Below are 72,089 nucleotides of genomic sequence, written 5' to 3'. Positions count from 1 at the left end.
ATAATAAATGTTTTATAGTATAAATGTTAAAATATGTCATCAGTCATTGTACTCTTCACAAATTTCAAATTTAGTCTCTGTACTTTTATTTTCAAGAATTTAGTTCCTCTACTTTTCAAATTTGAAAATCAAGTTCAATTGTTGACATTGTTAAAATTTTTTAAATAAAAAATACTCACTTAATAGTAATGTAACTAAAAAATGACGTTGTAATGAACTTGAATTTAATAAAATATTTTTAATATATATAAAAACAATATACAATATAAATTTGGTACAATTGTGAATGACTACTTTGCTTTGAAAAATATTAGTTTCCTTCTAATGGACCCAATGAAGTGCTAATAAAGTGGCTCAATTTTTTTATTAGAGTAGCTTGTAATATAATTAAATTATGTTTCTTTTTTTTCTTTTTTCTTTTTTTTTTGGTTTCGGTTAAGATCTTATAGCCTCATCAACAAATAGTTGAACGGAGTAGAAGTAAACTTCTTTTTCAGATATTTAAACTAAATTCAAATCTTAAAATTATCGTAATTGAAAAGATTTTATCTGAATATTATATCAACTCGAACAAAGCTTGCCTTAAACCATAAAATGGATGAAAACACTGCAATTATGTATACAAAAAAAATCCCATAGCCTTGACTAAAAGTTAAATAACAAGTTCATTATAAAAACATGCTTAACTTAAGCAGATCGGACCCCATGATTTTATCACCCGTTATTTGCAAAGTTGGGCCCAAAAACAACTGCAAATAAGTAAGGAACCCACATATTTTAGGTTCTTTTCTTTTCTTTTATAATTGGTTCAACTTTCGGCCCAAATAAAACTTTCATTTAAAGCTCAATATATCATTTGATATTTAAATTTGACATTTTTTAATGTGATGTTTTTGTTGTTTTTTTTACCTAATTTGGATATGTACTTGCTAAAAGTTATATGTTTTGGTACCCAAAAATAATAATGTTGACTTTTTAGTGTTTAATTCAAGTTTTAGAGTCAATTTGATTAATGTTAATTTCTAATACTACTATATTTGAATTTTTTATAATTTTGTTAATAGAATAAATGTAGCATTAATTATGAATTTGGTAAATGTTGCATTTAATTTGTTTGTAATCTTAAAAGGATTGAGTCAATCCCTTAAAGAATCTCAATTGTAGATAGGTTTTAATCTCGACCGTTGATGTAACTCAATCTGTACCGTTAGTTTTTGGGGAACTCAACTATAAATAGAGACTTTTCCCCTCGTTTATAATCATCCTAGGATCCTCAATTGTAATCTTTCAAAGTAATAGAGATACTTTGAGAGTATTTACTCAAACACCTTGTGTGCGTTATTTTATTGTGTCATATTTTTGTTTTTCGTTACTATTTCATTTTGAGTTGCTTCCACTTTATTTTTAAATTTCCATGGAAAATTCTCACTTTGCAAGAGTTAGACTAACTTAGGACGATTTGAACCTAAAGCCGCATGGATTACAAGACTAAAGTTTTAACTCCGTGACAATTACAATACGACGGATGTGATTTAATTCATGTTTAGTGTAGATTTAGTTAAAGTTAATTGCTAATATTATTAGTTAATTATGAATTTTAATCAGATCAACTCTAAAGCCCAAATTAAACACTAAAAAGTTAAGGCTGTTACCTTCAAGTACCAAAATGTATAACTTTTGCCAAATCCATACATCACATTGGACTAAAAAAATAAAAATACCACATTAAAAAAAGTGTCAGACTCAAGTATCAAATCATATATTAAGGCTTAAATTAGAAAAAAAAAATTACCATCCTTGTATTTTGGTGAAATTGAATATGGAATATTTATATTTAAATAGATTATTATTTAAAAAAATTTAATCTATTCATTAACACCACTAATATTTGCTGCCATTTTTTTTTATCAAGTATGCTTACTAGTTTGTAATAATCTGTTTAATATCAGATCATTGTGATCATATAAACCCTAAGTAGTAATAATAATAATAAAATTAATACATAAAAATAATTTAATTTCAATGGAGTATAGGAAATGGCAAAATCCCACTCACCTAAAAAAAGGGGAAGAAAGACAAAACTAACAAATAACCCCAAAATGGGGGTCTTGGCAAGAATTTGGGCCAATTAAAGCCCATACTATTTTCAATTCTTAAGAGTCCAATTTCACCTTTGCTTATGCTGTTCATATTATTTTTAAGTTAATCAAAATTGTAATTACAAATATTATATCGAACTAATAATCAGAATATATCTAAAATTAAACTATAAATTGGAATGTATCTTGACCTATGCCATAATAATTCAGGAAACGGTCTACACACGGTGCAATTTAAACTAAAATAAATTTGAACCAAAAATTTACACATAATTTACACAAAATAGGACTTAAAACTAAGTCACAAAAATGTCAAAATATCAACCTTACCATTAAACCAAGATTTCATTCCCATTTTATTATTATTATCCAAAATTATTAATAATAATATTGATAGATTTTTCCTTAATTTTTATCTTAAATTTAAAAGTACTTTTTTGAATTTATTTAATTCAACAAACTAATACACATGCATAATATTTTTTGATACAATATTTAAAATTATCTATAGTCTATCTTCAATCCTTAAATAAGATAATAATGTGTTTCAACACTTTCGAATCTACGTCCTCCTGTACTGATAATAATATCGATGTCAATTGAATTAAGACTCAATTAACAATATATACATAATTTTTATGTAATGAAACTCAAACTTATTGATTAAATTTAAAATACTTTTCATTAATAAATTATGAGACATAATAATCAAAAGATAAGGTTTGAATTAAGGGTCTACATGGATGAAAAACTTCAAAATCAAATCAATGATCTTATAATAAACAAGTAATATATACATAAAAGTAAAAATATAGAGTCAATGAGGCAAAGATAAGAGCTATGATTTGTAAGGATAATCTCTTTCACAATAATGATGTGATGGCCAATTGAACATGCCCAAGTACATTATATTTTAGTCCTCTTTTCTTCTTTTTTTTTTATTTCCATTTTTTCCCCAATTGGATTTTATTTATTTATTATTATTATTGAAAATCTTTTGCTTAAAGAAAAAATGGGTCATGGCTTATTGGCCCTTTCATTGCTAATCTTCCTAACAACATAGCAAATGTTAATGTCCCTACCAAATTTGATTAGATTGTTGGGATTTTAAAAGATGGATCTTTATTCAAAGTATTAAAAGAATGACCACATGTTTTCCACTGGTTCTTTTAAATTTACTTTTAATACTTTGCATTCAACAATAAATTTAATACATCAACTTTGATTTATTGATTAAGTGTAATTATACGTATAAAATATTGATTGTGGCTTAGATGTATACATGAAATTTTGATTTTAATTCAATTATATATATATCTAAAGAAATCAATACTTTAATTTATTTTTACATTGAACAATATAATTATTTGTATATGCAATATATAAACGTAAAACAACATTACAGTGACAAGGGTGTTGATGATTTATAAAAATTGAACCAAATCGAAATTTTATATATAAAATTATAAAAAATCAAAATTTATACATAACATTACACGTCAATATTAATATAATTATAAATATTATTAATTACTTAATATTAATAAAATATTAATTGATAATAACTTGTAATTTGATTTATTGCTAAGCATTTGAATTGTTATATAATTTCGATTGCTAATTGGTTTAGTAGTTTAGTAGTGGAATTTGATAAAATCGCCCTAAACTGAAGAAAATATCTGTCCTAGCTCTAATCAAATATTCTTTTCTATCAAGAATCGAGAATGAAAATACTGATATAGTTGAATGGTAAAATTTCTCTTTCCTTTGCCAAGGAGAAGACGCGGGTTCGATTTCCGTGTTCACCATGTATCTTTTTCTCAATCTCATAAAACAATGAAATCAATACACAAATGGTTATGTGTAATATAAGTAATGACCTCCATTAATCATATATTAGTTCATACATTTTTTTTTTGAATCTTTATAGATTCTGATCATATCTGTTTTTTTTATACAATGTTTAAAACTACTCATACCCCCTTTTTAACCTATAAATAGAAGGATAATGCGCTTCAGCACACTTAAACCCGAGTCCTCCTATATTAGAAATAATACTCATACCAAACGAGGTAAAACTCAATCGACAGTTCATACATACTTTTAAACTTTATTAAGAACGAAAAGAAAAAGAAAAAAAGATTGAGTTTGAGCTGGTGGAACCAACTTTTTTTTTTCTCTCTCTGTTTTACTTTGAGTTTCCTTGTTCCAAGCATATTTCTCAATAGATGCCTCAATGCATCTATTTCCCTTTTTCTCTTTTAGGGCATACAAATTCTCCAAACGATATAACTAGCTGGTGCAACTTTCTTTTTAAGTATATTTACATCGAAGCAAGTGGATTTGGTATCTATATGATCACTTACCCACTACGAGATAGAATATATTAAAAGAAATTTTGCTTGGTGTTATGAAGGGGATGATTATAACTTTGGGGTGCACATGTTTTTGTGCTGTCCAAATATTGAATGATCGAGCTGTAAAGGTATGATGAATGCTTTGAGCTTTGTAAATAGTTAATGAGTTCGAGACAAAGACACATGTTGCATGGTGAATGGGAAGAGCAACTTTTAAGGTTAAAAACATTTTTCAATAATGGTGGGTTTTCGAGAGGAGATGAATATGATGATATTATGTGTGTATTCAGAGGAGCACTCTCAGCTATGATTGTCCTATGGGAAAATGGGGAATCCCTTTTTTTTTCAAATTCACTAATGAATTTAGATTTTGTTAAAGGATTTTGTTAAAGTGAGATGATGTGGAATTCTAAAATTGTATCATATTAATATAAAAATATTTTTGTTGAGGGGAGGTCGGTCTCGAATCCTCAAACAATGAAGGTATTATGTTTGGGATGTTTATGCCCTGAGTTTTTTTTTTGCCTCTAATGACAGCCCAATTGAGTTCACGGAGTTTAGAGATCGTCTTGCCATCAAAGAAATGTGAGTATTTGGCCTTGGTAAGGGTTCAGACTCATGATCTTACATGGTATTAATGGGTAAGAACAGTACAACACTCGGGGATAAAATCGAGTATAGACACTTCAGACACAATATCTCCACTGCTTAAAAGTCCAAAACTGATCTCCCCTTAATAATTTTTAAAAATTTAAAATGATGAAGTAGCGTAATATTAGAATATTTATTATCACACCTTAATTAAAAAATTAAGTTTAAAAACTAAATTAAATAAAACTATCAAATTTCGAAGTTAATATGAAAAAAAATTTAAATACGAAAATAACCTTAATCTCCAAGTTCAGGCTAACCATTAATTTTAACCTAAAACGCATATCATAGTTTTAGAGATACGACGAGGGGGAGGATGACTGATGATTAATCAAAGCTTGAGGTACTAAAATAACTTTTTTTTTTCTATTTTAGTGTTGGTGGAGAATTAGTCAAACAAGAAGAGACAGAAAAAAAAATGGCTGATGAATAATCAGATCAAAAGGTGTGTGTGCATGTGAGAAAAGGCCCACAATTGCCAGGGATTAAAGCAGAAATTAAATGAAATTTAAAGCAAATAAATAAAATTCATGAGAAAGAAGAAAAATGGAATAATGAATGACAAAGTTGTCTACTGAAAATCCATTAGGAGTACCGAAATAAAATTGGTTTTATTCTAGTTTTAATACCTCTATTTTGCTGAATTTTAAGATTTAATTTTTTATTATTTTATATTGTTATAAAATGACAAAGTTGTTGATCTTTAAGTACCCAGATCCGAGTCTTATCGTGCACAATTGCAATATGTGCCAATTTATATATTTTGCCTAGTAAACTTAAGCAGGCAACGACACGATACGATCAGCAAGCAATAAATCTTGTACCGAAATCGGAGGTTCTTTAAATAGTTGAAAAATTAAATTACCAACTACAACATATTTAGCGATATGATTTGCAACCCCATTATACTCCCTTGGGATGTGGCACACTCTTACATCTCACCTCCTATGCAAAAGTTGATGCAAAAGCTTTAACTCCACCATCTGCTAATAGTAATTCTACGTACAAAGCATTATCACATTCTACCTCAATCTTCTTAACCCTTTCCCCAAGCAATAAAAAGGCCTTCCACCATTGCTCTAGCCTCAACTTTGAATACGGATTTCTTACCCAATGACATCGAATAACCACACAACCATTTAGTATTTGAGTCTCGAATTACACCTCCAATGGACACATGAAGTCCATTATGTGACACTACCCCATCCATATTAAGCCTTATCCAATTCCTCCCCGAATAAGACTAATTTCAAATTCATCTCTGCATAACTCTTTGTCCATGTATAACCTGTATTCATAAAGACTTGAACACAACTATTACTTTAAGAATTACAACTTCAATCCCAACGAACACAATAAAAACCCAAATTCATCTACCATCTAAAACATCTATCAATGGGATATTCATTTGAACCAAAAGGTGATTAGCCTCTTAACATTAACTTTCAAGTAATTGCAAAAATATCAAATCAAATTGGGTTTTAACTTGTAGTAAAGGCATTCAAAAAAAACCCCATGGTTGCTTAAACCACTTTTGTTTATTTTTTACTTCAAAAAGTTTGAGCCAAATAAAAACAAAAATAGTGCAATAAAACTTATCCAGCTACCTAATTAGTAATTACCAAGTTTTTAATTAAAGCCCTGTTATATTTGACCAATTATTCCAGTAAAAGCCATTTTATATCATTTCAAGTCTAATCCAATAGGAACATATATAATATATATTCTCCCTTTTTCTTGGTTCACTATATATATATATTTATCATAAACTTACAAAATATATTGATTTTTTTTAAAACTTTTCTTCTAAAATGTTGTGTAGCTAAATGGTAAAATCTAGAATTTTGTTTTTATTTTTCAGGGCAATGATTTACATTGGTTCCCCATCATTATTTCAAATTTTCACATTGAGTACTCCGAGGCTTTTGCTTCAAAATCAATAATTTCTTCATTGAAAAAAAAAAAGTCAAATTCTATGGGATATCCCTTTACTATGTTTTTTTAGTATGAATTATATTTCAGTTAAATTTAAGATATAATCTTTCAGTTTGTTTTGTTTTGTTTATTTGTTTTAATCGAATTTAGGCTCTTTAACAAATATTAGAACTCATAATATTTTTGGAGAATTTTGTGTTTACGTTTTAAGGGTTCTTTATTTTCGAGTTTCGAGGTCTAGTTTTTATCTGTATCTTTTATACTATTCTTTTTTTGCCATTATAGTAAAATTATATTTACCTGTGATTTTTTTAGAGGGGTTTTTTCCATATTAAATTTGTGTTTTCAAATTTTCAATTTTTTCCACTATTTTTACTTGCTCGTTACTTAACGGGTTGATCCCTAATATTTTTTTAATTTAGTTTCTTTATATCACTAAATATCTTTTTAGTATCTATTTTTCCTTTAATTTTGTTAAACGATTTTACATTTAAAAAAAACCATGTGATGATATGGTGTATTTTTTTGTTTTTTTTATAATTTGACAAATATTATACTTTTTATTATTTTTAAATATGTTATGTTATCACATGATAAAAATCAAGAAACATCAAATTATTTGGCAAAACTAATGGAGAAAAAATAAACTCAAAACTAAAAATACTCATTCAAAATTTAAAAATTAAAAATATCAAATTATAATAGAAAGACTAAATCACATTCTATAAAAATTTAATCAAAATAAAAACATTTTCTTCAATTTGATGAATCATTATCCACAAAACCCTAAAAATCTTGTTTTTAGATATTGATAGTGAATCAACAACTATCATTGAACAAATATTGTGTTGCGGAAAGGATCGATTCGAGAACTCCGATATGACTACAAGTAAATAGACCGGAACGAAAAATAAAGTGAACACAAGGATTTACGTGGTTCGGCTTTAATGCCTACGTCCACGGGCAGAGGCGAAAAGAAATTTCACTATAACAAGATGAAGATTACAAGTGTTTTACACTCAAGACACAACCCGAGAACCTCACAACTCTCAACCCCTATAGAAAACCCGAAAGCTAAAATCCTAGCTTTCAAAGAACAAGCTTTGCTCTCTCTTGGTTTGGGATGATCAATATGGCTAATGAACCTCTCTATTTATAAGAGAGTTCAAGGACATAATTGTCCAAAACTTTGGCAAAGATTTGTGGTTGAAAATGGACACCAACAACCATCCACTAATCCACTACCACCAACAACCCACTACCAACAACAACAATCCACTACCAATTTTAAGCCATTTCTTAACAAATCTCCACCTTGGCTTGAAATTTACCAAGCTGAACATCATAGTGAATTCCTCGAACTGGATCACCTCTTCCAAACGCCTCTCTGGCGCTAATCAATCCCGAATACCTATCAAGTCCAAGCAATGCTTGAACTTATATGCAGGGATCACCTTAGTTAACATATCTGCAGGATTCTTCTCGGTAGCAACCTTGCTGATAACAATGTCACCTTGCGTAACATGTTCCCGAACAAAATGATATCTGACATCAATGTGTTTGGTCCGTTCATGAAACATCTGATTTTTAGTCAGATGTATGGCACTCTGGCTATCGCAAAATACAACAGTGAAATCCTGTTGTAAACCCAAACTGCTTACTAGACCTTTCATCCACAATGCTTCTTTCACTGCTTCTGCTAACGCCATATATTCCGCCTCAGTCGTAGATAAGGCTACGGTAGACTGTAACACAGCTTTCCAACTAATGGCTCCTCCAGAATAAGTGAAAACATAACCCGTCAGAGATCTTCTTTTGTCCAGATCTCCAGCATAATCAGAGTCCACATAGCCCGTGACACTGCTAGTGCAGTCACTCTGATCATATACCAAGCATAAATCTGCAGAACCTCTCAAGTACCTGAGAATCCATTTCACGGCCTGCCAGTGTTCCTTGCCAGGACAACTCATGTATCTGCTGACCACACTAACTGCATGTGAAATGTCTGGACGAGTGCAAACCATTGCATACATCACGCTTCCAACTGCACTCGAGTATGGAATGTGAGACATTTGCTGCTTTTCTTCATCAGATTGTGGTGACAACTCTGCAGAGAGTTTGAAATGTGGTGCCAACGGAGTACTCACAGTTTTCGCTTTATCCATGCCGAAGCGTTGAAGAACCTTTTCAATGTAGTTCTTCTGCGACACACGAAGCTTGCCCGCCTTGCGATCTCTGTGAATATCCATGCCCAAAATTTTCTTGGCAGCACCCAGATCCTTCATCTCGAACTCACCACTCAACTGCGACTTTAACTTGTTGATTTCCGACATGTTTTTGGAAGCAATTAACATGTCATCAACATACAGCAACAAATAAATGTGCGAACCATCTGAGAGCTTCCGATGATAGACACAAGCATCATAGTCACATCTTGTGTAACCATGCTGAATCATGAAGCTATCAAACCGCTTGTACCACTGCCTTGGGGATTGTTTCAATCCATATAAAGACTTCTTTAATAGACAGACATGGTCTTCTTTACCAGGAACTGTAAAACCCTCTGGTTGACGCATGTAGATTGTTTCCTCGAGCTCACCATGCAAGAACGCCGTTTTTACGTCAAGCTGCTCAAGTTCTAGATCAGACTTGGCCACCATGGCAAGTAATACACGAATGGAAGAATGCTTTACGACTGGGGAGAAAACTTCATTGTAGTCAATCCCCTCTTTCTGAGTGAAGCCTTTAGCAACCAATCGTGCCTTGAATCTAGTTGCTTCAACCCCTAGGATGCCTTCCTTTTTCTTGAAGACCCATTTGCAACCAACTATCTTCTGGTTACTTGGCGGCTTAACCAACTCCCAAGTATGGTTCTTGTGAAGAGATTCTATCTCCTCACTCATAGCAATTGCCCACTGTGCCGACTCATCACACGTGACAGCCTCATTATAACTGGAAGGTTCTATACCAATGGACTCCGCCACACTGAGCGCGAAAGACACCAGATTAGCGTAACGCGGATTTGGTTTGATTTGTCTCTTCGTTCTTCCAGTGGCAATGCTATATGGTTTTTCTTGAGGTGACTCATCTTCATCGGAATCTTGCACCTCAACTTGATCATCCTGGACTGAAGTACCTTCCGTAGGAATTGGAGCGTCCACCTGACACTCCACCTGCTTCTCAACACCGTGATCTCCCATTCTATCTGACTCCTCCTTTTCCCGGGAATTTGTGGTGGATCGAAGCATGGATGACTCATCAAAAGTCACATCTCTGCTGATGATGAACTTGGACGAAACCGGATCAGGACACCACAACCTGTATCCTTTCACCCCTTGGCCGTATCCAAGAAATATGCATTTATTCGCCCTCGGTTTGAGTTTTCCCTCATTTACATGAGCATACGCAGGGCAGCCAAACACTCTTAAACCAGAGTAATCAGCAGGAGAACCAGACCATACTTCCTCAGGAGTCTTCAGCTCAATAGCTGTTGACGGAGATCTGTTAACCAAATAACAAGCAGTATTAACAGCTTCAGCCCAAAATTCTTCACCGAGCCCAGCATTTGATCGCATGCAACGAGCTCGCTCCAAGAGAGTTCTATTCATGCGTTCTGCAACTCCATTTTGTTGTGGTGTTCGACGAACAGTGCGGTGTCTCACTATTCCTTCATTTTTGCAGAACTCATTGAATTCACCTGAGCAAAACTCCAAGCCATTATCCGTCCGGAATCGCTTGATCTTCTTTCCTGTTTGATTTTCGATCAAAGCTTTAAATTGCTTGAAGTTGATGAGAACCTCATACTTGCTCTTCAGAAAATACACCCAAACCTTTCTCGAGTAATCATCGATAAAGGTAAGCAGATATCTGTAACCACCTTTAGAAATTGTCGGAGAAGGCCCCCAAAGGTCAGAATGGAAGTAATCCACTGTGCCTTTTGTCTTGTGAATCCCAGTGCTGAACTTTACCCGAGTCTGCTTACCGAAGACGCAGTGCTCACAGAAATTCAACTTTCCTGTACACTGCCCAGACAATAATCCTCGTTTGCTTAGCACCGATAAGCCTCTCTCGCTCATATGCCCGAGCCGCATATGCCATAACTTCGTGGTGTCAGAATCTAGATCATCTGATGATGACACTCCCGCAACACCTGTAACCGAGGAACCATCGAGGAAGTAAAGGCCCCGCTCCAAATTACCACGTATCACAGTCAAAGCACCCGAGAATACCTTGAGAACTCCACCTTCAGCAGAGTACCGAAAGCCTTTCTTGTCCAACGTACTCAAAGAGATCAAATTTTTCTTCATTTCTGGAATGTGCCGAACATCAGTTAGAGTTCTAACAATACCGTCAAACATCTTTATACGAACTGTGCCAATCCCCATGACTTGACATGCGTGGTCATTTCCCATTAGTACTGAACCAGAATGCTTCTCGTATGTTGAGAATGCATCTTTCGAAGTACTTATATGAAATGTAGCTCCCGTATCAAGAATCCATCTCCCACCAGCGTAAGAGTCGGATACTGCAAGAACGATCTCGGCATCACTTGAAGAATCTGCATCAGCTACATTCGCACGATCATTTTGTTGCTCCTGTGATTCTGATTTCTCCTTCCTTTTCGGACAATCTACCTTTATGTGCCCGTACTTCTTACAGTAGTAGCACTGTATTCTCTTCTTGGACTGCGATCTAGGATGGCTTTTACTTGAACTTCCACCCTTTGCCTTGGATCTTCCTCGAGCAACCAAGCCTTCGCCTTCATTGTTTTCGACCACCTTACCAGTGATTTTCTTCCTCAACTCACTGGAACTTAAGGCATTTTTCACCTCCTCTAGAGTCAGGTCATCACGACCGTACATCATTGTATCAACAAAATTCTCATACGAGGGAGGCAAAGAACACAAAACAATTATTGCTTGGTCCTCATCATCGATTTTGTTATCGATATTATTCAAATCCATGATAATGGAATTGAATTTATCCAGGTGCTGGGAAACAGGTGTACCTTCCTCCATCTTCAGGGCATAGAGTCTTTGCTTGAGGTAGAGCCGGTTCGTCAATGACTTCGTCATGTACTTGCTCTCTAACCGGAGCCACAAACCGGACGCGGTTTTCTCATCCGCTACTTCTCGTAGCACTTCATCTCCTAGACATAGCAGAATAGCACTATGTGCTCTTTCTAGCATGTCATCCTTTTGCTCTTCCGAAAGCGTGCTTGGTAATTTATCTTTACCAGACAATGCTTTTAGCAATCCTTGTTGAACCAGCACTGCCCGCATCTTGATGCGCCATAAACTGAAACTATTTTTCCCGGTAAATTTCTCGACATCATACTTAGTCGATGAAACACTTGTAGCCATAATTTGGAACCTTTGAATGAATGATAATATTTTCTTCCTGATGTGAAAGATCAGACAAAGCTGCAGTCACAGGGCAATTCAGAAAATATTATCACTCCTTCAACTACGCTCTGATACCAATTTGTTGCGGAAAGGATCGATTCGAGAACTCCGATATGACTACAAGTAAATAGACCGGAACGAAAAATAAAGTGAACACAAGGATTTACGTGGTTCGGCTTTAATGCCTACGTCCACGGGCAGAGGCGAAAAGAAATTTCACTATAACAAGATGAAGATTACAAGTGTTTTACACTCAAGACACAACCCGAGAACCTCACAACTCTCAACCCCTATAGAAAACCCGAAAGCTAAAATCCTAGCTTTCAAAGAACAAGCTTTGCTCTCTCTTGGTTTGGGATGATCAATATGGCTAATGAACCTCTCTATTTATAAGAGAGTTCAAGGACATAATTGTCCAAAACTTTGGCAAAGATTTGTGGTTGAAAATGGACACCAACAACCATCCACTAATCCACTACCACCAACAACCCACTACCAACAACAACAATCCACTACCAATTTTAAGCCATTTCTTAACATATTGTTATTCATTTTACGGTTTGAGCGTAATCATATTCGAATCAATGACAGTATTTAAAAAAAACCCGTCCAACAATATTTATTCTAAACCATGAACTTACTCTAAATTGATCTAAATGCCTAAGAAAAAAATTACTTTCACTCCTTCAAATTAATTATTAATTATATCATTAAAATTTGAATATATACTAAGAGTTAATTATCTAAAACCCAATACTATGATGTTTAAGCTTTACCTAAATTAAAACTCTATAGCCCATTTTTTTAATTGCCCACTATCCAACACTTGTCATTTAGCTAATGACTTCTCAACTTTCATGAAAATTACAAGTTCTTTTTTTTTTCTTATAGTTCTTATGATTTCATCTTGAAAAAAATTTAATCATGATTTTCTTAGAACAAACCCACTTAGATTAATGTTTATTGTTTAATGTCATCATCCATCAAATCAATAAAACTAACAAATGTGAAAGGAAATTGATTGGGTGAAAGGGCATGGATTTTCTAGGTTACTTGGATAACATTCAAGCTTAACGGTTGAATTTTATTGTAATTAGGGGAAATCCAATGAATAATAGGTTAGGTGTTAGAAAGGGAAAACTTTGAGGTTGGGATTTTTCTTTCTTTCTTTATTTAAAAAAAAAATCATTTCTTTGGGTCAAAGATATTAAAATTTTAGAATAATATTTAATATAATCCAAGTATTTTCTTTTTAGGTGTGTGGAGAGGTGAAGGTATGTAGAAAATTTATTTAGTGAGGTCAAAATTAAATTTTAATTTTTACGATGAAAAAAATTGTTTCATCATTTGAATAGTCCATATCTTTAAAATTTTTAAAGAATTAAATCGAATTTTTATCATTTTAATGGGGACCAAAGTGTAATTTTACCTTTACTAATTTGAATTTTTTAAAAATTAAAAGGTCTAAATGGAAAATTTTTTATTTTGGCCCTTTAGAAATTTTAAAATTTTAAATTAATAAAGGTAAAATTGCACTCATCCCCCTAAAAATGATAAAGATATATGCTATTAAAAATTACAATTTAATTTCAGCCCCTCCTAAAAAAATTCGTTGGTTTTGCCCTTATTTTCACCATATTATTCATGGTCTTTTTTCAATTATTTAATAACATTTTAACAATTTTTTCTATATCATTGATATGTAATTTTGATAATTTTTTACCTTGAACCTCAAATTTAAAACTTTGAGTATGGGTTTGGGACTCAAAAAATTTAGAGTTTAAAGTTTGTAGTTCAAGATCTAGGGTTTTGATTCAAGGTTTAACGCAAAAAAATTACTAAATTATATGTTAATGATATAAAAAAATTGTTAAAATATCATTAAATTATTAGAAAGGACCATAAATGATGTGATGAAGAAGGTCTATAAAATAATTTCTCATATTTTAACATTTCTATGCATAATTTTCCTTCACAAATTGTTACCTAACAAACATAAAAGAGAAACTCTTAGAAATAAATTACAATTTATTTATTAATTTATTATTACATAAAAAATCGAGAAGATTTATTATTTTTAGAAAAATAAAAATAAAAAAGTAATCTTTGTGGACCCATCTAAAAATAAATAAATAAAATAGCATGTGAGGGATGGGCCCGAAGGAAGCCAAAAAAGCTGCTCATTGCTTAATGCTGATATTATTATTATTATTATTATTATTATTATTTTAATTTAATTATTAATTTAATTATGTTTTATTTGGGACATCGTTTTCGCTCCTTTTTCTTTCTACTACTCCCGCCAACTTCTTTTACCGTCCACGCTTTCCGCCATTCTTTTTTTTTTTTAATTCTTTTTGTAAATTTTATAATTACCCCCCAACCTTTAGCCTTTTTCCTAGTTGGCATCTCTTTGATTAACCAGCTCAATAATCTATAAAATAATTAAAAGAAAAAGTTAGGTCCAAATTTCAACCTAAGATCTGCTAATATAAAATGTTTTACTTGAATTTAATCCTTATATTTTTATTTTATCATTTTTAATTTCTCTATCTTTAAAATTTTAAAATTTTAATTCTCACCAAACAATAATTGTTAAATTCATTAAGTAAAATTTTGTTATTTTCGAAATTTAACACGTCAAACATATTATCATATGCGTGCTGTCATGTCAGCTTATTATTTCTACATATTAACGTTTGTCATTTTGTGTTAAGATAAAAAATTTAAAAGTCGAAAAGTATAAAGATTTAGAATGATCCAATTGAAGAATATTGATTAAATCTACAACTTATGTACTAGTAAGTGAATTTAACTACTACTGTTTGGGTTAGGACTAAATTTCAAAATTTGAAAAGTATAAAAACTAAAATTGACTAGTTCAAAAAAACATGGCAACTAAATTCGATCAAACAAGAGTAAAGAAATTAAATCTACGACTTTCACAAAGTACAAGAACTAATAGTAGAATTTAACCAATTGCTGGAGTTCAATTGAAAATTTACTTTTAAAAAAGCCTAAATAAACTTTTGAAAAAATCAAATGAAATTATGAATTTGTCTTTTATACCACAAGACATCATATATTAAAAAGATAAAATTATTTTTTAATAATTTTAAAAGTTATTCATTAAATTATAGGAGATGTGTTTGAATATGATTTATTAACAATGTATAGATTTATACATGACCGATAATTCGAAGTTAGAAATGTAGTTCATGTAGCGATAAACCTTTGATGTAAGGATTAAAAGGGCCGATTGAACTTTAAACTAGTTTAATTGTTTGAACTAATTTATAAATTATTTATCGATGATTTAATCGATTGAATTGAAAATTTATTGTCTAGTTTTAAACTTTGGGGATATAATTTAAAAATCTAATAGCAAACATTGGACAATATTTATTAGTGTTTCATTAATTTCTCCATAAAATTATATCACATGACATCTTTTTAAGTCTAGAAACCCAATTAAATGATGTACTAGTTTCATTAATCTTAGAACTACCAACTAATTATTTGATTTATTTGAATAAATTTTTTTTATTTTGTATATTTCATCCAGTTTTTTCTTTTTAATAATTCATCCAACAACACTATTTTAAGGATAAGTTTGGATGGGTAGTGTGTTTACTTGCTGTTAGTACGATAAAATTAGATGCTATAACGATATTATAACGTGAGATAAAAAGTAAGCTGAATATATCGTACCGCACCTTATCGCCCATCTAAACCCACCCTAAATAAATAATCATCTTAGACATTATTATCACATTAATAAAATTGTTATTGATTTCAAAATTTTTTTAAAACGCATTAAATGTAAATTTTAATTTATATGATGCAAATATTATGAATTTTTTTTTATGTGGTGAGGATTTGTCACTAAAACTAAAAGTTCAGCACCTATCAATGCTGAGTATATTTTTTAGTACAATTAATGCATTCTTTATGTCCATTTTATAATTTGAGAATATTAATTTATTCGGAGTATATAAAAAAAAAGTTTACCCTTTAAAATATATAAAATTAGTAATGATAAAATTATACATTGATTCATCGAAAATGAAAAAAATTAATTTAATCATTTAAAAATTATAAAATTATTAATTAATACAACAATGAAATTACATTGGCTCATCGCCCCTAAAAAATTTTCTGACTTTACCTTTATGGCTTCTCTTCCACCTTACTATTTCCACACTTATTAATAGAATCGAGTATATTATTAAGGCTTAATGATAAATTTCACCACTAACATTTGCATGTTTGTTAAAAAACTAGATTAAAAAAAACAAAAATTAATGATAAAAAAATACTCAAAAATACAATTAAAATTATTTTAAGAAAACATATAAACATTAATAGCGAAATTTATGATTAATTTAGCTTTAGTATTGTAGGTGCTTCAATTTTGATCCAAGTAAATGAGCCTCACCAATGTCATATACTCACAAATGTAAGCAATCTATTGTGTATGTGATCGAGGTGCAATCCTTCTTTGCACTTATTAATTAATGCAACTTCAATAAATTTATTTAAATAAAAATAATATTTTTTTGTGATTGAAAATAATTCACACGTAATTTTTAGGCATTAATTTTAGTTAGTTACTAAAGCTGCCTTTTTCATTAATTAATTAATATAATAATTGTATTTCAACGTTACATTATCATTTAACCAAAAATAGGATAAATAAATATTGAGAATAGAAAAAAAATTATAGTTAAATTTGGACATTATTAATTATTAGAGTTTCACACTTATTATCCATAAAAACACATCACATGGCATCTTTTAAATTTAGAGTCCCAATTAATCAATGTACTTAGGTGTTTATTATCTTTAAATGTAATTTCTTTAATCATTAATTCTCATTTTATTCATATAATTTTTTTTAAACAATATTATTATAAGTTCTGATTATATCTACTTTTTGTAACATAATGTCTAGAACTACCTATAGATAGAAGGATAATGTGCTTCAGCACATTTGAATTTACATCATTCTACATTAGCAACAATACTCGTACCAATCAAGCTAAGACTCAATCGGCTTTATTCATATAAAATTTGAATGGTAAGAATTTGCAAGAAAAAAAAAGGGATAAATCTTAAAACTATACATGAAATTTTAATTTGATCAAATTTTTATAAATTATTAATACAGTTATTGATATAATATCATTTTATATTTATATATTGTATACATAAATAATTATATTTATCTAATATTATTTATTTTTAAATGTGTATAATTAAATTAAAATTAAAATTTTAATTTAAAACACTCATGTATAATTATTTTTTATAATAAAGAATTGTAAGAGGCTAATTACCAAAAAAAAACACCAAAAGGCGAAAAAAACTGTATTTTGGTATTTTTCGCTTTTTCGCGGTATAAAAAGGGAACAAGAGCATGCTGGGGTCGAAAGGCCAATTTGGTAACAAAGAAAAAAAAAACATTTCGTTAAATTTAAATTAAACCAAACGAACGAGCGAACACTCACCGGTGGGAAAAAAGTTTAGAAGCAGTGAAGAAGAAGAAAGATCCATTCAGCAGTTGTTACTGTCTATATCTTTCATATAACCTCTTCCTTTCCGTTACTCTTTCCCTTTTTATATATACCAAATTCGTTATAACCTTCGCCACCACTCCAACCACCGCCACTTCCACCACCATCCCCGCCACTTTCTTTTCTTTTTCTTTTTTCAAAATCGTAATCTGAGCTTATTAAGCTTACGGTTGAGATCACTCTGTTTTCAGAGAGATTATTTTTCAAAGAAAAAAAAAGGGAATCTGAGGCTTTAATATTCAGTTTCTGCGTTTTTGCTTCGGATTCTTTTTATTTGTTGTTGTTTTCATAAATGGAAGTAACGGAGAATTGTTCGGTGAAAGTCGCCGTTCATATAAGGCCGTTAATCGCAGATGAACGAACTCAAGGTTGTAAAGAATGTGTTACTGTCACTAAAGGAAAGCCTCAGGTACTCTGTTTATTAGCTAATTTGGAGCATTATTTATTTTTCTTTTTCTTTTTTTCTAGTTTTCGGCTTTAGTGATTACTTTTCTTTAATTATAACAGTTTTGTTTATTTCAACGATTTTTGTTTAGGATACTGTTTTCTTCATATTTGCATGCAGAGCTTGAATAAAATTTCTTTAGATTTTTTTTTTGGATACCGACGTAAGTGAAGATTGATCGATGAAATTTGTCAGATTACTAAAACATATCATGAAACTGTAGTTATTTAAGTGTAGAAGGCTTTGGTAAAGAACAGGTTTATTTTGAGTAGTATTATATATTTATGTATAGTTGGCTCCACTGTATTTAATAAAAAAAAATTCAGCTGGAAAAACACAGTAAAAGTTAAAGGTGGTAATGCTTAATTGATTTATGATTTAATTATTTTTTAGTTTATTACTTATTACCTGGAATGATTTTTCTTATGTCCTTAGATTTGATGAAAGATAATTGATTTTGAGAAGCAAAGAATAATTTATTATTTTTGGCTCTGGCTGTAGGTGCAAATCGGGACGCATTCCTTTACATATGATCATGTTTATGGACATGGTGCTTCTCCATCGAGTTCCATGTTCGAAGAATGCGTTGCTCCTCTTGTTGATGGTTTGTTCCAAGGGTACAATGCTACTGTACTTGCTTATGGCCAGGTAATAATTTGTTCAATTGATATATGTGACCTACTTTAAGTTAAATAAGCTTTTTTGTATGCCTTGGTATTAATGTTCATGATTGATTTATGCAAATTTTGCAGACAGGATCTGGGAAAACATATACCATGGGGACAGCCATCAAAGATGATTCTGGTACAGGATTGATTCCTCAGGTTATGAATGCACTGTTCAAGAAAATTGAAACACTGAAGCATCAAACAGAATTCCAGCTACATGTTTCCTTCATAGAGGTAAAATTATTTCTTACCAGCTTGAGAATTCAATTGGAATATTTATGGAGTCACTCTAGAATATCTTTAATGAATCGAAAATATAGTTGGGCTATTGGTTTCATTTCTACATATTGCACATAATTTCCGAGGATTAACCTAATTTGTTGATGGTTTGAATATGAAGATCCTGAAAGAAGAAGTGAGGGATTTACTGGATTCTGAACCTCTAAGCAAACCTGTAACTCCTAATGGAAATGCCGCGAAAGTTACAGTTCCAGGAAGGCCACCCATACAAATTCGTGAATCGTCAAATGGAGTTATAACACTAGCTGGGTCCACTGAAGTTGCAGTCAGTATACTGCAAGAAATGGCTGCTTGCTTGGAACAAGGATCAATAAATAGGGCAACCGGGAGCACAAATATGAATAACCAGTCCAGGTAAACCTCTACCTGATTTTTTCCCCCATCACTCTCAAAAGGAATCTTTTATTTTTATTGATCAAAGTTGTTATAAGAAACATGAAGCATTTTGTTTTTTTCCCACTATTGAGCCGTTATATATTTGTGAGGCTAATAGTGAGTTTTATGTCACTGACGAGTTCAAAGAAATTATGGGTAGCGCTGAGGATGGTACCTTTGTGCAATTAGTACCTACACTATAATGCATAATAATTGCACTTCTTCCAAATTTCTAAGCAATCATACTAGAATAAAACAAGATTGTCCTTGCAGGCATTAATCAAATGGGCGGTACAATTTAGTTAAAATACTAAGTAACTAGTAAAGGAAGTACTGGTATCCTTACAAATTTGACATTTACAGTGTTCTTCTGATAATTAAATTATAATTTCTGATTCCTGAATAGTTATATGGTTCTGTGAGTGTGATTTCTATAACTTTTAGTTGCGAAAAAATTACTGTTCTTTTCCAAAAATTTTTAAGATAAAGTGGTTGATTGACATACCCTAGTCACTCGAGTAGAATTATTCATTTTGTAACCTACCTGCAAATGTTCATAATGTAATGACATGGGCTTCTATTCTGCATGATTTTAATAGTCGGTCCCATGCCATCTTCACAATCACGTTAGAACAAATGCACAAAATCCAATCAGTTTCTGCTGTTAATGACACTTCGGATGAAGATATGCGGGAAGAGTATTTATGTGCAAAGCTCCATTTGGTGGACCTTGCTGGATCTGAGCGAGCTAAAAGAACAGGTTCTGATGGTCTTCGGTTGAAAGAAGGTTTGTAAATATATTATAAACTTAAATACATGCTTCCTGAGTGTGATGCTGATTTTAAATGTTCATTTTTATTTTCATGAACAGGTATCCATATTAACAGAGGACTTCTTGCACTTGGCAATGTAATCAGTGCCCTTGGGGATGAAAAAAAGCGTAAAGAAGGTGTGCATGTTCCTTACCGAGACAGTAAACTGACTCGACTCTTGCAGGTAAGATTTATTTTGGGTTGATTCATGCAGCGGTAGTTTGAACGAGTGACATTTAGATAACCAAAAAGTGGACAGATTCCAAAGTTAATTTTATGGTAATATCTACTGTCTCAATTATCTCTTACTTTTACGAGGACGTCCTAAACTAAGAACAGTTTCCAACACAATTTAGCGTGATCATTCTGCCATATAGAATTTAGTATGTCAGATGCTTTTTTTAACTCATATGACATTGTTCTCGGTGGACAGTGTACATCATATTGTAACAATTTTTTTGCAAAGCTTTAGAGCTATGCTATCCAATCATCTTATTTTCCTTTTGCAACTATATTTATTAAATTGTGGCTGAATATATTCCTGTGATTTTTTTTTTTGAGGAAATTTATTCCTGTGAGTTGATACAGAAGTATCTTGGCTTTTGGTCCATGATATTAAATTAGGAATGTTATATGAACTATAAAAGTTATATTTAACTTCTTTCTCATTTTTATTTCTTTTTCAGGATTCACTTGGTGGAAACAGCAAAACGGTTATGATAGGTAAATCCCTAAACCTAAAGCATACTATATAACCTTGTTTTTAGAATATATTCTGTATGGATTTACATATATGAAGTCCTGTACACATCTTGATCATGCTATTTCTTACTTAAGATTGCCTTGTCTGCTTGCTTGTTAGGCCAATTATCATTGTTTACTATTTGTCAACCTTACTACCGCTATTAAAATCTAAAATGCAATGATCATATTCATATATTTTATGGGTTATGAATCTTTTCCCTTCCATTGTGTCGATTATATACTCTTGAAAAACCCGTATGTTTCTATTCCGCTTCAGGGTTCCTATTATCATGTTTTTTCATTCTTGATCTCTCTATTCTGTATCTTGCTTTTGGTAACATGTTAGTGATTATTCCTCAAAATCTTGATTTTGGTTGCTTATATTCTTTTATTCTCCGACTATGTATCATTGTAAATTTTTTATTTCTTTTCCAGCTTGTGTAAGTCCTGCAGACATCAATGCAGAGGAAAGTCTTAATACTCTGAAATATGCTAATCGTGCTCGCAATATCCAGAATAAGCCTGTTGTAAGTTTTCTAGGCTGTTTCTTCTGACTACTTTTGTTGTAATTCTATCCTATATGTGCTACTTCAGAAAACTGTTCAGGTTTTGAGTTCTGTATATTCTGATATGAAAAGTATTATTGCCCCTTCTCCCCTTACCTTTTCATTAAGGTTTTGGGTTGTATAATTTTTGTTAGATCATAGACGACCAGCTTAGGTAACCCGACAGGTTTGCATTTTTATTGTACAGGTGAATAGAGATTTAGTATCCAATGAGATGCAAAAAATGCGTCAGCAGCTACAGTACTTACAAGCAGAACTTTGTGCTCGAGGAGGGCCTACTTTAGACATACAGGTATTACCGTTACCTATGAAAGTACTGGATTATTAATCAATTTTTTCCCTGTGGAGATTTTACAATGACTGCATAAAATATCTCTTAAACAGACTCTCAAAGAAAGGATTACTTGGCTGGAGGCTACTAATGAGGATCTTCGTCGAGAACTTCATGAATACCGCAGCTTACGTGCTGTTGCAGAGTGTTGTGAAACCGGTGCTCAAGTATGTTGATGAATATGTAGTTGCTTTCTATCCCCCTTTTGTTTTTCTCATTCTTTGCAAATTGGTTAGAGTATGCTTTTAACTGGATCATATTCCTTGATAATAATTGAATATGTTAATTCGTATTTGTTTCATACTAAACTAACTTTCTTACATCAGAATTCTAGCTTGGTTGTTATATAACCATACTTTTATTCTACATCTCAGGAAAGCCGTTCATGTTTTGTAAAAATTGATGGACATAAGAGGGCCATTCAAAGTATGGACTTACCTGATTATCAAATGGATGAAGATCTTTCAGGTAGGCACTTATTCACTATTTGGTTGAATTGCATAATGTTGGAACTAAAAGGAATTGTCCTTTCACATGAACTTTTCATTTTCAATCTCATCTTGTGTTAATGCATTAGCACTAGACTATATTACTCTATAACATGAAAAATTCCTCTGGATCCTATGCTTCTTCAAAAAATACAGGTGCAATGTTACTAATGGGTAATTACTGATTTCTGCAGATGACAATCCTGGAGAAATTGATGAAGTAGCTAAAGAATTGGAGCACGCACTTCGAAGAAATAACATGGATAGAGAATTGAATGAGTTGAACAAGCGCTTGGAGCAGAAAGAGGTTTCCTTTATGCTTCTTGTTTTTTCTTGCAGACATATAAATTACCAATAAATGGACTGTAGTCTTGAAAGAGCATGTTTATTATTCCAATTGAGGTTCATGGTTGACAAGGAAATAAATGTTGATATCTCCTAGGTAGATTTCTTTTTCATGTTCTAGGCCTCGTGCAAGAGTTCAAAAGAGATCTTCATATTCTGTCTTTTGAATAATTTTTTAAGAAGCATTTGTCCTGCTCAAGAAGCTTTGGAAAGGCACTAGCATGCGTTTCTAACAAACATTTTCCTATCTTCTAAATAGACTTACATGTTTCTGGTAGATTACTGGCGGGAACTACATTGATCTTCTCGTGAACTAATTCAGTGAATTACTTCCTGTGCAGTCTGAGATGAAACTTGTTGGAGGAACTGATACTGAAGCACTAAAGCAGCACTTTCAGAAGAAAATCACGGAACTTGAGGAGGAAAAAAGAATTGTGCAGGTAATACGATCTTCAGTTTCTGTAGATTTATATGCCTTCTGCTCCAATGCTTAATTTTATATGACACAACCCCAGCAAGAAAGAGATTGTTTGTTAGCTGCAGTCGAGAACCGTGCTGCTAATTCTGACTCACAAATTCAAAAGGCGCAAGAGATCAATGTGCAGAAACTAAAAGCGCTTGAGGCACAGGTGGCATTATGATATCCAATCACTGTACTTCTATGAGAAAATATTGTTTTTAACTTCTAACATTTTATTCTATTACTTTTTTGTTTTTTTTTCCTCTTTCCAATTTCAGATTTCTGATCTCAAGAAGAAACAGGAAAACCAGGTTGAGCTCTTAAAGCAGAAACAGAGAAGTGATGAAGCAGCAAAACGGTTGCAAGCAGAAATACAGTACATTAAGGCTCAAAAAGTTCGTTTTTACCTGAGTGATATTTCTATGTGTACATCCATGCATTGTAGAATAAAATATCTTATTATTTTTTGAAACATGCCTCCTCTTTTTTGCAGGTTCAGTTACAGCACAAGATAAAACAAGAGGCAGAACAATTTCGACAATGGAAGGCCTATCGTGAAAAAGAGTTGTTGCAGGTGATTCACTTTTCATGAACAAAATATTCTAGTTCCAGCTTCCTTTCTCCTTTCTTTTCATGTATCTTAAATGCAGAAAGGGTTCATACCTCAAAAACAGATGTGTTTCACTACGAAATATGGTGAATCAAAAACTTGAGTTAGAAAGCAACTGAGCATGCATTAATTTGACTATTATTATCTAGATTTTATTGAAGTTTATGGTGAACAGGGTGCTTCCTTCCAATTCCAATAAAATGTTGCACAACTGTAACAAAGTTAACATCCTCCACTTCAAAACATTATGTTTCTCAATGAAGTACTTTATTATTAGGACCTTCACTAGGGACATCTTATTAGAATCTTTCTTGTCCACAAATGTTTCCAGCTTATCTAATCTTGCATTGTAATAGACACAGAACTATTTTTGTTGGTAAACTTTTCCTTCCAATGCTCTCAAAATTTTGGAAGGTAACTTCTTGCCAGTCATGCTTGCGTTTTGTATCCTATGTTTTATTTTGACATTTTACTTTTCTTGAACAGCTTAAAAAAGAGGGAAGGAGGAATGAGTATGAAAGGCATAAGCTTGAAGCCCTGAATCAACGCCAAAAGCAGGTAAAAGATCATGACAGAAATGATTAATGTTTGATGTTTTATTATTTCTTCGGTGTTTAAAAATGTTGGAATTCTGAGGTGTGATGAGTCAAGTTCCCAAGGGATTTCTCCCCTATATGTGAAACATTGTGACATTCTTTTTAGGCTACTTACACACCACTTAGTTGTCAAGGTTTTATCTGTTCAGTGACCAACCATCAAACTTCCTATTCCAGGTTCTTCAAAGGAAAACAGAAGAGGCGGCAATGGCTACCAAAAGGCTGAAAGAGTTGTTAGAGGCACGGAAATATTCTATACGTGACAACTCAGGTAAATTTACTTTGTGAAATTAATCTATTATTAATTCTTTATGTGATATTCTAATTGTTTGTTACCCCTTTCAGTTAATCACAATGGACATACACCAAATGGACAGGTAAATGATGTATGATTAAGCATTTTGTAAGCAAATTTGTTTATCTGGGTCAATAATACCTGATGAAATCTAGTAGCATGTTTATAATCCTGATTCAAAGTGACAGGAGTTCAAACCGTCGTTTAAAAAGATATTTTGGTTTTAAAGTTAAAGTAAATAAATTAAAATTATGCTTAGTGGTTAGTTTGTATTTTATTTTGCATCTGATCACAAAGGAACGGACTTTTTTAAGTTATCCTTGAGCTAGGGTTGATTTTGAGTTACTTTAGTTTCATAGCTAATATTGGCTGCTTTTCATTTCGATTTTTGTATCTTTAGAGCAATGAAAAATCTATGCAAAAGTGGCTTGATCATGAGCTAGAAGTAATGGTGAATGTACGTGAAGTTCGTTTTGCGTATGAGAAACAGATCCAAGTGTAAGTATCTATCGGTTTGCTTCTCTTACGTTCACTTATCCATTATAACCTTTCTTACAGTCTGATATTTAAATCATTATTTAGGCAAACTGCTCTGACAGAGGAGTTAACCTTATTGAAACAAGTGGATCAGTTGTCTTCAAATGGTGAAATTCCTCACAGAGTAAACAAAGGACATTCTAGGTAACTTATTCTGTATATTCTCTCAAAATATTTTCTGCAAGTATAGTGTAATAGGTAACTATGATGAGCTAATTATGGTTTCCAAAAAATAGATTGTTATCTATGTCACCAAATGCGAGAAAGGAAAGAATAGCCTCCCTTGAGAACATGCTCAGCATGTCTTCAAATGCACTCACAGCAATGGCTTCACAACTCTCGGAGGCAGAAGAAAGGGAACGTGGGTCGGTTGGTCGTGGGCGGTGGAATCAAGTACGCTCAATAAATGATGCAAAGAACTTGCTTCAATACTTGTTTAACACTACTGCAGAATCAAGGTGCACTTAGTGAAGTCCCAAATCTTTTCCATTTCATTTTTCTGGTTGAGGTCGCTGCGAGAAACATAAAATTGTGTTTTCTATTTTAGAGGTCATGAAGATTATGTCAAGTTTGAATGTTAATTTCCGTGGTAAACTGTATGACCAGGTGCCACTTGCGGGAGAAAGATTTGGAAATTAAGGACCTCAAACAGCAATTAAAGGATCTCACAGCTCTATTATGGCAAAGTGAGGCACAGAAAAAAGAGCTTGTGAAGGAGCAAATGATGAGGGAGCAAGCTGTTGCTATTGCCTTAGCTACATCAGCTTCGGTGAGATTATCATCTCTGCTGTCACCCATTTTTTTTTTATGTTTAATGCATTTTTATATTCTATTCCCATTTTTTAATAAATGGATTTCCACAGGGGAACTCTCGCAGTTCGTCTAAACACTTAGCCGATGATTTGAGTGGTCCGCTTTCACCAGTGTCACTGCCAGCCCCTAAGCAACTAAAATTTACACCTGGGTTTGTTAATGTATCTGTTAGAGACTCAGCAGCATTTCTAGATCAAACACGAAAGGTAAATTATCTCTGCTCGATTCAGTCTCGAGATTATTGTCTTTCTGCTTGATCATGAAATTAAAAATATTATCCATACAGATGGTACCAGTTGGACATTTATCAATGATGAAATTGACAACCAAGGGACAAACCGGAAAACTCTGGAGGTGGAAGAGAAGTCATCACCAATGGCTACTTCAATTTAGATGGAAATGGCAGAAACCATGGAAACTATCAGAATGGATCAAACACAGCGACGAAACCATCATGAGATCAAAGCCTCGTGCACTTGCTCTAACTGACCGGATATGATAAAAGCTTACGTTCACCATCTTCTTCATCATGTATATATACATCTTGACTGGCATAATGGATCTCCACGGCTTACCAAGAAAATAAACCCAGGTAATCCCCTTTTGTTGTTTAATTCTCTGTTCACACAATAATAAACATCGAAACTTTTCGTTGCTTTTCCGACCACCGAGTGTAAACACCCAACAAAACCATGCAATTGAAAATTATCGGATTTCGTATATAATTCTTTGATCTTCCGTCAATGCAGGCATGTTGTAAATAGGGAAGAGGCTGGTCTTCCTGGATGTGTCTAAACAATGAAGCTTATGCAACCGTAGTGTGATGGTAAAGGTCTTTTGTGATTTCATTCATATATTTTTCCATTGTTTGTAGTTTTCTCTGCTTTATTTGTTTATTCTTTATCATGAAAAATGGAATGTCTTTTTTGTACGATTGATCGAATTTTTATTTTTTCTGTGTATAATAGTTACAGCATTTTTATTATGTGCCCAAGTGTTAAAAGGTTTATAGAAGTTTAACACTTTGACATGTACGATTATTTGTGTATAATTACTATTCCTTTTTCAGTGTTTAGTTGTTTTCCAAATGTCGTGTAATTGTGTTGTATCTAAGTGTTATTAGATCAAAGAACCAGATTGTTGCTGATTTCAGTAATTCTGGATTACAAAGCACCTTATTAATGACACCTTTTTCTAGCATATAAATCTTATTACCATTTAATTTATTTTTTTGCAACTAAATTGCTCGCTTACGATAATAAAAGAAACTAGTCCAATCAAGTATTTTTAACTAAGGTTTTCAAAATTAGATTAGGAATTGAATTAGTCTCAATTTCAATCGGTCTATTAGCTTTCTCTAGATTACTATTTTGATGATAACTGTAAAAAAAAGTCAGTATTTAAAAAAATTTAAAACACATTAATTATGCAAGTAAAAATAATGTAATAAAATTATAAAAAAAATTGACATAAAATCGTATTTAAAAAAAAAACTAGATTATGACATGTTTATGATGCAAGTAAAAAAATTAATGAAACAAATACATAAAAAAAATTACATGACAACCTATGTGAATTTGAATGATATAATAACAATTTAATTTGTTTTTCTAAGGCAAAGGCGTAAAAAGGGTATTTCCTTTTATATAATCAAGGGATCATTTAAAATTAAATTCAAACTCTTATTCTTCACAAATTAATGCTACTTTAAGTTCACATATTTTTTTGAATTTATAAAAGGCAAAAACATATAAATATTCTTAAAATAACATTTCTTATTTTGTAAAATAAAAAATTAGTAATTAATAATTAAATTGAGATGAAATTAACTCAATTAACCCTAGTATAGATATGAAAAATTGCTAATGCAGCCTTTCGTAAACATGGTATATAACCTTACCTCACGTATAATAATAGATAACATTGGATCGTCATATACAAAAACCTTGAATACCAACCACACAATAAAATCCCAATTTGCTTCCCTTCTTTGAAACATGCATAATCTTTTATGCATTTGCTATGAATGTCCAAAAGATGCCCTATCCTCCATCATTGCACTCTCCTTTATCTCTTGTATCATCTTCAACGCTTGCCACATCGCCGGCCTCTGCTCCGGCGACGTTAAGCTACAAACACTAGCAACTTCAGTCAACATCCCAAGCCAACGATATTCCCCTACATCATCTTCTCGTATCGTTCTAACCCATTCCAACAAGTCATGGGGCACGAGCACCGGATGTTGCGAGGGATGTTTACCTGTCAATAGCTCGAGTAAGAAGACGCCGAAAGCGTAAACATCGGATTTGGGAGTGAGCTTGCGGTTGGATTTTCGAATCTCGGGAGCTTTATAGGCTAAAGAATCGGGATCTTCGGTTGAAGAAGAATCTGCAAGGACAGCGAGGCAATAGTCGGTAAGGCAGGCTTCGAAATCAGTCCCGAGGAGCACGTTGGTGGATTTCAAGTTGCCGTGGACGAGCCTTGATGCTTGGTGGATGTAAGCAAGGCCTTGTGCTACATCTTCAGCTATCTTTAAACATGATGTCCAATGAAGTGGCTTTGCCCTTGTGGATCTTGAACCTGTTCATATTATAATCCCACATTAGTTACAAGCAATGAAAGTAAGTTAATAGCATCCAATAATCCCAAATTCAACTTTTCTTTTCGGAACTAAAGTATCCTTCATGTCCGTCCATGGAGATTAATTCTTTCAAGTGTACGTAACTACTCCTCCTAACAATATTATCTCTAAGGTTCGAACTTAAATTCTCAACTTCAACTTTCGAACTTTCTAATAATTCAATGTAGTAAGTAAGCAACTTTGGGTCATTCAGGGCATAGAGTTTAGAGTAGATTCAGGTCTAACTCAAAATTGAATTGTCGACTTTCTATGATCAAATTAAAAAAAGAGTTAGACTTAATTATCTAAACTAAATTTGATCATAAAAAATTGAAAACTCAAACTAGAGTTAGCACAAACCTAACCTAACTTGAATTCAAAACTATTCAAACCCAAAATGAATTCAATAAACGACCTGAATTGACCCTAACTTGAGGAGATAAAAATCTGAAATCATATAACTCTAAAACCTGAATCACTCAACCCAAACTTAGAAATTGGATCAAACAAAAATAACTTAAAAGTTTTAGTATTTAAATTGATGCCATCCAAATTAATCCAACAAGATTTGCCCAATTGAGATGTCTAGTTTGAGGACAATAATGTTCTAAAAGCTGCCAAGTTTTTTTTCTCAATATTTCCACTACTTTTTCCTCAATTCATTCAGAATCCAATGTGTATAAGTCCATAACATTACCCCACCATTAATCAAAACATCAACGTGTAAACAAAGGCCCCATTTTGATTATCATATTAACCCCCCAATAGAAAACCCTACACCATCAACATTAACTCAATGGGAAACTCGGCCATAACTCACTGAGTAAACCCCAAGTCCTAAAACTTACAAACAAAAAAGAAAAACAGTGAAATAAAATCTTACCATGAACAAGATTGAAAACACTTCCATTGGGTTGATAATCATAGATCACAAGTCTTTCACCTTTGGCTTGAAAATAAGCTCTAAGGGGCACTAAATTGGGATGTACCAACCCACCAACAGCCTCCATATGTTGTTCAAAAGCTTCACCGCCGGTCACCGCTGTTCTGCCAGCGTCCAATCTCTTCACCGTCAAAATCAATTGCCGATCAACCACTGCCTTATACGTAGTTGCCATTGTACCTCTCCCTAATAACTCGGCTGAAGCTCTCATTAACTGTTCTAAACTATAACCTTCAACTTCACCACCGACGAACACTAAATTCCCACTCTTTTTCAGCCTTTGAATTTCCGGCATCATTGTCTTCCTCTCCGGTGGTTCTCCGATATGGTTTCTCGAGTTTCCGGCATTTGAGTTTGTTACTTCCGGTGAAGCTATCGTTGTCGGCTTTGTCCCTTTCGAGTCCACTCTTTGTTTTTTAACCACAGCTAAAGCTAACAATACTGAAAATAAGATTAAAGCAATGCCGATGGTAAACCCAAGGACCACCCCAGTTCTCCGGTGACTCTTCTTCGGCGAAGAAGGCGGTGAAAGAACCATAACCCCACCGCCGCCGCCGCTTTGGGCCTCCGCACTTTGACCTAACGGACCGGATGCTGAAGGAGAACCGAAAAAAGGAGCACGTGAAGCACAAGCTTTATTGATAATCTCCCCACATAAATCAGGGTTCAATGAAAACGCCGTCGTATTGAACTTCGATAAAGTAGGCGTCACCGGTATTTTCCCGGTCAGATTGTTGCCGGAAACATTGAAAATGAGTAGAAAAGATTGGTTCAATGCCGGGACTGGTCCGTCAAATCGGTTCCATTCAAGCCGAAGGACATTCAACCGTTCCAAATCAGTTAAATTAGCCGGAATCGGACCGGTTAACTCATTATAAGAAAGATCAAGAGAAGTTATCCTATGAAGTAACAAGATCGACGGTGGGAAAGTACCGGAAAAATTATTATGACCTAAAAACAAGGATTTAAGGTTGTAAAGAGAGGACAAGTCAGGGATAGGACCTGAAAGTGAGTTGTTTCGTAAGCTAAGGACCCGAAGCTGGTCGAGCTTTGAGAGTGAGTTGGCGGGAAAAACACCGCGTAGGGCGGCGTTTTGGAGGATGTAACGGACAACACGGCCTTGGGCACATTTAACGCCACGCCATTGACAATAATCGAAGCGCTCATTGAGAGCGTAAAGCAACTTGTTATCGAGGTCAGCTTTGGACTTGAAAGAGAGGATCGAAACGGCGTCGGAGGAGAAGAGTAAACTGGTTTGTGGAGGGTAAGTTATAACAGGCCTAGAAAAACAGGGTACTGAAACCCAGATGAAGAAGAAGAAGAAGAGATGAAGTACAGGTTTGAACTTTGTTTTTGGCATTTTTTTTGGTAAAAATTTTGAACTTTTTTTTTTGAAAGTTTGAAGCTTTTGATTATTATTTTTATAGTCTGCATTTTGTTTTAATTGATTGTGAGAAATTCACGTGACTCAGACAAAATATCATTCTTTAGATACCCCACTCAACAGCGCGTGACTGCTTCACTTCATATTTTTTTCCTCTCAGTACTAAATTGGAAACTATTCCCGAGAGGTCGTCTATTATAGGAATCTGATCAAATTAGTCCTTTTACTATTAAATGGATCAATCCAGTCCTTATGCTATTAAAAAAAATCTAATAATTCCAAATTGGAATAGTTTTAACATTTAATTTTTTAAAAATAGCATTTAATGTTTAACAGCATTGATATTTTTAAATTTTTATGGTTCTAGACATGAAATCTTTTATTTGGAATTGAATTGCAATTCAAAAATAATTTTGCAAAATATTTTTTATACCATAAATGTTAAATTTGTTAATATTTGGACTTATTTGATTCTTTTTAACAGTATAATGACTGAATCAATCAATTTAATAAAAAAGAGACTAATTTGATCTAGTTTTTATAATACAGAGACTTCCTAGGTATTTTAACTGTATTAAATTATTTTTTGGATATATACTTTATCAGTGAAATGACCCCTAAATTATATTTTAGTTATCAAATAGGCACTTGAAGTTGTTAAATTATATTTTAGTTATCAAATAGGCACTTGAAGTTGTTTTGTTATATGAACAGATCTAGACAATATTTGAGTCTCATTTTTTAGGATAAAAATGAGCTTGAGCAAATATAAATGTACTAGTATTGTAAATAAGCCCAATCAAAATCCGATTTAACTCAGCTCATAATTATCTCTACTTGTAGGCAATTTCATGTCAATTTACTGAATTAGTAATAAATTCTTTCTTTTAAGAAAATTAATCTTCAAAAGTCAACTTGATAAATTCTCTTATTTTATACCCAAAAGTCAAATTGAATGAATGAAAAAAAAAACAGTTAGACTGCCTAATATATACTTAATTTTATGTTTGATCCACAAAATATATAGTCCCATAAATAAAAGAAGAAAATACTATTACTATAAGATACCAGATAGGGTAAAAGTATAATGAAGATACCTGAATTAGAAGTTAGATTTTATTTTACTTTTTTCATTCAAAAAATAAATAAATTAAATCAAAAAGTAAATTGATCATTTTTGTTAAAAATTTCATCTATTTATACTATTAAAAACTAATACAGTTGACGGAATAATCAAACAATTACACATGACATGCCACATGTATCTTATATTGTCATATAAAGACCAGCTTTTAATAGAAATATTGGATGAAATTTTTAACAGAGTGACTAAATTATTATTTGATATAACGTATAATGGTTGAATTACTATTTTTTAGTAGAGGGGTAAAATGCAATCTAACTTCTATTACAGGACCTCTATCGTTATTTTACCTACCAAAAAGCCACCAAAATTAGTTAAGGAAATAATAGTATCAATCACGCGCCAATGAGAGTGCGTATTCATAATCTGATTGCATGAAATGTAATAAAATAAATTAAAGGAAGCAAAGACAAAGATTTGAGTCTTTTAATTGAGTCACAAATGAAGTCAAACGTTAGTCAAGCAAACGGTTGATTAGCTTCATATATTTAAATATTAAATTAATAATTGAATTAAAATTAGAAAATCAAAATCTGGTTAATATATTAATTAAAATTAAGTAGGAGATATTAATATTTAATAAATGTAAATTTTAAATTATAAATCTTTATTTTATATTCTTATTTTTAAAAAAAATATTTCTCATTATTTAAAAAAAAAGTTGAATTTAAATGCAATGTCTTTAAGGATAATATATTGTTAAAAGAAATAAAATAAGATAAAGTTAATTAAAAATATAATTCGTATGCAATAAATAATTCTTTATTTACTTATTATTTTTTAATTTTTTATAGAAAATATTATATGTGTAATTTTTATTATGAATTACTAAATTGTTTAAAATTTAAATTATTAAAAACATTAATTTTAGTTAATTTATAAATAGGTTACCAAATATGACTTTTGTCTTATAATATAAATTATCGAAGTCCTTGCTCATTCAACTAATTGATCTAAGTATAAATAATCTCATTATAAATCTTGATTATATATATATAATATTTAGAACTGTTTATAATTCCTTCTCAACCCATAAATAGGAGGGTAATACGTTTCAAAGCACTCAAATTTACGTTTTCCTGAATTGACAATAAAACTTATACCAATCGAGTTAAGACACGTTGTACATATATGTTAATTTGTAATCATATTTAGGGGGAGAAATAATTAATATTTTAATATATTTTCGTTTCCAAACTTAAGATTTGTTTGGTAGTGTGGCATGATTTCTATGAGCTGTTTTGCAATATGGAATTATTGTTGAAAGATAAAAAGGTTCATTGCTTCATTTTAAAGACTTCAAATTTCTTCATTTGGTAAATTGTTAAATATAAATACGGAATATAATTATATTTGATAAAAATAAATATTAATTTTTAAAAATTATTTATTTTTTAATTTTAATCTTATTAATATAATATTCTATATTGTTTTTGATAGTTTTCGAGGGAAGATAAATATGATAATTTAAATATTTTTTTAAGGAATAATTTATTTTAAATTTTTAATAAAATAAAATCAGGTTAATATTAATAAAGATTGTATGTTTGATTGGTATCATAAAGATATTAGATCGATTTAAATTTTTGTACGCATGAGAAGTGTGATTGTATTGATGAATGTTGGGAAAGATGTTATTACTCGTTCCATGTCCTGTTGTATCAAAATTGTTTCTCTATTTAGGCCATCGAATTGAGCTTTTAAATAGGTTTTGTTTGTGTTGAGTTCGGTCCAAACTTGAGTGTGGCATATTTGACAAAACGCGAAGCATAGTTCAATTAGGATTTTAAAAAGTCTCAATTAAATTGCTTAAAGTGATTGGATAAACCTGAAAGTCTTATTATCTCTTGGTAATTAAAATATTATTTTTAGAGATAAATATTATATTTATTTAAGTGGGTTTTTCTAGAACTCTTCATATTGAAAAGTTTAAAGTGAAGACCATGTTTATTTGCAAATGTTTCTTGATTGTATTGTGAGGTATTTGGGTGAGTGATTTGTACCAACTGGGATCAGTATTAGGGCTACAACTATTTCTTTGTGTAAGGATGGATTGAGTTTAAGCCAATTGTGTTGATTCTTTTCTAGTCTTATTTTTTACACTACCTGTTTTCATTTCAATTGTCATTACAACGAATATTAAGTTAGATTTATCATATCTGCAAACTAATTATTTTTCTTGATTAATTTATTAAAATATTAATTATATAAAAAATATGGAAATGTTTATATTAATAAGTTATGCTGATGAAGTTGTACCATATTTGTACCTGAAAGAAGCCTCTGAAAAAGCTTGCAAATTACACATTATAAATTGCTTTGTATTCTATTAGGTCCTTTTAAGTATAATATAAGTTATTAAATATGTTAAATTTAAAAAAATAAATGCAATATGTATATTAAAGGTATATTAGTGATTAAATATATGTTTATATTCTTATATTATATCTAAAATTCAACTGGCTATAGGAGAACCCACTTCCTAAAAGGGTGAAGACTTGCATCGTAGATCTAAAATTTTCTTGGTCATCAATCATACTTGATGATAGCATGGTGCCCACTAATTAGAATTTTTTTTAATTGCCAAGTAAAATAATATTAATAATTTGATTGTTTATAATATTATTATTATATAACTTATAATATCAGAACCCAACTCTTTTTTTCTAAAGACGAGTTTAGATGGGTAGTGCGTTTAGCTGTAGTTAGTATAAAAATAGTGATAACGATGAGATTAGATATTATAGTAATATTGTAGCGTAAAATAAAAAGTAAGCTAAACGCACCACACCACACCTGACAGTCCATTCAAACTCACCCTAAATCTTTGTTAATTATAATAATAATTTTTTTGGAAATATAAAAAATTATTTTATGTTTATTTAACCTCCATCTTGTCACCCACTTTCCACTACTAAGTTGGGTGGTGAATCACTACTTACAATGCCTTTTTAAAAAAAAAATTATTTGTGTAATTATAAAGTATATCAATTATATGATTTTTAATTAAATTATATTATCATTCAAATAACATTAATTTTAATTAAAAACTATAAAATATATTTACTTTTGTAATTATATCATATTTTTTATTTTTATAAAAAACGGGTTAAAAAATAATTAGAGTGTATTTAATATTTTTGATCAGATATATTATTTTTTTCAATTTCTAATTTAAACTAATGTTGGGGATAAATCCTTGTTTAAACAATCAACAAGTAAAATAATGAAGAAATTGAAAAGATCAAATACACATGTTTTATATGAAAAACTCCCTCTGAAGAGGGTACAAAAGCACAGGTAAAGATAATTTCACTAAAACGATAAAAATAAAAATCACAAAAAATGAAGATAAAACTAAACCCCAAAATAAAAACCCTCAAAACATAAATATAAAATTCTCTGAAAGCTTGTAAAAGCTAATACGTACATGTGTAATAGAGGTGAGAAACTAAAAATAAAAATAAAGTTTAACTGAGAGAAAGAAAAACCAAAAAATACAAGGCATATCACGTATTATATGTTATTCAAACTATATATTCTATTATTTATTTATTTTAAATTCCATAGTGTATATTTAAAAATGTAATTTACAACCTAATAAATTTATTAATATCAATTGCATGCTTTTTAATCAAATATATAATCATATTTCAAATTACATTAATTTTAATAAAAAATATAATTTTTTTTAATTTTTAAATATATATATTTAATAAAAAACTATATTCTCATAATTATATTTCCACTAACATGGGCAGCCATTCTAATTCATGATTCATAGGATATTCCCCTCTCTACCTTTTTTGAAAATCCCATGCCATCTGACCCCATCTTCCTAAGCTAGAATGCACTTGAGACATGTGTTCTTCTTTTTTCTTTTTCTTTTTTTTTCTTTTTTTAAAGGAAAAAACTTTTGCAATTCTTTTAATAATATTTCAACATTTGCCTCAATTTCGACGAGGAAATATTTTGATGCCCTAGTTGACCAATCCACAAATGTCATATCAATATTGTTTTATCATAGGTTAGGTTTTATTGATTATTTCGATTGATTATCAATTTTTGAATTTATATCTTGATTTGATTTAAAATATTTTTAATATTTTTAATTTATAATGTATAAAATAAATATATTATTTAAACTTAATAATTAAAGTCGATTAACCTATTGAATTGATTGATTTAAAATCAATTCGAGTATGTCGATATTTAAGCTCTAATTCAGTCAAATATGTCAATTTAAAAAAGAAAATCAATCGAATTGATAAAAATAACTAAATACTTGAGAGCCAAATTACTATTTTCATGTGATTGATCGAGTAGACATCTTTAACCCGATAAAAGTATGCATCTATAATGACCAAGCTTTTCTTACAGCTAAACGATTATTTTTTCATAGGCAATATTTGTATTTATGTTATAAATAAGAGTCAATTATGGACCGACTTTATCCATATAAGGGCAAATCCATAATCTATAAAATAAAGGAATATAGAAAGAAAGAAATAATGATTATTGTTTGTTGAGGGCAGAATCAATCTAAAAATCAAATTAATTTTGTTTGTAATCATGCAAATTTGACATAACCCTAACTCCATAAAGTTTCTACAAATGGTAATCTGTAGCAGGTTACCTTAGAACTAAACCACAACAATTGGTGAAGCAAAAACGACTTTTGGCTTGTATTTTAGCTATTAAGTCACTATAGTACTTCCATCTATCTTTCCTACCACCCTCCCTACGATCATTTTTTTAGGGTTAATTCTGAATTTTGTCATTTTATTTAAAAAAAAAAACCGAAGGATTCATCTTTTTAATTTGTCAAAATTTATCTTTACATTTTATAAAAATTTAAGAAGTGTTATACATTAGTGATAGCCAATCCAAGTTTTAGATAAGACCCAGTTTAACTACCTGTAACCTTAAAAAGTCCCACTGAATGATTGACTCGCGAGGCAAACTATGAGAGGACAATAGGGGAGTTCATTGATTTAGCTCGCACGAACCGAGTGAGGATCGTGGCCTTAGTCCGTATATACCCAAGGTGCTCACAAAAGGGAGATCACATGTTCTGCAAGTGACCTAGAGTGAAACACATGTCCAATGGGCCTAAAGCTCGCTCAGAATGTCAATCCTAGAAACAATAGAGTTAAGACAAAGCAGTAGAATCAGATCGCGAGCTGTGATAGTAAAAATACCCAAATGCTCCTGTTGATAAGAGACGAGATAAAATTACACAACAATAAGCTAATCCAATTGTTGGTCATAAACTTTAATTGCCGATTTCTGTCGATTTTATTTCATATATGTTGATTTTTATTAATCTCTTACACATAAATTGTTGAATTATTAATTTTCAAATAAAAATTTAATGACAAAATTTAATAATATTATCTAATTAAACTAACTTCTTTAATCTCCATAAAATTTTCAGCTCAATTATCATGAACTATGTTTGTGAAGTTGATTGGGATGTGACATTGATCAATGGGCCAATGGGAGATGGACCTCAAGGCCTTTGAAAGATGCACCCAAGCAATCCCATTACTTAGATAAAATCAATCTAGACTGGATCAATTCTGGTTTACGGCTCCTGATCTCTTAGGTCTCCACTAATTTCGAGTCACTTTATTTTAATTAATTTTGCATTTAGATTGTTTCATATTCGAATTATAAATTTTTATGATAAAATCTAAGTTTAAAGTTTATGTTAGAATTAATTAATTTAATTAATTTAATTTTAATTAACTAATTATAATAAATTTGAAAGAAAATTCGTACATTTATTTTAAAAGTAACAAATATTTTAGCTCAATTGATATTGACGTTATTGCCAATATAGGAATATATAGGTTTATGTGCATTTAAACAACGCATTATCCTCCTATTTAAAAATTAGAGATAAACTATAAATAGTCCTAATATTTTATCAAAAAGAATATATATCCATGATAACAACCTATATTTAAGAAAATTAACTTAATCCGAATAACAACACTTTTGATTATACAAACAAAATGAAGTTATGATAATTTATAATATTTTAATAGGTAATTGATCTAATCTAATTGGAATTAAACGTGTCAAATCAGACAAGTAATCTAATTTATGAATAAATTAATAATTTTTTTAATTACAAAAGCAAAAGTAAGACAATTGGATTTGGCTGATCTTAGTTAATTAGTGATTTGGAATTTGCAATAGTAAAAGTTTCTTTTTAGTCCTTCAATTTTTCTAATTAGAAGTTGATGTAATGATAAAATTACATTTTGATCCTTACAAGAAAATAAAATTTTAGTTTAATCCCTTCACAAATTCTTAAATAATAATTAACGTAATGATAAAATTACACATTAACCTCTTCAAAAATTTATAATTTAAATTTCATAAAATAATTTTCTATTTTCTTTCTTCAACATTTCACTAACATTTACCATATGGGGTTTGAAGCACCCATCTAATCCTACACACCACTTAGTGGGCGAGATGTCGCCTCTTACAGAAACACTTCCTCCACATACTATATATCTCATCCCAAAATCAGATATAATTAGAGTAGATATCATATAACATTTCATATACAAATCACATATAGAACATTATTCTCGATTTTATTTATCACATGACATCCTAAATACACTTATAGATAATAGAAATTATACTAACAAATGACCAATTTTCATGTTTTATGGTATATTTTAATCACATACCGGCCCTGCGGAAGACCCGCGGTCTATCGAGATAGCGTGTATGGCCCTAGGAAAAAATTCTAAATTTTGGGCCCACACGACCCAAATTGCTAGCCCGTGTGGCCCACATGACCCAAATGGCCCAGATCGTGTGTCACACATGGTCCAGCACACGGCCTGGCACATAACTATGTGGTGTGGACAATGTTGTTTTTCGACTTTCGCCATTCGCTGACTTTCGAGTGTCTCGTTACATACCTTAACTGACTCTGATGCGAAAACACCCACGAGACTTTTCAAACTTATACGTATCCATTTGAACCCAAATCAACGACGTACACGAGTGAATTAACAATACAAACTCTCGATTACTTCCTAAAAACAATACCAAATGAACCACTTAAAATTCAAGAACGTAATAAAACATTACCACAGAACGAACAACAGTCACACACACGAATTAAGTCGCCAAAGGAAAACCCAATCATCCTCTATCTTCTCCTATAACGTATTAGGTTTAATTTAATTATGTGTGTAGGATTGGATGGGTGTTTTAAACCCCATATGGTGTGTTGGGATGGCTAGAGATGGTGTGTAGCGAAATATGGGAGATAGTGGTTAGAGATGGTTAGAGATGTCGCCCAAAATATGGGAGGGTTTGGACAAAAATATAGGCCTGAAAAATGGGCTTAGACAAAAAAATAAGGCCAGTTTAAAAAATGAGCCGAGTCGAGCCTCGGGTAAAGTATTTTGGCCAGACCCAAATTTACTAAATGACAAAAAAATCTACTTTTTTTTCGAATGTTATTTTCTTGTTGTTTTCTCCTTATTTTGCAACCATATTACTATTATGTTGCTACTATTTTGTCGTTATTGTTTGGATATTGTATAAAAATTATTTTATTGTTAATTTTGTTATTATTTTAAAGGTATTTGCTTATTAAGTTGCATCTATCTTAGTACTATTTAAATTTACATATTTTTTAAAATTTATTTTCAATTTATTAAAAAATATTTATTTTGATTTTTTTAGTATTTATATATTTAAAAATTATATAAAAAATTAATACGGGCTGGGTCGGGTCAAATTTGGGTCGGGCTTGGGCAAAATTTTAGACCCATTTTTTGAATCCGACCTGGCCCGAGCCCAATAAATAGACTTTAATTTTTAATTGAACCCAACCCAAATCCGACCCGGCCCAACTCATGAATACCTCTACACACAACCAAAATTTAACGGTACATTCTTATAACTCCAAACCCCCAAACACCAATCGAACCTTCGACAAAAGTGCAGAAAATGAAAGAATGAAAAACGTTACTTACACAAACGGAGTAGCAAACGAATTAACCATGATCACCTACCAAAATTGAGAACCGCAACAGACCACAAGCACGAAGCCAAAGAGATTTGAGTAGTAAAATGAAAAAAAAAAAGAAAAAGAAAATTCCAAAGCACAAATTTTCGGATCTTTTTCTGTAAACAAAAATATAATCTAACAAAATGGGAAGTATGGAAAACGTGAGCAATAGGGACTTATGGCAGAAAATAAAACAAAAGAAAAAGAATTTTAAAATAGAAAGAATGAAAAAGAAAAATAAAATCATAACTACCCCCCAATCACCACAAAATCCTACACCACATAAACCACTTCTCAACTATCCCAACTGACCCCAATCACTACAAAATAAATAAAAATACAGCACAAGCAAAATGCCATTAACTCACACCCACCGACTCAAACCTAAGAACTCCAATCCCCCATCCACGCACTAAACCCCCGAAACAAACACTTAATTATGATGAAAATTAATGAAGCAAAACTTAAGATTTTTGAGATGTTACATAATTGCTTTTTTGAAAAAAAATTGAGGGTATTTTTTATGCGCTTTGATAATTTAAATATCCAATTGAGTGAAAAAAATAGGGGTTTAAATTTTTTTTTAGTTTTAGGGCATTTTTGATACATTTTAAAAGTTTAATTGTCCAATTCAGTGCAAAAAAAAAAGAGTTGAGACTTAATTGCTTCTTTTGAAAATATTTGAGAACTTTTTACTCCATTAAATCATCATAAAACAAAAAAAAATTATAATTATAGAAAAACAAAAGAAAATTATGGTCATTTACAATATTTTAATGGATAATTGACCTAATCTTTGGTTAATCTAATTCGAATTAAACATATAAGTAATCTAATTTATGAATAAATTTACAAAATTTTAATTACAAAAGCAAAATTAAGACAATTGGATTTGCCCGATCTTAATTAATTATTGATTTGCAATAGTAAAAGTTTGTTTTGGTGTTTCAATTCTTCTAATTGTAAGTTAATATAATGATAAAATTATATTTTAGTCCTTGTAAGATGATAAAATTACACATTCACCTCTTTAAAACTTTATAATTCAAATTTAAATTTCATAAAATAAATTTCTAATTTCGTCCTCAACATCACTAACATTTACCTACCGAGATAATGCTGAAGGATGAAGGTTTATTCTAACTTCTTTAGCAGCCCTTCTCCATATTAGACTTTCTCTGGAAACTTGACTTTTGACCATTTCTTTTTTTTTTTTTGGTTGGGGTGTTTTTAAAATGTCAAAATATAAAATGTGTTATTATTATATTAATTTAATTATTCCGTAGTTTAGTTATCAATTTCGAAATATCAATATAGATATGATGCGGAGTATATTTATAATATACAGATCAAAATTTAAGATATGTGTACTTGTTATATAAACAACTTGAATATGATGCATTAGAAAAAGAGAATATTGTTAAAATTTTGGAGATTATTTTTCTGTTTAACATATATTGGATCCAAGTTGTTTATACGATAGATACGCTTGTTAAAAATTTGATCAACATGTTTTAAGTATACCTTGCGTAAGATCTGAGTTGATATTTAATATCCAAATTAATAACTAAATTGATAATTAAAAAAAACTTAATTGATACGATACCAATATTTTAAAAATGTTGTTTTGAAATTTGGAGATCAATTTAACATTTTAATTGTAATTTGAATACGTTTAACATAATTAAACCTTATCGAATTTCACTCGAAGCTTTTGGAATTTGAAAGTATGTAGCTTCCTTCATTGACTCAAAACAAGTAGTAAAGTATAGACAGCAAAAAGTACGTGCTTTTTTTAAGTTTTTGGACAATCTCATTATAAACTTTAATTATATTTACTCTTTTTAATATAATGTTTAGAACTACTCGATCGGCTCTTTTAAGTTTTTTGTTCTTTCCTAATAATAATAATGGAGAATCTAGTAGTCAAAGTCCAAATTGATTTTTTTGAAAGCAAATAGATAAATTTGAATAAATAGCAAAAATAAAGTAGGACACTTTAGTTGGCTAATGGATAATGTATATTAGAAAGTCTTAATTGGATAATTTAGTATAACATTTTTTTAATGCAATATTTTTATTATTTTTACTTTACAAGCAGTTTAAAAAATTGTTACATGTTTTATTTTCTAAAATATATAATTTTTAATATTTTATTATACCTTTGTAAGATACTTGTTAACCCCCTTAACTCTATTTGTAGAGTCTAAAAACTCTATTAACAGTGTATCAAATATATTCCTTTTTACAAATATATAAATATATACATTATGATAATCTCTTCTCTAATAATATTATCTCTCCATTTAGCGTACAAATATCAAAACAATATATAAACTTTGATTTAATATGCAATATCACGCACGAGCTTTGATTTTGTGTGATTTTATATATAAAATTTTGATTTGATTCAATTTTCACAAATTGTTGACATCGCCACCACTATATATTGAAATATTGCATATGCAAACAATTATATTAATTTAATGTGAAAATAAATGTGCATATTTATTTAAATATTCTTCGAATATATATAATTGAATCAAAATCAAAGTTTTATATATACATATAAACCACAATTCAAGATTTATGTGTATAATTATACCAAATCAAAATTCATGTATTAAATTACACATTAAGCCAAAATTCATGGATCAGTTTGATATTTATCCCTTTTTGTTTTACTTTTTACTTAATAATGTCATAACAATGTTGAAGTGGTAGCTAAGTAGGAAAATAAAAATAATTAATATCAAAATAGGATAAGAGATATACAACAGAGGCTAATTTTGCGTCTAACCCTTTTACAATTTAAATATGGTTAAAACATGCTATCACTCCATATACTTCTATAGAATTTTAGATTTAGTCCTTATATTTTAAAATTTTAAAGTTCAATCCTCTTACTTTTTTTAATTTAAAAATTGACTAGAATACTAACAATATTGATTGGACTAAAAATTTTAAATAAAAAAGTAAAAGGACTTAATTTTTAACTTTTTAAATATAAAGACTAAATCTCAACTTTTGTTAAAATACATGACTATCAATATATTTTAACCTTTAAATATATATTTAAGATTATTTCTTTTCAGCAATCTGCTGGCATTCTATTCCGATAGATGACCAGATAAACATGTACTTTTTATATGATGGGTAAATCTGTAAAAAACTTATTAGTCTCTTTCAATTTCGAATTAAATAAATGAGTTTTCCTCTTAAAAAATTAGAATAATTTAATTTCTGTTAATTTCGAAAATAATTAATTAAGGATTATTAGTTATGATATCAATCTCTTTTATAAATTATACATAATTTTGTTTAGTATAATATTAAAAAAGTCTTCAAAATTTACATATTTTATCGATTTAGTCCTAATTTAATAAATTTATCCCATAACATTTGTGTAAATGTTGAGGTTGAATTTGTTAATTTTTTTTAAATTAGGGCCAAAATGAAAAATATATAAATATTGAAGGCTAAATTTGTTATTATACCACTTAAATTTATGTACAATTGATGGAAGACATTAAGACGTGATTATTGTCCTTAATTGCTCACTTTCGAAATTAACAAGGATTAAATTGCTCTAATTTTCTTAAAGGGATTAATTTTCTCAAATTTGAAACTGAGAGAGATCGGAGAAGTTCTTTTACCGAGTAAATCTTAAATTTAATACATAAACTTTAATCCGATGTAATTATTAGCATCAAAATTTTCAAAAAAAATTTAATTTAAAAATAAAACTTTAATTTCGATTTAATTTTATATATTTAAAAGTAAATAAATACTTTTTATTTATTTCATATCAAATAAATATAATTATTTTTATGTACAAACATAAATCTAAAATAAAAATATTCACATTAGTCTCCATTGGTATAAAAAAAATTAAAATTCACGTGTCACGTGAATGGGCGGCTCGACTATACCTTAAAAAAATAACGTCCTTCTATCTCTATATAATGGACTGTTTTGAACTCCATTTTTGCAGCATCAGCTTAGCTATATAGCCGTTGCTTAAAAAAAAAAAACACCAAAATGACCACTGACTTCAAATCCATCCCCATCATTGGTATTTCCAGTAATTTTCATTCATTCATCATTCACCCAGGTTTTAGGATTACCATTTTCTCAGCATTTTCTTTTCTGCCAAACAGATGTTGGTCCAATAGTAGCCAAAGGAGATGATCTCAAAATGGGACAAGATCCAAGCGTACGTGAAGTTATCAAGCAATTGGATCAAGCATGCAGAGAAACTGGGTTCTTCTACGTGGTATACTAATTAATTCATTAATGCCCTTGTTTTTTTATAAATATTATTTTTAATGTAAATTTGTATATATGGTGATGAATATATTTGCAGAAAGGTCATGGTGTTCCACAGTCACTTATGAACGAAGTTAAAGACGTGACCCACAAATTTTTCCATCTTCCTTTGAGTGAAAAACTCAAAATCAAAATGACTCCCAACACTGGTTACAGGTTTTTAATTTATTCCATTATTGTCTGCTAAAATTGACTTGCTTGCAAGTTAAATTCATAATAGTGCTTTTGAATGCTGCAGAGGATACCAGAAAATCAAAGAAAATATAACTAAAGGCGTCCCTGACTTGCAAGAAGCCATTGATGTAAGTATATGTTGGAAAACTTTTTTCTGACATTATTGTATTAATTAATAACTTTATGGATGATGGTGACAGTACTATAGAGAAGTGAAAAGAGGGATGTATGGATCACTTGGGGAGATTTTGGAAGGATGTAACCAATGGTATGTACATTTTCTCGCTCTAGGAAAAGTTTGTGAACTATTATTGTTCCAAATTTTATGTTCTGCGAGTCTTGGGGTTCACAGATAGAGAGCTGCTTCACCTATCGAGAGTTGCTTCCTCGAGCTCTCGATAGAGTTTGGAAACAAAATTAAGGGATAAAATCAAGCACAGATACCTCAAATCTAATATTGAACATATTAGAAAATTTATTGACCCAAAACAAGTTCCACCTCCCTCAACAAGCTTAAATATTATGTTGTATGGTATAATATTTATAATATATATGTATATAGGCCTAACGAACCTGCAAACTTCAAAGCATCAATGGAAGAGTATATCAGACTTTGCACAGGTGAGTTCTTGAGTTTAATGAAGTTTCTTATGAATTAGATATTTGAGGTTGAAATTTGATTATATCCATTGAATTTCTTTAATATCAGATCTTTCGAGGAAAATAATGAGGGGAATTGCATTAGCACTGGGTGGATCGGCGGATGAATTGGAAGGTGAAAAAGGTGGAGACCCGTTTTGGGTGGTGCGGCTAATCGGGTACCCGGGAAATCCAGCTGCAATTCCCCAAAATAACGACATTGGATGGTACTTCATAACTAAAAAGAAAAATCATTCCAACATTTTCTTTTATTTTATTCAATTTTCCGGCTGCTAATAAGCTAATTGGATATGCCTTGTTGTCTTTTCTCGTTGACCAAACAATGTATTTCCAGCGGGATTCACACAGACTATGGTAATTAATTAGTTAATATCTTTCATGATTAAATTAATTAATTAAAAATATTATCTAATAAATCGAATGGTTAAAAACACAGGTTTGTTGACATTGATTAACCAAGATGACCGTATAACTGCACTTGAGGTAATATATATATATACATTATTAATATATATAGAGAGAGAGGAGGAATTTATTCTTTTTCAGGTTTTGTTTCCCGATTTAGCTGAGAGTCCGAATGATTAAAGTAAGGTTGAATAGGACATGAGCACTATTGCCATTTACAGGGCATGGATTTAAACCCTATCAAGCGTGTGGATGCTTATATCCTCTTAATAGGTGTTGAGAAATAAAACCCTAACTAAAGATGATACTGACCCATTGAGAGATTTGTCAATTCTTGATAGACGACATTTTAAAATTTCTTTTAAAAAAATCAACCATCTCTCAATACATATAAATTAGATTCGAATTTATAATTATCGTACACATAACTTGTGTTGCTGCAGGTTAAAAACCTATCGGGAGAATGGGTACCAGCTACTCCAATTCCAGGAACATTTGTATGCAACATTGGCGACATGTTGAAGGTATAAATTATTGATAATGTAAAGAAAATCACGATTGTTGAGGATTTGGTGAAAATATTGTTATGAGTTTTTTTACAAAATTATCTATGCATTTATATCGTTTTGCCCTTCTGTTATTAGTATAAATAGAGTGTTGATTTCTCCTCTGCTTGCTGTTTGCAATTTCTTTATTAAATTTGTCGCTTCTATCTAGGAGATTGAGTTTTAAGCGGAACCGACTATAATCCCTCCAAATTTTTCTTGAAATTGTTACAGATATGGTCCAACGGTACATATGAAGCCACTTTGCATCGAGTCATTAATAATTCACTAAAGTATCGAGTATGTGTTGCTTATTTTTATGAGGTAATTACATTTATTAATTAATTGATTAATTTCCTTTGTTTTATTTTTTAAATTTTATAAATAATTAATTTTGGTGGTATAAATTAAATAGCCAAATTTTGATACATTGGTGGAGCCCTTGGAAATGTGCGTAGAGAAAAGTGGGGGAGCTCGGCTCAACCAGAAAGCTGTTTATGGGGAGCATTTAGTAAATAAAGTAAAAAATAACTTTGTCCCCTAGAAATTAAATTATCTTTTATGTATTACTAATAAATACTAATAATTAATGTAGAATAAATGCCATAAGCAAAACTTGAAGAAATATGCTCCAAAATGCTTGAGACTTTGAGCTAATAATGTCTCATTTAAATTAATAAATGCAATTAAGTGATTATTATTATTCTTTATCTTTATTTATTATACTCTTGCAGAGAAATTATTTTATTAATCCTTCTCACCACATCATTCATGATTTTTTTCAATTATTTAACGATATTTTAATAAATTTTTTATGTCATTGACACGTAATTTTGTAATTTTTTTACCTTGAACTTGAATCCTAAACTCAAGTTCAAGAGTTTAAGGTCGAAGTTGGGGTTTAAGATTTGAGGTTTGAGATTTTGATTCATAGTACGTGTTTGAGGTTTTGGGTTTGAGGTTCAAAGTTTAAGGTTCAAGATTTAAAATAAAAAATTACTAAAATGTCATTAAATAATTGAAAAAAGACCATAAATAATGTGATGAAAAACGTCCATAAAATAATTTTTGGACGATTGTGTTTTACTTTTAGTTCATTAAAATTATAAAAAAGAAAGTAAATAATTTTTCTTAAACGTCCATAAGTAAGATTTAATTTATAATTTATTATGGTGATAATGAAGGTTTATTCCATTCTGAATGATCTATAATAGAAAATATTAGAAATTTTTATTGATATATAAATGTGACCTAGTGATAGAGACTTTTCACCCAGTGATGGGTGGAGAGTTGTAAGATAAGAGTAGAAGTGCTGGAAAAGGGTAATAGTGAAAGAGAAAGGGAGGAAATCTTTGGTTGGAATAGAGGGAGAGAGGGTTCTAAGAGGTATACATATAAATGATGGAAACTTTGAGTAGGAGGGGTATATAAATGGGTTGACCCCTCTTATGCATTTAGCAATTCTTGATGGGTCAGCTTGTCACTCATTGGTTCATTGCTAGGTTGTAAGTTGCAGCATATATAGATGATTAATGGAAGGTGTTTCGTTGAAGTGGTTATGTTGTTAGAAATAGTTGATTCGCCTACTCCTAACAACAAGGTGGAATAGCTTGGCAAAAGAAGAGATCATAGAGGTCCTGTTGTAATGGATTTTGTTGCTGAGAGTATCCTTGACAAGAGTATCCAATGAATCAAATATTCACCCATATAATATTTCTTGGATAATTAATAAATATATTTTATAGTATTTTACATTTACTTTTAAATATTTTATATTAACTAAAATATGACCTTATAATTTCTTTCAAGAGTAAAATTGATACTTTTATTATTTAATTTATTATTAAATATAAATTATTTAAGTTTATTAAAAAATAACAAAAAAATATTAATTATTTAACTCAAAGTTAATAATGTCATTTACATTTATTCCTTACATATTTCTTAACAATGTTCAATGCTGTAACTAATATATTCAATTGGACCAACCAAATAAATAAGATGAGCAAAGTGTTAATATAAATCATAAAAACAAAATTTCTAGTGTACAATAGCAATTTCAATATATAAACTGTTCTTCAATGTTATAGCAAACAACAATGCCTTACAAACAAGGATTATATTCCATTGAATGAAGGGACGAAATTGTAAGAAGTGTAAATTTATAATCTTACACATAAAAAAAATCATAAGGGTATTCTTTCTTTTTAGCTCAAAAATTCATTGGCGTCTGATTTTCCCCTATTCTAAGCACCTACGACTCAATTCACATTGGTCCGGGTAATCAATACCGATTACCTCGGCCAAGTTTCCGGTTGCCGAAGCATCATCCTTTTGATGAAGTAGAACTCGTACACCCAATTCTCGTAACTGATCCACCAGACCGTAAAGAAATTCTAACGTTAGCCTGGACTGCGCGTTTAGTTCCTCTCTAACCTGCGGTTGAACCCTAAACCAGTCTCCTAGCATTTTGTGAACGTGAGACCGGATCATCCTCCATGGGACAGGGTATTTTTCACAAAGCTTCAAGTACTGAACGACGAGATCGGCTTGATCTAGTTTTCCATCAATAGAGTCTTTCTCGTTATCTACAACCCAATTGGAAGTTCGGAATCCAGCAAAAAGAGCAGGGTTCTCAAGAAGAGTCTCGGCCGAAAGCACACCGTCGGCACCCGTTTCTTCCAGACAGTTTCGAACGTCATCCATATGCCTAATGTTCCCATTGGCAAGAACCGGGATTCTAAGCTCATTTTTAACAGCCTTAATGGCGTTCCAATCAGCTCTAAACTTCTTCCCGTCTTTCTCATCTCTCGTACGGCCGTGAACAGCTAAAAGAGAGCAACCGGCATCTTCCAGCATCTTGGCATACTTCAGTGTATCCTCTAACTTAGGAAACACTCTGATTTTACAGGAAACCGGCACATTAAGGTTCAAAGCCAGTTTTTCGACTAACGATTTCACAAGAGGAAGGTTATCCATCAAGAACGCTCCGTAATACCCTCGTCTAGCGATCCGCTGCGGACAACTACACATAAACCACATAGCCATTCATACAAAAGCCAACAATTTCGATCTTTATAATAGCATTTTACTACCCCAATGGCCAAATGTAAGATCAAATATACAATTCAACATCAACTCAATGAAGGATATCCAACATAAAAGTTAAATTTATAATCTTTCTATGGTTCTTCTACATCCAAAGTCAATAAACACTAAACAGAATTAATTCGAAATGAAAAAAAAAGGAAAGAATTATAATTTTACCCCAAATTAATATCGACATAATCACAATGAGATTCCACTCTCCTTGCAGCTTCAAGTAATATATCAGGATCATTAGCACAAAATTGAACAAATAATGGACGGTCCTCCTGCAATCATCAAAATTCATCAAAGTTCCAAACAATTATTTTTTTTAAATTCAACCCGTAAAATTTTACCTTGCAAGTGGTGAATTCTTCAGAACGGTACTTTGGGTTCTCGTTAAAAATACGTGAATGTAACATGGGGGTATAAGCAGCCTCAGCCCCATATTTTCTACAAAGCATTCGAAACGGAAGCTCCGAGTTATCAACCATGGGTGCAACGATTAGCTTAGGCCGACCTAGCTTGGTCCAATGAGCCCATGCTCTTTCAAATCGTGAAACCCCGGTTAAGTACTTCCCCGGAGAACCAACAAACGACGGCGTTTCATCGAGGGAATGAGAAGAAGGCTGTTCCTCTTGGGTCTGTTCTGGGTTGGAACACAGGACGTCGTCCTCGGCATCGTTTTGGGGTGGATCCGAGTGGGTGATTCGGGTTTGAGTTAGGGCCATGAGATGAATGGGGTTGGAGAAGAGGGGTTTTGGGTGGAGATTTAGGTTTAAGATAGCGGAAATGAGAGGCTTTGGTTTGTTCATGGGCGGGCAATGGCGGTTGAAGGGGAATCCATCGCCGCCACTGCTTAGGGATTGTTGGAGAGAAAAGGCTTTTTAAGTTGTTATAAATGGGCTTCAGCTGTTTTGGGGTTTGACTTATGATTTTAGTTGCTCTTAGAAAATGGGCTTGGGCCTCACATACTATGCAATATTTGGGGTTAAAAATTTAAACCCTGATTTTATCAACTAAAGACTTAGAGGGTGTTTAATAAACAGAGTTTAAACATTTTTAGTTGATTTTGGCATAAATGAATGATTGAGTAGTTAAACCATTTAATTGTAACGTTTGGTGAATAGAGATTTGCAATAGCTTGTTGAGTTAAAACCTTCAAAATAAAAAACGTTGGGATGGACAACTTTTTCCACAGCTGATTGAGAATGAGATATGTGGAATGACATATTTGACCATACTTGCTCAAAAATTACTCCATTTGCCACATGCTCTCAAACCTAATTAATTTGCAAATAATGAACTTAAGAAATTTATTTATTTAAATTTTCAAAAATATTCACTAATTAATTTCCATTATGGAAGTTTTAATTCCTTGGTAATAGTATTTTATTTCAATAATTTCATCTAATAAAGACTAAAGTATTATAAACAAATAAATATTTAACAATAAAATGTGTCAAACCCTTATTTGTCATTTTACTCATATCAGCTATCAGTTAAGTTTTACCAAACACTTTAAATAAACAGTTAATAGAATCAATTAGTCAAACCAGCCACTGCAATAAGCTACTATCTAATTTCCAAACAGGGTCTTAATAACACTAATAATTTACCACTATATATAAGTGATTTAATAACAACCTAAATCCTTTATTATTACTAGAAATTCTATCACGTATATTCATGAAGAAATTACGTATTTAAAATACAGAGGTATGGTTCAAAGTAACATACAATAAACAATGAAATATAAGACTTGAAACTAATTAATAATACTACTACATGCAATATGTACGATATTAAAATAGAAAAAAATTAGATTAAATTGTGAGTATAATGAATTTTAAACACATAAATACATTAGATTAATAATAGTAAAATGCATTGCAGTTGTTCATCACGGCATTGTCGTCGATATTAAGTTGATGTCTAATTAACTTGTGATACCAAATAAATCATTACCATTATCAATATATATACAATTGGTGAAGGTAATAAAGTGTGCATAATACAATTAAAATGTACAAAACATTTCAAGATAAAACTTTGGTTGAGTGGTAAAGCTAAAGTTTTATTATTTAATTATTTGTTTGTTTTTTAAAAGTACTCTAGAATAATATAATTTATTTTAAATACGATAATATATTTTTGTAATTTTTCTAACCGAGTTAGTGTGTGATTGACTTAAGGTATAAACTCAATCATGGGTTAAAATAATAGTGACTAGTATATTATTAGACTTGTTCATAGCTAGGCTACCTATCCAAACTCAAAATTCGCCTAAAATACAAGAGTATTTAAATAAAAGCACGAAACCCAGAAATGGGTTTAAACATTAAAACTATCCCTATTTAAAATATGGATTGAACTTGAACTTAACATATAAGGTTTAAACCGAATTCCACCATCCTCAACGTGAATTGAATGGAATGAAATTCAGAATTTAATAACTCTATTTTAATTTATCTTAATTTAGTTTATTTTTTTTACAATAATATTATTAATGATTCATAATAATTCGATTTATAATAATTCAATTCAGATTAGTTTTGTTTTTATTTTTATATTAATTTTTGATTTTATTTTGACAAAATATTTTATAGTTTTCAGACATTGGGTAAAGTTTTAAAGTTTTTTTCCATAAATATTTGTAAAAAAAATTTGAGTAAATAAAAAATAATTAATAAATCATATATATTTGTTTTCGAAAAAATGATTTTTATATCGTATTTTAAGTTATTTTCACTTATTTAATTATAAAATATATTTTATATCATAAAAATTAAAATTAATTATAAATAAAATAAAAATTAGAATTCAATTTAAGGTATTCTACAACTTCCCAACACCACATTTCAAATCAGATTTTGATTTTTTGGGTTTTTTTTTGTCTTAATTATAACTAGGTTCAAATTGATATCACGGTTAGTTGTTGTCATATAATGATAATTTAAAAAATAATAATTTTTTTAACAAATATTATTATAGATTTTTATAATATTTGTTTTTTTTATACAATGTCCAGAACTACCTAGGGCTGTAAATAAACCGATTTTGAACGAACAAAAATCTGTTCATGTTAATTTATTTATTTTTAAGCTTGTTCGTGTTCAGTTTATGTTTGTTAAGAATTTCAATTTTTTATTCATGTTCATTTATTTAATATTCACGAACATGTTCATTTATTTAATATTCACAAACATGTTTATTTAACTTAATCGAACATGTTCACGAACATTAAACGAACATGTTCATTAATATATAATTGAACATGTTCATGAACAATGTTAATAAATAATAAACAAACAAACAAACAATAAATACATACATACACACACATATAGTTTAGATATAAAATAGTCAAATATTAGTATTAATAAATATATTATAAATTTAAAAAATACAAACCAAAGATAATTTTATTTATATATAAGAAAATATCATTAATAAATAAACGAGTTTGTTCGTGAACATAAACAAACATAAAAATTTTGTTCATACTCATTTATTTAGCTTAATAAACAAACATAAACGACTGGTTCACGAACAACTCATTAAACGTTCTGTTCATTTACACCCTTATAACTATTTATAGTCTCACCCCAATTCCTAAATAGAAAGATATAATATACTTCAGCACGACCAATTGAACTAAGATTTAATCGACAAAAAAAACCAACAATCTTAAACATTTGCTCGACAGATAAATATATTATTCATCCAACATGATTAATCAATTAAACCTTAATATTTTAACAAAATTAAACTAATAATTAAAAAAAAGTTACAATCAATTCTCTCATCTTAAAACAGGCAAAAAAGAGAAGAAAAAAAAAAGTTAGATCTTTGCCAAATTAATAAATTGGCTCAAATAATTGAGAGAAAGAGAGTCAAACAAATCCACTATAAGAAGGCAAAAGCAAAGGCATAGCAGTACTTATGTGTTTATTTTTTCGTTTTTGTGTTTTAGTAGGGATGGGTTGAAAATTATTGAATGGTGATAAATACCCAATCCACCACATGTCAATCTTGTTGTTGATAAGTAATAAATTTTTATAATAAATGAAATGGACCGTCCATATTCACTTTACTAAGGTTGACGTTGAGCAAAGCCAAAGCAAACAACAATAATAATAAATTTAAAAAAAAAATTAAATTATGAACATCATGTCGTGTCCCAATCTGTCTCCAATGGCCACAAATTTGTCGAGTCTCTACCCACCCATTTTGACTTTTGCCTAATCCTTTTTCATTTAGACCTTTAGAGATGGAGTTTAATGGAACAAAGTTACTGGTTAAAACTCGATTCAGTAATTATCTTATTGAGTTTGAGTTTAAATATGTTTATAAATTTTATAGAGCGTATGTTACAGTTTATATCTCTCTTTAAAGTTATTATGTACATATACAAAATTTTATATTGATTTGTACCGTGAATTCTAATATTTGATGGAATGAAAATAAAATATATTTCATTATTTTAATGGTATTAGCTGAGGGTTTTATTAATTTGAAATTTTGAGTAATATTATAAAAATAAAATTTCCAATAAAGTCAAATTAAAGTAAAGAGAGCAAATTTAACTTTTAGCATAGTAAAAGGACTAAATCATAATTAGACCAAAAAAGTCATAAATGAAATTTCATTAAAATCTATATACCAAACACCAAACCATAGTTAATTAGTCTTCCCAACTAGACGACCTATTTACCTATAGTCAACTCATCCCTAACAAGAAATTTGGGTCCACATCTTTCCAATTGTTTGACTAAGCCCCCTTTCTTTTACTTTATGATTAATATTATCGTACTGTTGCACTCAATATTTATTCGTTTTTTTATCGAGAATTTCATAATTATATTGTAAATTAATTTTAAAATCAAATTAATTCAAGATAAACATTTCTAATGTTGTTTTCTACCTTCACAAAATTTTAATTCGAGATTTTATTTTGAAAACATCGACCTTTTTACCACTCGATTTAACAGAAAATGAAAAGTAATCTAAAACAAGAATCCAAAGCAAAACAATTAAAAAAAACAAAAGGTGGCATTGAAAACTTTAATTTGGAATTGAATTCTCAATCCCTCAATAATTGCAAAATCTAATACCAAATCTAACATCTTTTTTCTTTCCTTTTGATCTCAAATGGTCTTTCAATTAAAGAAAGCTCAAAGCATATAATTTACAAGGAAATAAACGAGCAGATTAGATAATATCCTCCAATCCCGAACATGAACAGTAAAACTTACTAACATTAATAACAGGAAAAAATATTGTTCATCTATGAAGATTCAAGTATGGTGGTTTCTGCAACAGATAGAGAATGGTTATGATCACCTTCATATGTAACTATTAGCATTGAAGCATCATCTAAAGCTCTTTCCACATGTTTTCTAGCAGGACATCCTCTTACACTACTGCACTTATAGTATCCCCTGTTTTAACCAGACAAAACGTGTTAGAAACAGAACAGATAAGAACTGAAAGAAATTATTTCGAAAGGGTTAGATTTTTATAATCTTCACCTTGGATGTGGTGAACCCTTGATTGGTTTTTGACCATATTTTCTCCATGAATAATCATCCGGTGGAATATCAGCCATTTTCAAGCTTATCGCAGGAACCTTTACCACCCTTTTCGTCCTCTGTTTTCTATCAGAAAAAAAAAACAGAACAAACATTTTAAAAGAGAGAAAAAAAAACAGAACACCCCAAACGGCAAACTCATGTAAGAAAATATGGGATATGTACCTTTTTTTAGTAGAGCAATGACAACGACAAGAAGAGCTATTGCATTTAATCCCAGAACCCAAATTCTCAATACTACACTTTCTCTTCAAAGAAGACGACAATGGTGGTTTACCAGCGGAGGAAAGGTTACTAATTTGAAACGTTGATGAAGATGGTTGTTTATTACTGTTATTATCAGCAGTCGTTGTTGTTGATGAATACGAAAAATTGATGGTCGTTGTTGGTGATTCTTTTCTCTCTAAATAAGTGGTCACCGGCAGTGGGATCTGTTGAATCGGAGTTGGTTGATAAACCTTGGTTTCATGCTCTGTAACGGTGGTTGTTGGTGGCGGTGGTAAAGGGGCTCTTCTAAAACGAGCATGGCCGGTCCTGGTTCGACCCAAAAGAGAGATGACTTTCTTGAACTTAGAAACGGCGGCTTCGGCGGTGACTTTACAGTCCATTTCTAAATCCATGGAGGATCTCGTCGGAGAAGATTGGAACTTTTTTTCTTGATTATTAGAGGTGTAATTTTGTTGGGTTTGGGAGAGTAATTTAATGAGTTTCTCGACACTTTCGAGACCAGAAGCGGCTTCTTGAACGGCGGTTTCTTCCATTTTTGATGAGAAACCATTGTTGTTGTTTCTGTAACTAAGCATCTGTTGAATATTGGCAATATCCCACATTAGGAAAAGATAGAAAGGGAGGGGGTTTGGTTTGTTATATATAGAACCCCTCCCCCTTTGGTTGTATCATCCCAAAATCTTCTCCTTTGTAATATTTCTAGAGGAAATATTGATTTGGTAGTGTCCGAGGACGTAAGCTAAATTGGCCGAACCTCGTTAAATCTCTGGTATTTTATTTCTTATTTGTTTGCTTTTATTTAATAGCTTTATGTTGGTTATATTTATTTAGTTATTATTGCTATAAATATCTAAGTGAGTTCTGTCTAGTTGTTGGGTTTTAAGCGGGACCATTGTGACCCCTCCAATTTAACTGGGAATTTTCTTAGTATAATTGTTGGCATAATAATTATCTAAATATTTCTGATAATATTGTTATTAATATTATCGTCGCTTCCGCAACAATTGGTATCCGAGCCAAGGTTTTGTAGTATGCTCTGTGTTTGCAGCTTAGTTTGATCTTACACATCAGAAACATTTCCGAAAGCTTGTGGGTATTCTGCATTTGGTGGCTATTAAGTAGAAGCTATGGCAAAAATGACAGAAGAAAAACCATCCATATCAACAACTTCCACTTCGTACATTTTGCCGAGGATTGGAACTGCAAATACGAGATTTGTAGTGGAAATTTTTGATGGAACAGGTCATTTCGGCATGTGGCAAAGTGAGCTTCTAGATGCCCTATTTCAACAGGGTCTAGATATTGCCATTGAGGAAGAAAAACCAGAAGGGGTTGATGATAAAGAATGGAAGACCATCAACCGATTGGCATGTGGTACAATTCGATCATGTCTTTCCAGAGAGCAGAAGTATATATTCAGTAAAGAGACTTCTGCAAGTAAATTGTGGAAAGCATTGGAGGAGAAATTCCTGAAGAAGAACAGTCAAAATAAGTTGCATATAAAGAAAAGACTGTTTCGTTTCAGTTATGTTCCTGGTACCACAATGAACGAGCACATTACCAATTTTAATCAGCTGGTGGCTGATTTGTTGAATTTGGATGTGACTTTTGAAGACGAAGACTTGGCGTTAATGTTGTTGGGATCGCTTCCAGAGGAGTTTGAGTACCTTGAAACTACTTTACTTCATGGAAAGTCGGAAGTAACTTTCAATGAAGTAACTGCTGCATTGTATAGCTATGAACTACGCCGAAAGGATAAGTTGAAAGGTTCAAGTGAAGCAGCAGTGGAAGCATTGGTAACAAGAGATCGTCAGAAAAGTCAGTCTAAGGGGAAGAGAAGAAAGTCCAAAGGTCGAGTTGTTGCCAAAGATGAATGTTCCTTTCGCAAAGAAAAAGGACATTGGAAGAAAGATTGTCCAAAATTGAAGAAAAAAGGGAAGACTCCGCAAGATGCAAATGTTGCAGAATGCAATAGTGAAGCAGAGTCAGACTTTTCTCTTAGTATGACATCTTCAACATTACATGCAGATGAGTGGATCATGGATTCTGGTTGTTCCTATCATATGTGTCCCATTTGGGAATGGTTCTTTGAATTTCAAAAACTAGATGAAGGGGTTGTTTACATGGGTAATGATAACACGTGTAAAATAGCCGGGATAGGTTCAATTAAACTGAGGAGTCATGATGGATCTACTAGAATTTTGCGGGATGTACGATATGTCCCAAAGTTGAAGAAGAATCTCATCTCTTTGGGGTCGTTAGAATCTAAAGGCCTAGTTGTGACAATACGAGATGGAGTTCTTAAAGCAACTTCAGGAGCATTGGTGATGTTGAAAGGCATAAGAAAGAACAATCTGTATTACTACCAAGGTAGTACAGTGGTCGGGACAACAGCAGCAGCAATTTCGAGTACCAAGAAGGACGCTGAGGCAACACAGCTGTGGCATATGCGTTTGGGCCATGCTGGTGAAAAATCCTTGCAAACTCTAGCCAAGCAAGGATTATTGAAAGGTACAAAGACTTGCAAACTTGAATTTTGCGAGCATTGTGTTCTGGGAAAACAACGAAGGGTGAAATTTGGCACTGGGATTCACAATACTAAAGGTATTCTGGATTATGTGCATTCTGATGTATGGGGACCGTCCAAGACTCCATCACTTGGAGGAAGACGTTATTTTGTCACCTTTATTGATGATTTTTCCAGACGAGTTTGGGTGTTTCCTATGAAGAACAAAGATGAGGTGCTTGAAGTTTTCCTTAAGTGGAAAACTAAAGTTGAAAATCAGACAGGAAGGAAGATTAAGGTTCTCCGATCAGACAACGGTGGAGAATATAAAAGCGATCCTTTCCTGAAGATATGCCAAGATTGTGGCATAGTAAGGCACTTCACCGTAGGTGGAACACCGCAACAGAATGGGGTGGCAGAGCGTATGAATCGAACGCTTGTGGAGAAAGTTCGATGTATGTTATCTAATGCTGGATTAGATAGAAAGTTTTGGGCTGAGGCTGTGATGTACGCTCAACATCTCATCAATCATTTGCCATCATCTGCTATAAATGGCAAGACTCCTTTGGAGAAATGGTATGGAAAACCTGCTACTGATTATGACACCTTGCGCATTTTTGGTTCTATTGCATATTATCATGTGAAAGAATCAAAGTTAGATCCAAGAGCAAAGAAGGCTCTATTCATGGGCTTCAATGCTGGTGTTAAGGGATATCGTTTGTGGTGTCTAGAGGCAAAGAAGACGATAATCAGTAGGGATGTTACCTTTCATGAATCTGCCATGTTGAATAAGGTAAATCCAGAAGGAGTGAGTAGTACTTCGCAGCAGGTGGAGTGTACTCCGCAGCAGGTGGAGTTTGAGCAGAGTGTGGTAATTCCAGCAGAAGGTACCACTAGTGATTCTTCATTGGCAGATGCAGAGTCAGATGAGGAAGAGGTTTCTACCCAAGAACCTCAACAGCAATCAGAGCCAATTGCAGTCAGAAGGCAGAGACGAGAAATTCAGAAACCAGCTCGTTTCACTGACATGGTAGCTTATGCACTTCCAGTTGTTGATAATATTCCATCCACTTACACCGAAGCCATTCAGAGTTTAGAGAATAATAGATGGTTAGGTGCAATGGAAGAGGAAATGCAATCTCTAGAGAAAAACAAGACGTGGAAGCTGGCACAACTACCAAAAGGGAAGAAGGCGATTGGTTGCAAATTTGAAGACACTATTGAAGTTAGTGTTATGAGAAGATGTTCGAAGATGTGGAATATCGCCAAGGTGGAGATTTGTTGAATATTGGCAATATCCCACATTAGGAAAAGATAGAAAGGGAGGGGGTTTGGTTTGTTATATATAGAACCCCTCCCCCTTTGGTTGTATCATCCCAAAATCTTCTCCTTTGTAATATTTCTAGAGGAAATATTGATTTGGTAGTGTCCGAGGACGTAAGCTAAATTGGCCGAACCTCGTTAAATCTCTGGTATTTTATTTCTTATTTGTTTGCTTTTATTTAATAGCTTTATGTTGGTTATATTTATTTAGTTATTATTGCTATAAATATCTAAGTGAGTTCTGTCTAGTTGTTGGGTTTTAAGCGGGACCATTGTGACCCCTCCAATTTAACTGGGAATTTTCTTAGTATAATTGTTGGCATAATAATTATCTAAATATTTCTGATAATATTGTTATTAATATTATCGTCGCTTCCGCAACAGCATCAACTCCATAGCCATGTCTGCAATAAAACCATTCAAAGGAGGGGAAAAAACAAAAGTGAAAAGAAAAAGAAGAGAGAAGGAGAGTTGATAAAGGGCAAGGGTGGACTTATGGTCAAATTGCGTGACTAAGCTGTCATCTTTTAACATTTGTAATTTATTTCATTTATTTATTTAGGGTTTTTGGTCCCTTAACTATAATCAAATTCGCGATTTAATCCTAAATAGTTTAATTTAGCATGATTGAATCTCTTTACTTTAAAAGTGATCCTTGGATTTATAGGGAGGGGTTGATGGTATAATTCCAATATTAGTCTCTCAAGTATTAAAAATTCAATTTAATTTTTTCTAGCTTTTTTGTTAAGTGAAAAAGTTGCATTTTAGCCTAAAGCATTCAATTTATGTCATTTCAATATAAACTTTTTAGCTTTGCTACTCAAATTTTTAAATTTTATTTCGGTTTTACCCCTTGTCCAAATAATTAACACCGTTAACTATTTCAATCAATATTAATAATTATCGGTGATACATGTTTGGACGATGCTTTAATCATGAATTTTGTCCTACTTTACTAAAATTAAAGAGTTTCTCCCTCAACTTTAATTTGTCAAAATTTAGTCCTTATACTTTATAAAAATTTATAAATTAATCCAATTGATTGAAACTACTAAACCTTACTATTAAACCATTGACTCAGAAATTATCAGTTCAATCATCTATATGCAATAAATCAACAAAAAATCAATAATTTAACTTCACTTGTTTACCAATAAATGAACTAATTTTTCAATACTTTTTAATTTGTTAGAATTGGATCATCGTATCTTATGAAAATTGTGAAATTAATTCATTTATTGGTATGAAAATTGAAGTCATTTCTAAATAACTTATAATATTGTTAAGCTATAACATATAAAACCAAAATCATTTGACCATGAAGTTTCCAATTTTCCAATATGTTGAGTTTAATAATCTAAATTTTGGTCTTGGGGGGGGGGGGACAAATATTTTACTTTATAATATAGTTTTCATGTGATTATTGTGGTCCAAAGTAAAATTGGCGTCAAGGAAGGTTAGGGAGTGACATAGGGGAAGGTGGAGTCAAAACATTGTCCAGAAAAATTCAGATCTGTAATAATTATTAAATTTAATAATAATATATTATAGTAGAGTAAGAAGAAAGTTGTTGCCAGCATGAAAGAGTTGACTTTTAAGATTTTAGGGCTAATTTCTTGACCTTTGTCTTTGTCATTTTCTAGTCACGATACATAATTGCCGTATAAGGCCACTCTTTGCCAATCAAGATTGATGTTAATTTTTAAGTTTTTAATAATTTTATCAGTTGATATTAATTTCTGATTCGATTATTTATATAATTTTATCGTAAGTATTAGGTCTTACTCTATTAATAATTTGGTTATATTTTTCAATTTTTAGGAGAGTGAGAAAAGAGAGAATTGTACGAGTTAGACTTTCAATTAAAAAAAATTAAATACAATTATTATGTTAACTGAACAAGTTTAGAGAATCTGAATTTCGCATATTTGGAAAGTCACATAATAATTGAAGTAAAAAATGTAATTGTTTTTAATTGCATGTATAACGTGTTTAGGTAATCCACTGTAATTATTAGGTCTTATTAAATTATGTATAATTGAAACACTTGAATTTTACTATGCAATTCTTAGGGGTGTGCGACTCGTGAGCGTTCGATCGAATTGAGTGAAAAAGTTTTGAATTAATCGAGTTGACTATTCCTATTTTATCATCCTAACTCAATTTGAAAATTTTTTGAATTGAGTAGAGTGAAATGAAATTCGAGTTGAGACGAATCGAGTGAAATGTTCGAGTTAAATTAAAAAATTAAATATGTAGAATTAAAATACTGTTACAATATAATTAATCCCATGTTGAAGCACATAAATTTAAAACAATATATATTTGAAAGCTTTTTCGAAGCAAAATAATAAAAAAATACTTTAGTATGATAAACTTGAATCATTAATTAACTTATTTAGGTCCCAAAATTATTATTCTAGAAAATTTTTACTTTTTTAACTTTATTTATATATTTTTTAGATTTTTTTGAAATATTTATAATTTTTTTAAAAATTGTAAAATTTGAAATTTTTATAAATATTCTGAATTTTAAAAAATATTTTGAATTATTTTGTAATTTTTGTTGAAAGAGAGACCAACTTGCTCATTTTCAAACTTGACAGGGACTAAAAGGGTATTTACACTAATTTATTATTCGAATTATTTGAATTGTAAAATTCAACTCGATTTGAACTCGAAACTTGAATAATTCGAATAACCTAATTCGATTAACTCGAAATTCAATTTTTTTTTTCAAATTTTTTGAATCGAATAAAGTCTTATTCACCACTAAATGTGAGAATTAGAGTAATTATGCGAGAAATTACAAACACATCCGTACATGATTTAAGTTTAATTTTTTTTAATTGAAAGAAGGTATTGAATTGGTTGAGATCAAACCCAAACCCTCATACCTACAACATAATGCTCTTTAACACTGGACAAATAACTGGTTGACAAGTTTAAAAAATTAATTGTATACAATGATAATCATATTTTAGTATTAAGATTTGTATATCTTTCTTAATATAAATATATGTTATTTTACTATCTCCTTCTCCTTTAAATAATAAAAAAAATTAATTAACAAATGATAATTTCCATATAGTTTGATGTACTAAATATTTAACTAATTACAAATTATTTATAATAACAATAATTATCATTAGTTATTTATACTCGACAAATGATCAACCGATGATGACAATAAGTACATATTTGATGTTAGAGAGGAAATAGTCCATCAAATATGACATACTAATGTAATTAGCTAAAATCGAATAAGATGATTTTTTCCTCTTGTTAAATTTAGACATAATGATAAATTAGCTTCTAATGTTTACTCCAATCATTTTGGTTAATACTTTTTTTTTGGATCACTTTCGTTCTTAACTTTTAAATTTTAGTCAAATTATTTTTTTTCATGGAAAAGTTTACTCATTTATTAAGATTTTTATGACACAGATGTAGTGTTTCGCATGTCCTTCATAAATTTTTTTAAAAAAATTTTATATTTTGAGTTCATAAAAAGTTTTAAATGGTTCATGCATGTCGGTAAGAAAGTATGTGTGGACTATCATGCAAGTTATCATATTAATTTCGCTTCATTTTAACATATAGTCAACCTTTTTATAAACACACAATTTGATTAAATTTTGAAATTTAATAGTCAAAGCGATGAAAATATTAAGATTAAATTGGTAAAAGGGCTTAGAGGTTAAATTTATTATTATACTTTAATTTTATTACTAATCGTATTATCAGATACTTTCTAGGATTAACATATTATATAAAATGATCTAATTTCAAATTTTTGTTTGAAAAAAAAAATTCTCTTACACAAAGGGATTGGTCATTTTTTACATTAATCTAAAATTTTAATGTATTAAATGGATAGACCTTTCAAACAATATATATATATTGAAGTTTGGAAAATTTCTAATATATCCCCAAAAATTTATTTGAAAGTTTGCATAATTCAAATATGAAAAGAATGAATAAAATATACAAAATGAGAAGCAACTAAGAAATATATTTGGTCACACAAGGATAAAAAGGTCAATTCAAATCCTTGAACTTGACATCCCTAATTGCATTTCCAACAAGGATTATATTCTAATTTAAAATTTTTTGGTCTTCAACTCCAATTTCATGGAACTTTTAACTTTGACCACTATTCTTTTTGAGTGATTCTTTGTCCACCACATGGATTCACATGTTTCAATTTCACATAAACTACTATATATTGGACAATATGCCCTTTTATGTATAGTTAATCTAAGCATTTTAACGAGTAAATTGTATTATTTTGAGGAAAATTTTATAAAATAATTATATTTTTAAAAATATTTTTATTTTTTATATAAAAATAGAAAAATATAGACATAATAAGACTTGAATCAAAGGCTATTATTTTCAATATTTATATTTTACTACTTTTACCAAATCTTCGTCTGTTATTTACATAATTTTTTATAAATATATTTATTACATAATTTTATTTTTCAATCACATCGTAGTATGATTAATTTAGTTATTAGTAATATATTCTCAACTTTTTATACAAGCATTGTTTTTTTTTCTAAATTCTTAAAATTTGAGTATTTAGCTGAAAATAAAGTTGAAATAAAATACGATTATACATGTATTTATGAAAATATATTTTGTTAAAATGATAAAGTTGAAACTCTAAAGTTTCCAGTATCTTACATAGGGGTGAGCAAAATCTGATTCGATTAAAAAACTTAATAATAAATTTAAATTCTAAATTAAATAGTTTGAGTTATTCAGATCAACTCGAATAAAAAATTAAATTTTTTTGTTTAACTCAAATATGGATTACATAATTTAATTATCCAAAAATTCGAATAAGAAAAGGTAAAACTACGTTGTTTTGATAAATGTTTACCTTTACTAAAGTTAAAAGTCAAAACCATTAAGTTAAAAGTAAAAAATATGTCGTTTTGATAATGTTTACCCATTAAGTTAAAAGACAAAACAATTATATTATTTATGTAGCTAAATAGTCTTGTACTTCATCTACTAGTTAAATAATCGGTCCATGTAAACGCAACATTGAGTATAAATAATTAGATTCGTTAACTCGACTCGATTTGACTGGAATTTTTTTGACTTGATTTAATTCGATTAAAAAAATTCAAATTGAGTTTGGTTGTTAAAATATTATTCGTCAACTCGACTAACTTGAAATTTTTTTATTCGATTCGACTCAACTGAATACTCACCCCTATTCTTAAATTGAAGTCATACCGTGCGTGGGTTTTTTCTTTAAATTATCTTTATAGATTTTATTTTCTTAAAATACTATATGTTGCATTTTAAAAACAATGGATTTTAAATATTCTTTTAGCTAAATTGATGTCTCATTAACTCGTGATAATATTCAATTAAAAACTTAATAATAATGTCGATAATAATTTTTTATAAAAGAAAATTGAATAAATCCAATAACACTATTTTTTTTAATAAATTTGTTTTTAACACTATTTATCTTTATATCTAGTGACACTCTTAATATATCAAATAGGGATAAATACTAGAACTATACATGAATTTCGATTTAATATGTAATTGTATACATGAACTTTGATTTTGTGTAATTTTATACATGAAATTTTGATTTGATTCAATTCTTGTAAATTATTAACACAAGTATTGATATAACATCATTTTATGAATATATATATATTACATACATAAATAATTATATTTATCTAATATAAAAATAAATTGATGTGTTTATTTCTTTAAATGTGTATGATTAAATCAAAATTAAAGTTCCAAGTATATATTTGAACCACAATTAGAATTTCACATGTATAACTACATCAAATTAAAATTTATATATACAATTGCACAAATTTATCCCTATTAAATATTAACCATTTTTGTAAACACTAATTAAACTAGTCTATAAATAAAAAATTGTAAGCAAGATTTGATGTAAACTGTTTTTGATAATGAATAGTTTTGTGTAGGTTCATTGGCTATTTTTTGCAAAGTTTTGATTCCTTGATATTGCCATCTTCAATGTTTCCAACAAGGATTATATTGTAATTTAAAATTAATTATTCAACAGTCAACACCAAATTGCTAAATCAAATAAAAAGAAAACACCAATTGCATGAAACTCAACTTTGACCACACTCTTTTGTGTGATTCTTCATCCACCACATGGATTCAAATGTTTGAATTTTACATAAATTAATATTGGACAATATGTCTTTTTCATATGCATATATATATTTTTCCAAAGTGATTTAATTACTTGTAATATAATTAATTTTTTAATATTTAATTCGAGTTTTAGGGTTGATTTAATAGAAGTTAATTAGTAATATTACTAGGTTTGAATTTTCAAAACTTAGTTAGTAGAATAAATTTAGTATTAATTGTGAATATGATTTAATTTAGATTTTGGGGTTGATTTGATGAAAGTTATTTGTTGATGTTATTAGCTAATTATGAATTTTCATGAAATCAACTTTAAAACCTGAATTAAAAATTTAAAAAAAAAGTTAACAATATTACCTTTGGGTACTAAAATGTATAACTTTTATCAAATACAAATACCATATTGGATCAAAAAATAACATAAGTACCATATTAGAAAAAAAATATTATTTCATATATTGTTTTCGTTAAAATTATTAATGACATATATTTTTTTATTCTTAAGGGCGTGTTTGATAAACCATTGAAACTTTTCATTTTATTGAAGATGAAAATTTAACAGTAAAAATTCAGTACTTAATTTTTTAGTATTTAAAATTTTAGTTTATCAAACACACCCTTGAAATGATTATTAAACACGTTTAAAATATTATATGTTTAAAATTTTCATTTTCAATGAAATGAAAAAATTTCAATGGTTTATTAAATACACCCTTGATATAAAATTTTCAACAAAAAAATATTTAATAAGATAAGTCGATAGGTAGCTACTTATCACTTGACGTAGAAAATATTAAGTTAATTTTATTTTATTGAAAAATTAAAATAAATTATATATTTAAAAAAATGAGATATTCAAATGACCATGTTAACTATCCAAAATAATATAAAAATATTATATTAATAAGATTAAAATTAAAATTAAAATTATTAAATAATGTTTTAATGTTTTCGATCATTTTATCATAAATGTTATTATTATTATTAATTGTATACGTTTTTATTATTTTGTCAATAATAATTAATTTTTAATTTTATTTTGAGTTAATTGCACTGAACATCTCAAACTATGGTTATCAGTCTAAATTGATCATTAAACTTCAGAACGTTCTAATTATATTCCCAAATCATCGAAATTATATCTATCAAGTCCTTCCATTGTTAAAACTTAAAACCGTTAATTTAACTATTAAAAGACATGTAAAATCTTAGGTGACATACTTTAAAATGAAAATTTTAAAGAAAAATAGAATATTGTCGCATAACTTTTAGAATTAAAAACTAAAAATAAAGTAAAACTGAGAAAAAGAAAAGAGTGGACAATAGTTTCTGTAAAAGCTTTGAAACCCTCAAAACTAAAATTTTTATAACATCCATTTTTACAATATTCATTTTGTTAGAGATTGTATGACCTGAATCCCGTCACTTGTTGAAGAAATAAATACATGGCAAAATAAGGGGATCTGTGGGGGCGAAAGGCCAAGGGCTGTACAACATAAGTTGAATCCATATACAACTATTCTTCTTCTATTTGACTTTGATTAAAACAAGATTTTTCAACCTTTAAATAGTTGTAGTCGAAACTCCTCTTGTATTTTTCGCTTTTTAACATTAGTGAATTTCTCCTCCTCTGCTCGTAATTTTTTTCTCGAAAGATTTTTCAAGTAAAATCTGTGTGTTCTTTTTTTTTTCTTTTCTTATTTCTTTGCGATCGTTCTACCACCATTATCGATGTTTATTATAACACATTTTTCTTTAAAATTTTCATTTTAAATTATATTACATAAGATTTAACGTCTCATTTAATAGTTAAATTAACGATTTTAGCTACGAAATGATTTTATTGATATAACATCGATAGTTTGATAATGTAATTAAAATATTTTAAAATTTAAGAATCAATTCAAGATGAGAGTCATAATTTAGGGATGTTTGGTGCAATTAACTCTTTTATTTTTTATTTTTTCATCAAGTGTCATAGGTAACAATTATTCCCAATAACAAGTTTATTTTTCCTCCAAAGTTTTAATAAAAATCTCTCTTGAAATTCAATGGATCTAATCAGCAAAAAGATAAAATTGAATGGATCTTATCTTCTATTCATGGATCTAATCAACTTGTTTAGTACATATATTGTCAATAATATAAAAAATTATTTCACAATCACATGCAAAAATAGATATTGACCTTTTTTTATCTACTCAGACCAGACAGATGCACCAGCCATTCAATTATTTTCTAGGTTTTAAAACTCTAAATTTTCCAATATTAACAATAATGTATCTTGGCATTAAGGGTTAAGGGGTCTAATTAAAATTTTTAAATTTTTTTAGAGTTTTTAGTGAGAATTTTCAAAAATTTTGATAAGTCTAATTAAAATTTTTAAAACTTTTAGAAGTTTTATGAAAATTAAAAAAAAAATAAAATTGAAGAGCCCAAGTGAATTTTTTAAAATTTTTTAAAAGTTTGTAAAGGTTTAATAATAAATTTCCACGACTATACTTAAAATTTTCAAAAATTTGAGGCTAAGACCCCCTAGACCCTAATGAGGATACGCCTTTGTTTAATAGATAAAAATAAATAAATGTTTGTTAAATCGAATGGTAAGAAGCTTATATCTTTTAAAAAAAATCTCGAGTTCAAATTTTATGAATGAAGAAAATAGTGTTAGGAAAATTTTATTCTCCATTTAACAATTCAACTCGATTAAACTCTAAATTTAATTCGGAATCAGACTATCGATTCTATAAGTTCTTATAAATAAATAAGTATAATGATAAATTTAGTCATTAACGTTTACATCTTTTGTCAAGTTGACTCTTATTCTTTTTTTTAAAAAAACTAAATTCAATCCTCAACTTTTTAAAAGAGTCGAATTTAACCATCAAATTTTTAAAAAGAAACGAATTATTATTTTTTAACGAAAATACTGACTAAAATATTAAATTTTTAAACATGACAACATGTATAACAATTCACGCGTCATGTCAACATGAAATATAGGTAGCCTGCTATACAAGTTGCCACGCCAACGTCATTAATAGATTAATGTTTTAGACAATATTTCTATTAAAAAAAACGATTCGAGTCCTTTTGAAAAGTTAATGACAAAATTTATTTATAAAAAGACAAGGACCAAATTAACCAAAGATATAAATATTGAGAATTGAAGTTAACATTACCCTACTAATAAAGGAAAATGAACCAAAATGTTCAAATTTCAGTCACGAGATTGCAACCACAAAATTTGGGCCTGTGGTAGCCTACAAATTAATGTTCAAAACTTTTTATTCAATCATTGTTTCAAGTTATTTAAATAAATTATTTAATCTATTTTAAATATTAAAGTAGGATAATTTCTTAATATTACGTGTGGAATTGAAAAACTTGGCTATTAATACACAAAAAAAGGGCAAATTCATGTGCATGGTATTCCATTAAATTTGCCTCATCAATAATTCAACCAACATTCCTAAATTATGATTTCCTATTAAAAGTATTTTACGAGATACAAAATAAATACAAATTTTAAAAAGTTAAAGTGTAATTTTACCATTATACTATCTTATGATTTTCTAAAATCTATAGGGACTGTATAAACAAATTTTATTTTTCCAAGCCAAGCCCATTGCCTGCCCCCTCTTTTCACATGACATGTGGTGACCACAACGACCATGAGGGGTTTACATATAATTTGGTCATTTGAGGGTTTTATTGATTACTTATATTTGGTTATGAGATAAATTGATTATTAAATTATTTTATAAGGTTTTTTTTATATTAAGACTTAAAAATATTTTAATAAAAATATTAAAAAAATAAAATTTCATTTAAACATTTGAATATTCACTTGGTAGTTATACAATTTAAAAAATAATATTATAATGAACCTAAATTAGATGTGTAGATCGAGACTTGGTTTCAAATTTTTTTTTTAAACTCGAGCCCATTCTGACCCACCCACTTAACCCAAAAAGCCCGTTTTACTATTAAAAATTAATAAAATATTAAATACATATATTTTAATTGATATTTTATAATTAAACTTATATTAAAAAATATTTTTATTATTTAAATTGAATTTAGGCCGAGTCGAGTTGACTTGAGGTGAAAAATGTTTGTCCAAATGGGCTAGGCTTATCGGGCCAAGCGGGTTACCCAATTCACAGACAAGTTTAACTTGAATTTAACAAAAGAATTTTATCAGCGAGAACTATTAGATTTACATTTTTAAATCCAAAAGGTAGAAGAATTAAATTCTAAATTTAGATAGAGTATAGAGACTTAGAATATATTCTAATCAAAATACATGTACAGAATCAGATTCGAACCCAAAATATTAAAATCTTTACTTACATTAATTTTACCGTTTCTAAATCCCACGTTTTTTTTATGTAATATTAAAATATACATACATAAAAGTGGATTTTGGTAGCTGAACAGTAGCTTAAATAAGTTTCAATGGATACGGTTAAGCAAATGGAACAAAATCAAGGTTAATAGATCATAAATTCATGATCTTGGTAGCCTGCAAACAAAGGAAGAATAGCTTACAAATCAATCTGAATGTTTAATAGTGTATGAAAAACAGTGAGTCAAAAATGTATGAAAATCCCTTTCCAACATGCACAATTTCTCATATACACAAGGTATTTCACAAGTTGACTCTCAATCAAATCCTCTAAAAATTTATTTATTTTCTTCTCTCTACAACAAACCCTGTAACTTCAAGCAGCAAAACTTTCACATGCATCACTTGCAACATCAAATGTACAACAAACATTATAGACCAAAGTACCTTGGACGGCAATGAAGGTTGTGTTCCCTGACATTCAGTCACTTTCAGCATTACCATGTCGTTGGTTTCGAAAGTAGCTCAGAAGTACCTGTGCCTGCAACATGCAGAAGCTTATGATATTGTTTTTGCTCAAGACTTAAATAAAGGAGATGATTGAGAAGCAGTATACCTTCTCTTTAGCTCTCGGAATGCTGGACCGAGACAATGCCACTAATGGTGGAACAGCTCCTTCTTGCAGCACCACACTACAAGACCTAGAGCTGCATGTGCAGGGATATAAAAGAGCAGCCGCGGCATGTTCCTTTCCTCTCGCTGAACTCAATTCAACAACCTCAACAAGCCTGGGAATCCCACCCTCTTGTGCAATTGCGGTCCTCCCTTCAGGAATTGTAGCAACGTTTGCCAAAAGAACGACTGCCTTATCAACCATTCCAGCTTGCACAATTCGGGCCTTGTTTCCATGAAATAATGACAGATTAAACAAGGCTGATGTTGCATCTTTCTTTCCCCTAGGAGTACCATTCCCCAGCAAATCAACAAGAGGCTGGATTGCCCCGGACCTTCCAATCCTGGCTCTTGTTAACCTCAATGACCGTAAGGCTGAAGACAGGCAGCCGACTTTTCTTTAGCTACTGGACTTCCAGTCTCAAGCACTTGAATCAGAGGCTGAAACGCATTTGCATTAGCAATTGCCGTTTTGTTGTTATAAATATTTGATAAGAAGTGCTGTAACAGCATTTTCCTGAGTCTTTGTATCTGGTGAACAAAGCAAATCAACTGACAAGCTAATTGCCCCATAGTTGGCTATTATAGTCCGATAATCTTTACTTTGCTTGGAAAGTAACCTGAGTTGAGCTGCGGCTGTCCTTTGAGTATCAGTTGATGTACTCTTCATTTCCTCAACCAACTTCTTAACCTCGGTTGCACGAAGCGGATAGACCTGATTTAAACTCGTGGACTCCATGGGATCAGGCAACTTCACATTGTTTGACTCGCACCAGTTTGCAATCAGTGCCTTCATTGTGTAATTAGGTATAGAAAGCGTGTGAACCAAAGTCTTCCGTGTCTTGGGGCACACATTGATCCCGAGATCAATCCATTTCTTGATGACAGCCTGTTCATAGGTTCGTCCCGATGCCACAATCACCGGATCGGTTATTAGCCGTAGGGAAAGGGGGCAAATGAAATCAGGAGGTATTAGAACTGGGCTACAGGTCGAGATTTTTTCTTTAAGACAAGGCGACGATGCATGTGGGTTCCAAGAGCAATAAGTTTATCAATACACTCGATTTCTGTAGTTATTTCAGCTTGTTCAGCATTCTCCTTCAACTTTTCAAGGGCAACAGCCTCTATCAGAATCTCCATGTTTGAATTCAAGCTCAAACTCTCGGCAATTCTCACTAGTATTTCTGAGCTTGGTCCAACACTACCCACTCGATCCCTTACGGCTTCCTTAATGACGGATGATTCTTGTTCATATCCTACATGCTTAATTTGCTGCAGTCAATCATACCACTTTGCTAGTCCTCCTGAAATGTCGATACCTCTTAGCTTTCTTTAAACATAAAAATCGAAACAAAAAGATATCTAATTATTTTCTCACATCTTAAAACTTTACAGGTCAGATGCCATTCACCCTCCAGTAGATGACCTCTCATCTTAGTAAAAACCTTTGGTAATCATTTAGACAATATGATAATGATGATCTACT

General features: G+C 30.4%; 5 protein-coding genes and 1 pseudogene across 6 annotated transcripts; 2 read left to right on the top strand and 4 right to left on the bottom strand.

The window, feature by feature from the left end:
* Positions 1 to 17,872: 17,872 nt before the first annotated feature.
* LOC107931679 (kinesin-like protein KIN-4A) lies at positions 17,873 to 27,608 on the top strand. The gene is made up of 26 exons (XM_016863615.2): positions 17,873 to 18,432; positions 18,970 to 19,116; positions 19,221 to 19,370; positions 19,537 to 19,790; positions 20,411 to 20,598; positions 20,683 to 20,807; positions 21,310 to 21,346; positions 21,803 to 21,894; positions 22,121 to 22,225; positions 22,318 to 22,431; positions 22,639 to 22,732; positions 22,947 to 23,059; positions 23,439 to 23,537; positions 23,613 to 23,726; positions 23,836 to 23,952; positions 24,051 to 24,131; positions 24,654 to 24,725; positions 24,941 to 25,034; positions 25,109 to 25,140; positions 25,459 to 25,556; positions 25,641 to 25,739; positions 25,832 to 26,053; positions 26,202 to 26,364; positions 26,459 to 26,614; positions 26,695 to 27,000; positions 27,158 to 27,608. The coding sequence occupies exons 1-25, from the start codon at positions 18,316 to 18,318 to the stop codon at positions 26,905 to 26,907; spliced, it is 3,096 nt and encodes a 1,031-aa protein (XP_016719104.2). The 5' UTR covers positions 17,873 to 18,315; the 3' UTR covers positions 26,908 to 27,000; positions 27,158 to 27,608.
* Positions 27,609 to 28,281: 673 nt separating this feature from the next.
* Positions 28,282 to 31,462, bottom strand: LOC107931694 (probable inactive receptor kinase At5g67200). The gene is made up of 2 exons (XM_016863633.2): positions 29,912 to 31,462; positions 28,282 to 28,988 (listed from the first exon to the last, which is right to left on the bottom strand). The coding sequence occupies exons 1-2, from the start codon at positions 31,329 to 31,331 to the stop codon at positions 28,429 to 28,431; spliced, it is 1,980 nt and encodes a 659-aa protein (XP_016719122.2). The 5' UTR covers positions 31,332 to 31,462; the 3' UTR covers positions 28,282 to 28,428.
* A 13,080-nt stretch (positions 31,463 to 44,542) lies between these two features.
* Positions 44,543 to 47,333, top strand: LOC107931668 (probable 2-oxoglutarate-dependent dioxygenase At3g50210). The gene is made up of 12 exons (XM_016863599.2): positions 44,543 to 44,627; positions 44,713 to 44,828; positions 44,919 to 45,037; positions 45,120 to 45,183; positions 45,256 to 45,323; positions 45,618 to 45,676; positions 45,765 to 45,921; positions 46,050 to 46,069; positions 46,152 to 46,198; positions 46,564 to 46,644; positions 46,900 to 46,989; positions 47,081 to 47,333. The coding sequence occupies exons 1-12, from the start codon at positions 44,594 to 44,596 to the stop codon at positions 47,207 to 47,209; spliced, it is 984 nt and encodes a 327-aa protein (XP_016719088.1). The 5' UTR covers positions 44,543 to 44,593; the 3' UTR covers positions 47,210 to 47,333.
* A 1,369-nt stretch (positions 47,334 to 48,702) lies between these two features.
* Positions 48,703 to 50,658, bottom strand: LOC107931692 (tRNA-dihydrouridine(16/17) synthase [NAD(P)(+)]-like). Its single transcript, XM_016863632.2, has 3 exons — positions 50,109 to 50,658; positions 49,933 to 50,039; positions 48,703 to 49,690 (listed from the first exon to the last, which is right to left on the bottom strand). The coding sequence occupies exons 1-3, from the start codon at positions 50,565 to 50,567 to the stop codon at positions 48,907 to 48,909; spliced, it is 1,350 nt and encodes a 449-aa protein (XP_016719121.2). The 5' UTR covers positions 50,568 to 50,658; the 3' UTR covers positions 48,703 to 48,906.
* Positions 50,659 to 54,805: 4,147 nt separating this feature from the next.
* On the bottom strand, positions 54,806 to 59,912 carry LOC107931629 (probable WRKY transcription factor 15). 2 transcript variants are annotated; one of them, XM_016863569.2, is made up of 4 exons: positions 59,791 to 59,912; positions 55,512 to 56,149; positions 55,287 to 55,412; positions 54,806 to 55,196 (listed from the first exon to the last, which is right to left on the bottom strand). In XM_016863569.2, exons 1-4 carry the CDS (start codon positions 59,803 to 59,805, stop codon positions 55,043 to 55,045), a joined length of 933 nt encoding a protein of 310 aa, XP_016719058.1. In that variant the 5' UTR covers positions 59,806 to 59,912; the 3' UTR covers positions 54,806 to 55,042.
* A 10,164-nt stretch (positions 59,913 to 70,076) lies between these two features.
* On the bottom strand, positions 70,077 to 71,881 carry LOC107931663 (U-box domain-containing protein 4-like; annotated as a pseudogene).
* Between the last annotated feature and the right edge of the window lie 208 nt (positions 71,882 to 72,089).

Source organism: Gossypium hirsutum, chromosome A02 (assembly GCF_007990345.1).
Source record: "Gossypium hirsutum isolate 1008001.06 chromosome A02, Gossypium_hirsutum_v2.1, whole genome shotgun sequence".
Lineage (NCBI taxonomy): Eukaryota > Viridiplantae > Streptophyta > Magnoliopsida > Malvales > Malvaceae > Gossypium > Gossypium hirsutum.
The sequence above is the reverse complement of the archived record's forward strand: the minus strand, read 5'-3'. Positions and strand labels throughout refer to the sequence as shown.

Coding starts and splice junctions, on each gene's coding strand:
- LOC107931694 (XM_016863633.2), bottom strand. CDS start 31,331: ATGCCAAAAACAAAGTTCAAACCTGTACTTCATCTCTTCTTCTTCTTC. Junction 28,989..29,911: donor TGTTTTCAATCTTGTTCATG/GTAAGATTTTAT, acceptor TAATATGAACAG/GTTCAAGATCCACAAGGGCA.
- LOC107931692 (XM_016863632.2), bottom strand. CDS start 50,567: ATGAACAAACCAAAGCCTCTCATTTCCGCTATCTTAAACCTAAATCTC. Junction 50,040..50,108: donor AAGAATTCACCACTTGCAAG/GTAAAATTTTAC, acceptor TGATGATTGCAG/GAGGACCGTCCATTATTTGT. Junction 49,691..49,932: donor TATGTCGATATTAATTTGGG/GTAAAATTATAA, acceptor GTTTATGTGTAG/TTGTCCGCAGCGGATCGCTA.
- LOC107931629 (XM_016863569.2), bottom strand. Junction 55,413..55,511: donor CATTGCTCTACTAAAAAAAG/GTACATATCCCA, acceptor TTTTTCTGATAG/AAAACAGAGGACGAAAAGGG. Junction 55,197..55,286: donor AAGGGTTCACCACATCCAAG/GTGAAGATTATA, acceptor TGGTTAAAACAG/GGGATACTATAAGTGCAGTA.
- LOC107931679 (XM_016863615.2), top strand. CDS start 18,316: ATGGAAGTAACGGAGAATTGTTCGGTGAAAGTCGCCGTTCATATAAGG. Junction 21,895..22,120: donor ATATCCAGAATAAGCCTGTT/GTAAGTTTTCTA, acceptor TTTATTGTACAG/GTGAATAGAGATTTAGTATC. Junction 26,054..26,201: donor AACACTACTGCAGAATCAAG/GTGCACTTAGTG, acceptor CTGTATGACCAG/GTGCCACTTGCGGGAGAAAG.
- LOC107931668 (XM_016863599.2), top strand. CDS start 44,594: ATGACCACTGACTTCAAATCCATCCCCATCATTG. Junction 45,922..46,049: donor CAAAATAACGACATTGGATG/GTACTTCATAAC, acceptor ATGTATTTCCAG/CGGGATTCACACAGACTATG. Junction 46,199..46,563: donor ACCGTATAACTGCACTTGAG/GTAATATATATA, acceptor GTGTTGCTGCAG/GTTAAAAACCTATCGGGAGA.